General features: G+C 25.4%; 4 protein-coding genes and 1 long non-coding RNA gene across 15 annotated transcripts; 1 reads left to right on the plus strand and 4 right to left on the minus strand.

Annotated features, from left to right (window-relative positions):
* Window positions 1-3,693: 3,693 nt before the first annotated feature.
* On the minus strand, window positions 3,694-4,186 carry LOC135922851 (uncharacterized). The gene is made up of 3 exons (XR_010571052.1): window positions 4,047-4,186; window positions 3,867-3,908; window positions 3,694-3,818 (listed from the first exon to the last, which is right to left on the minus strand). It is a non-coding gene; the product is annotated as an uncharacterized LOC135922851 (long non-coding RNA).
* A 5,563-nt stretch (window positions 4,187-9,749) lies between these two features.
* LOC135926087 (uncharacterized) lies at window positions 9,750-10,538 on the minus strand. The gene is made up of 4 exons (XM_065461770.1): window positions 10,409-10,538; window positions 10,334-10,366; window positions 9,808-10,259; window positions 9,750-9,767 (listed from the first exon to the last, which is right to left on the minus strand). The coding sequence occupies exons 1-4, from the start codon at window positions 10,536-10,538 to the stop codon at window positions 9,750-9,752; spliced, it is 633 nt and encodes a 210-aa protein (XP_065317842.1).
* Window positions 10,539-20,135: 9,597 nt separating this feature from the next.
* Window positions 20,136-37,493, plus strand: LOC135926096 (vesicle-trafficking protein SEC22b-like). Its single transcript, XM_065461784.1, has 5 exons — window positions 20,136-20,163; window positions 20,231-20,390; window positions 25,173-25,333; window positions 36,698-36,844; window positions 36,946-37,493. Exons 1-5 carry the CDS (start codon window positions 20,136-20,138, stop codon window positions 37,098-37,100), a joined length of 651 nt encoding a protein of 216 aa, XP_065317856.1. The 3' UTR covers window positions 37,101-37,493.
* Window positions 37,494-37,541: 48 nt separating this feature from the next.
* On the minus strand, window positions 37,542-45,501 carry LOC135922838 (heme-binding protein 2-like). Of its 2 annotated transcripts, none has more exons than XM_065457326.1 (7): window positions 45,361-45,501; window positions 45,014-45,156; window positions 44,245-44,365; window positions 43,626-43,834; window positions 41,062-41,192; window positions 38,522-38,688; window positions 37,542-37,906 (listed from the first exon to the last, which is right to left on the minus strand). In XM_065457326.1, exons 2-7 carry the CDS (start codon window positions 45,108-45,110, stop codon window positions 37,819-37,821), a joined length of 813 nt encoding a protein of 270 aa, XP_065313398.1. In that variant the 5' UTR covers window positions 45,111-45,156; window positions 45,361-45,501; the 3' UTR covers window positions 37,542-37,818. The 2 variants fall into 2 exon arrangements, with proteins under 2 accessions (XP_065313398.1, XP_065313399.1); XM_065457327.1 differs by having other exon boundaries at window positions 45,014-45,139; window positions 45,361-45,379.
* A 5,644-nt stretch (window positions 45,502-51,145) lies between these two features.
* On the minus strand, window positions 51,146-54,405 carry LOC135931232 (uncharacterized). Of its 10 annotated transcripts, none has more exons than XR_010572976.1 (11): window positions 54,298-54,312; window positions 54,193-54,214; window positions 54,065-54,138; window positions 53,968-54,016; window positions 52,582-52,647; window positions 52,496-52,535; window positions 52,387-52,454; window positions 52,301-52,340; window positions 51,920-52,258; window positions 51,788-51,879; window positions 51,146-51,747 (listed from the first exon to the last, which is right to left on the minus strand). XR_010572976.1 is itself a non-coding variant. In XM_065468200.1 (11 exons), the coding sequence occupies exons 4-9, from the start codon at window positions 53,986-53,988 to the stop codon at window positions 52,138-52,140; spliced, it is 369 nt and encodes a 122-aa protein (XP_065324272.1). In that variant the 5' UTR covers window positions 53,989-54,016; window positions 54,065-54,138; window positions 54,193-54,214; window positions 54,298-54,312; the 3' UTR covers window positions 51,146-51,747; window positions 51,788-51,879; window positions 51,920-52,137. The 10 variants fall into 10 exon arrangements, 3 of the variants coding, with proteins under 3 accessions (XP_065324272.1, XP_065324274.1, XP_065324273.1); XR_010572977.1 differs by having other exon boundaries at window positions 52,582-52,666; window positions 53,955-54,016; XM_065468200.1 differs by having other exon boundaries at window positions 53,955-54,016.
* Between the last annotated feature and the right edge of the window lie 3,421 nt (window positions 54,406-57,826).

Here is a 57,826-nt window from a genome sequence, read left to right on the forward strand (position 1 = left end):
AATTTGAAAATTAATACCAAGAGATAAGATTATATATGGGAATAGGATATCCTAATAAAAGTAAAAATATTTTAAACATTCTCAAAAACTGTGATAGGGTTGCTAAATGTTAAGGTTTAATAGTTATTAGGATCTAATCATATAACTCCATAAAATATTAAATTCATAAGTTTATTTCTTTAATTATAATAAATATTATGAATAATATAAAAATCATTTTAATCATAAAAATTTATAACTTTATTAGATATTATATATTTTTTATTAAAATATACAAGATTTATTATTATTTATATAAGTAATAATAATTGATAGGATATTTTTGAAGTTATTGTATTATTTTATAATAATAATATGTTGCCATAAGAAATAAAGCTTTGCTAGTTCCGATATAAATTCATAATGTTCCATTCCATTTCCAAAATCTATACATCCATGAAACTCATTTTTATACCAATGAATAAGTCGCTGTATAGACATTTCATCAAGGCTTAAGGTTATAATAAATAATTGTACATGCGAATTGGATTGAATTGTTAATCCTTTTAAAGGAAGAATCTAAAAAACCTAAAATAAAATAATTTTAAAGTTATAAAAATAAGTTTATTTCTAACCTAGCCTTATTTGTATTTGTTAACTCCAAATTCTTAAGAATTATAAAACATCCTACTGAGCAAAATTTTAAAACTAATTAAAATAATCCAGCCATGCAAAGGAAAGATATAAATTGGGCCAGGCACAAGTTCATAAGTAAACAAAACTCTTAATTTCTTAAGTTTTTATAAATCGAAATGTAATTTATATGGAACCCACAAAATTGTGACAGTTGATATTCTTATATGGAATCTTCAGTTTAGATATATATGATTGCATAAAGTAAATAAGATACCTAATAAACTTGAATAAAAATTGCTGATATGTAAATTTTATAAATTAAGAAAATAAAAATAAAAGCTTTTGATAAAATATAATGTTTGCTTAATAAAATTGTATCAGTAGTAAATTAAAATGATAATAAAAATAATGGACTCATGGGTAACATTGAATTCATAGTGGCGCGATTGCGATCGCGATTTAACAGCTGATTGATTTTTAAAATCTGTTTATGAGATCAATTTTTATTTGTTAATATTAATTTTATCTTTAATTCAAATTTTAATAATAATCTAAAGAATAATGATTTTAATAAGGAATAATTGATCTCATAAACAGATTTTAAAAATCAATCAGCTGTTAAATCGCGATCGCAATCGCGCCACTATGAATTCAAGGTAAAAGGTGGTTCGGGTCCGCTTTATATACTCTTAAAAATATCAAAAAGACAAATAAGCTAAAATGGCTGTCAAAATGGCCCCTATAAGTTTGAAGCGAGAGATTTAAAAAAATATCAAAAATTTGACTTTTACAGATTAGATAGTTTTTTCTATTTAAGTATTTAATATTAAATTAATATCATTATAAATTTTAGTAAAATACCTTAATCAAATATTTAATATAATTATATAATTAATATTAAAATCATTTAATATAAATTTTAATAAATATATAATTGTAATATTTAACATAATATATTATTAATATTTAAAGTAATTAAATTAATTTGATATAAAGAAAAATTATAAATTGTATTAATATAAATTTTAATAAGTATATAATTGTAATATTTAACATAATATATTATTAATATAATATTTAAAGAAATTAATTTAATATAAATAAAAATATATAAATTGTATTAATATAAATTTTAGTAATAAATAATTTTAAATTTTAGTAATATATAATTATAATATTTAATATGATTTAATTATAATATAATAATTAATATTATTAACATAATTAATATATAATTAAAATAGTATAATTTATATTATATATTTATAATATTATTTACATATTTTATATATTTATAATATTATTTATCTATTTAATATAATTTATTTATAATTCAATATTATATATAATACAATATGGTTAATATTACTAGGAACTCCATTAATAAAATTTTTATAGTAGAGATTTATACTTATTATTCCTATAAATATCAGATTAACTCATATTTTAATTTTTTTTTAGATTTCTAATGATTAATGGGAATATGTTAATCTCTTTTCCTACTAGGAACTCCATTAATAAAATTTTTATCGTAGAGATTTATACTTATTATTCCTATAAATGTCAGATTTACTCATATTTTAATTTTTTTTTAGATTTCTAATGATTAATGGGAATATGTTAATCTCTTTTCCTACTAGGAACTCCATTAATAAAATTTCTATCATAGAGATTTATACTTATTATTCCTATAAATATCAGATTTACTCATATTTTAATTTTTTTTTAGATTTCTAATGATTAATGGGAATATGTTAATCTCTTTTCCTACTAAGACCATTAATAAAATTTTTAACATAGGGATTTATACTTGTTATTCCTATAAATATGAGATTTATTTTGTTAGAGCTATTTATCATACATATTTATTCATATAAATATCGGATTACTTAGATATTACTTAAAAATATTGTTAAGAGGCTCGATTTGAGTCGAGTTTTTAAAAACGGCTAACTCAAATTTTGGCTAGCAAAATATTGACTAAGCCTCGAGATTTAGCTAATAGATGCCAAAGTGCTGTTAAACGGCTTGTTTTGAGCCATTTTTAAAAACGGCTAACTCAATACTTCATTCAGAAAAATATTAGCCAAGCTGGAAGATTTTGCTCATAGAAGGAACAAGGGTCTACACATATATTATAGAAATCTTGAGGTTTAAGCAATATTTTTCTGGCTAAAATATTGAGTTTGCCGTTTTTAAAAATCGGCTCAAAACGAGCCGTTTAACAACACTATGCCAAACCTTTATGCCACCTCTGAGCAAGGTCTGCTGGCTTGCCTATTATTTTTTCAGATAAAATATTGAGTTAGCCGTTTTAATCGAGCCGTTTAACAACATTACTTATAAAAAATATGATATAATGAATAAGCATGCATGTTGTAAGAATAATGAAATATAAGCCTAACAATTTTATTATTACTTTTGCAATTATATCAATAGTATATATAAATATTATTAATGTGATTGATAAATATTATTATCGTGATTGATAAATATAAAATAATGATTGCAATTGTATAATAATGCTATATAAAATAATGATTGCAATTTATATATCAATAGTATATAAATTTATATTTATTGAGACTATATATTGATGAAGGTATATAAAATAAAGATTGCAATTTGCATATCAATTATAGAATTATTTTTATTAAGACTGTATATTGATGGTGGTGTATAAATATTTGTATATATTGCAATTGAATATTAATTGTATAGAAAATGATGATTACAATTTGTATATCAATAGGTGGTATATAAAATAATGATTGCAATTTGTATTTCAATAGTAATATATAAAATTATGGTAATTACTTTTTGCATATCAATATTATATAAAATGGTGTAAATTTGGTATAAAAAGAATTAAAAAATGAAAATTTTAACAGCATGATCATAATATTGATAAAGAGTGATGTGAATTTTTAGGTAACCTAATAATTAATAAATATCTATGTAAGCATCAATGACATATGTCATTGGTATGCATATAATAGTTTTCTCTATTTTGAGAATATAAATAATTATTAGAAAATAGTAGATTTTTATTAAATTTAGATTTTATAAATTTATATTGGGCATTTTGCTTTAAAAAAATTAATTGATTTATTGAATAATCATAATTTCCAGGTTAACAAGATAGCATATTTTAAATTTACTTTGGTTGGTTGGAGTCCCTGAATAAATTATATCAAGTGATGCTAAGATTAAAATTTCCAGGTTTACAAGATAGCATATTTTTAATTTACTTTGGTTGGTTGGAGTTCCTGAATGGATTATATCAAGTGATGCTAAGATTAAAATTTCCAGGTTAACAAGATAGCATATTTTAAATTTACCTTGATTAGTTGGAGTTCCTGAATGGATTATATCAAGTGATGCTAAGATTAAAATTTCCAGGTTAACAAGATAGCATATTTTAAATTTACCTTGATTAGTTGGAGTTCCTGAATGGATTATCAATTGATGCTAAGATTAAAATTTCCAGGTTAACAAGATAGCATATTTTAAAGGATTATCAATTGATGCTAAGAAGAAAATTTCCAGGTTAACAAGATAGCATATTAGTAATATATTCTAAGAAGAAAATTTCCAGGTTAACAAGATAGCATAATAGTAATATATTCTATAATTTACCTGGGTTGGTTATGGTCTCAAATGACGCTGGAGAAACTATTATTGAGCAAGCTTAAACAAAATTTAGCAAAAAGTGCGCGACAAAACATCAAAACACACAAAAAAAGTATATCATGCAGCACGATACGGTAAAAGGTTCGGGTCCGAAATATTCCCACAGCTGTTTGGAGTCAAATTCTTATCTTATCTTATCTAGCACGTTGGTCATAGACCTGCCCAAAATGAGCAAACGTGAATTTTATGAAGGCCCACCCTTCATAAAATTTTGCCGATTTTTTTCTCAAGGATACCAACAAACCTTGTACCCAGTTGTAGTTTACTAAATGAGTGGAACTTACCCTTTCCGATATTGTAATTGTAATTTATAAATTAGTAAAATAAAGACATATATTTCTTATTTGTTTTTTAATCTTGAATAGTTATATTCATGATAAGGAATGAGTTAGAATATTTGAATCCATAGACACCAAAATTCCATTTCATTTGTTAGGTTATATTCTTCCAAAAGATGAACCGGAAAAATCTTCGCCATTTGGGAAGGATAGATGAAAAAATTGGAGTCAAATTAAAGAAAGATGGTGAATACAAACAAGACACATTTAACATTTAAATTTAATAAATTTTAATATTTATATTATAATTTATGCAATATATATTTATGAATATTTAATTATAAAATATTTAAATATATCTAAAGTAATATTTAAATATATATATAAGGTAATATTAAATTATATATAAAGTAATATTTAATAAATAATTAAAATATTTAATATATCTAAAGTAATATTTAAATATATATATAAAGTAATATTTAAATATATATATAAGGTAATATTAAATTATATATAAAGAAATATTTAAATATAAATAATTAAAATATTTATATGATAATTTATGCAATATATTATAAAATATTTAAATATATCTAAAATAATATTTAAATATATATATAAAGTAATATTTAAATATATATATAAGGTAATATTAAATTATATATATATTTAAATATAAATAATTAAAATATTTAATATATCTAAAGTAATATTTAAATATATATATAAAGTAATATTTAAATATATATATAAAGTAATATTTAAATATATATAAGGTAATATTAAATTATATATAAAGAAATATTTAAATATAAATAATTAAAATATTTATATGATAATTTATGCAATATATTATAAAATATTTAAATATATCTAAAGTAATATTTAAATATATAAATAAAGTATTATTAAAAACCTTAAATATATATAAACTAATATAAAATAAAATATAGGAAGAATATATTTAAATTCGCTAAAATAATTGGTTAATTTATAATTAATAAAGTTCTGCCACCATAAAGTTTTTTAGGATAAATGATGTAATGATACGAGTTTTCTAAATATAAAAATGTAACCATAAAGTTTTCTAATATAAAGATTGTTTATTTTATTTTAAATTATTAATTTAATTTTATATAATATATTTTAAAATTTTAAATTTTTTTTTATCAAATTAAAAAAATCAGGTTTATATAACAATTTTCATATTAATATATAAAAATTTATATAAAAAAAATCAATCTACACAATTTATAAAAAAATCAATTTATATCAACATAAAAAAAAACAATTTAAAGGTTAGTATTAATCGGTCATATTAACAATAATAATAAATTAATATCAATGATTATTGTTAATAACAGAATGTAGACTATCTGGCTTATGTTAATTGTTAGGTATAAAATATTAATCTGAAATTTCTGAACCCATCTGATTCTAAGCTAAAATAAATTTTACATTGTTAGTGGAATGTGTATATATTTATGAAGATCTTTAAGTGGATAGTTAAAAATTGAAAAGTTAACATAATCCAGTATATCATATTAAAAAATTTTAATTATTTCTAGTGCTGTAAACGTTACTACAAAAAGAAACGCGTTACAGTTACTTGTTACATCTGAAAAGGGAACCCGTTACGGTTACCTTAAAAAGAAACGCGTGTAGAACGACTTGTCTTTATCTAAAAATCTCTGTAATTCAGATATGTCATAAGAGTCGTCATATGCAATTATCCTTAATATGACTATCTATTAATTTCCTTCTTTCCCATGCTTCCCTTAAAAATGGCTGCAGAGTTTGAAGATTGCCCCCATTTTATTCCATAATAGCTTACACTTAGAAAATGTATTTTTAAAATAATTTTAGAGTGTACATCGTTATTTCAATGTCAACAGTAATAAAAAATAAATAATTTTATAGTACAATTAAAGTTTTTATTTTTTAAATATTTTTAAGAATATTTGGAGTCTTAGGCGGACACATAGTATATAATGAGAAAAGGGAGAGAAAAACGAAATGGTTAAGGTATTATAAGATGCCTCCTCAAATTTAATCAATCAGGCAGATAAAAAAATATATTTTTAAGTAACTTTTCCCCTCCAAGCTCTTGTAGAAAATTCGAGCCATGTTGCGTCTAAAATTTAAAAATGATTGGCACAAGTGTTGTTAATTTGCTTGGTCGTAAAATTTACGAACCAAGTTTGTGCTCAAGCCTGCTCTGAGCACAAACCTGAGGTTCAAATATGGGGTCCAGACCCGGAGTTGTTTATAATTTTTAAATAGCATAGTCCTGCAAGCAAGTCAGCTTCGGGATAAAAATCTTTTAATCGGGTTTAGTTATGATTTAATTAAATTGAATTTGCATAGTTCTACTCTACTTTGGGTAAAGAAAAAATAAATCTCATTTACTAATCTTTCAAATTTTATTATACATTTAAATTTAATTATAAATTAGTAGGCTTTATTATTTTTTTCTACATTAATTCCATTTTCTAACTAAGCATTCAAATATTTGTTCAAATTGCAATGATTTGGGCGGTTTGTTTGATTTAACTATTTTTTCTCTTCCAGACTATGTTAAATTCTCTTATATAATTATTAGTTTATATATAGTTACTTAACTATCAAAACAACACTCAGGTATTACAACAACAAACAACTACTTAATGTATCTGTTTTTTTTTACTTACTTTAATTTTTTTTTCTCTTGAAACACGAAAATCGATAATTTTATTTCTTTATTTTTCTTTTCTAAAATATGAAATCGTACATAAAAAAAAAATAATTGTCTTTTTTTTTCACTCTTATATATTTATTTTTTTACAAAATCATCGCCGTATATTTATTATTTTATTTATCAAAAGTCAATCAACTTTTTTTTAATATTTATTTATTTAACTCCTTATTATTCATATACTTTGCCATTATATTCCTATAGTGCTAGGCGTAATAGCTTGCTCCCTTAACAAACCATCTTCAATACTTTTTTTATTCAGTTAGTAAACCCCTGTAATTTAACTAACTTAATTACAAGTTAAGTTAAATTTTTTTTATAAATTACAAGTGTTTTATTTTAATTATTTTTGCAAAGAAAATAATTTTATATGGATAAGATAACATGTTTCATAAAATCATCACAACTAAGGGAACGCCAGCGTTGCCTGTTTGTATATAGAAAAAAAAATGTTTTTTTTATTCTTTAACTTTAAAAAAAAAATTATTCTGTAAAAATACTCTTCACCCCTACCCATAGTGGCGCCGCTATTTTGTTATGAATAAAAATAACCGTAAGAGGAAAATAATTTCCAGGAAAAGAAAGAAAACATGATAAATTTTCCACAAAAAACCTAAGATATGGGAACTAATTGAAAAGATGATGATGGAAATAGCCGTCGACATGGACAAATCGGCCAATGGAGGAATCAGGCATACACTCCCAAAAAAATCGTAGATAACATACAAAACAAAATATTTTGAAAAGATGATGATGGAAATAACCGTCGACCTGGACAAATCGGCCAATGGAGGAATCAGACATACACTCCCAAAAAAAATCGTAGATACCATACAAAACAAAATATTTTGAATAATTTATGTATTGATTTTTAAGAGAGAAGAGACTTACCTAATTTTCTCTTGGAGAACATATTGTTTCATTTGAATAATATAACTTATTTTTCTATATATCATTTATTAAAATTATAATTATTTCTTATCTGTAAATTTAAAAAAAATTTCACAAGCAAAATAATAATTGTAAGATTTGAAATATATAATATTCACTGCTTATAATCACCTCTGAAATAGATATTTTTATGAATAAAATTCAAGGTAACAACGTTAGTAACTACGTTACTTTTTTTTACATTACTTTACAGCACAAATTAATATATAAATATTTATATTTTAGAAGGCAGATTTTATAATTTTTATTCTGATCATACTTAGGGTTAAACATCTGTCGGTTACCAGATTAATTTATTAATCTATATACTTAAAACCTATGATTGACCAAGACATATAAAAGTCTAATAATAAATTAATCAATTGTTTTAGTTAAAAAAATCAGCAATATATAATCAAAAATGATTATTTGAATAAAATAAGGATTCAAAATTTAAATTTTGTATTTCTTTTATCAATTATCTCCTTCCTTATACTTGTTTAGATGGACATGATACAAAAAAATTTGAATAATAAAATTTTATGTTTACAAATTTTATAAATTATGGATTTTCTCAAATGACAATAAAATTTAAAATATCCTTTGTTAAAATATAATATTTAATTAATAGTAATGACATTTTAAAAAAACTACAAATTTCACAAATTATGTATTTTCTCAAATGACAATAAAATTTAAAATATCCTTTATTAAAATATAATATTCAATTAATAGTAATATGACATTTTAAAAAAACTACAACTTAATTAATATGCAGAAAAAAATTTCATAGATGGAAAAGATGTAATCCATTTCACCAATCTTTTCCTCACAAATATAACACCATTCATTCTCAATATAAATATAGAACTTCCAATATAATTTTACTTTCCCAAAGAATAATAAATTCAATTTTTATATGTTAACGTTTTTTACAATTAATAATAAAAATATCTAAAAAACAATTGAATATATTTGTAATAAAATGAATTTACATTGAAACATATTCACCACCATCCTGATAAATCTAAAGAAGAGCATTATGCAATTATGAATAAACTTAAAGTACAAATTCGAGCAACCCGGTTCAAGGCAAACGTAAAACATAAAATCAAGTTATGCGTATTAGAAAAATGGATCCCCTCGTTCAACTCCATCCTAATGTTCTACCAACATTTATATCTGTGAAAACTATTATGAATCGTGTTATTAAAACATTAAGACCTCCTTTGCCTCTTATAAATTCTGATATCCGATTATACGGCAATTATAAGTTAACACTAGATAATAAAACATTTTTAATTTGTAATCAAAACAATGAATTATTAATATTTTCTACACATATTGAATACGTGTCAATGTAAACATCATATTTAACAATGTACCTCTTGCAGTACAATTCTTTAGCCCACATTTATATAAAAATCCATATTTGTGGTGAATATAAAGATATTTATTAGAATATAAAAAATTCCGTTTTTTTGGGAAAAATAAAATCATATGGTATGGTTGTTCTACATTTAAATATGCGGATTGAGTGTTATTAAATATTACCGGTAAAGTTTCAGAGCTATTAGCTGCAATGGAGATATCGACTACAACTTCTTCATCTATAAAACTTTCGTCTAAAAATGGTAAAAGAGGGAGGCCACTCTCTCCATCTTCTTCTGTATGACTAACCAAAGAAGGGAGAGCCTCTTGACTTTCCTCCAACAAGATCCCAGAAATCCCCACATCACTGTCTCCAACTTCTTGTGGAGGATTGAACATTTGACTTTCTTCCAACAAGTTCCCAGAAATCCCCACATCACTGTCTCCAACATCTTGTGGAGGATTGAACATTTGACTTTCTTCCAACAAGTTCCCAGAAATCCCCACATCACTGTCTCCAACGTCTTGTGGAGGATTGAACATTTGACTTTCCTCCAATAAGTTTCCAGAATTCCCCACATCACTGTCTCCAACTTCTTGTCGAGGATTTATCAAAGGAGGCACTAATGTTGTGACTTAAGGAATAATATATTAAGAAAAATTTGATTAAATATTTATAATAAAATTTAAAAATAATTTTGTAAAATACTTCCTCTTCTTCCACTCAAATATTTGCAAATATCTAGAAAACAATAAATCACATCTTATATATTAAATAATTTACCGTTGCATGCTGCTGTTTCAGTAAATAGGTTATTTACTGTGTAACCTCTCCCGAGACAGGTTGGAGAAATACAGGTAAAATATATTTTATTTTTATAATAACTTGACTTTCTATATGTAGAAGGTATCATTATTTAAAAAATTCTAAAAGATTGTTATAAATATAAAATATCTATTAGAAAATATAAATAATTTACCATAATTATTGTTCTTCTAATGTTCTATTTTTTAGAAAATATAAATATTCCTAATATTATCCATGTGTTCAAATGCTGTTAAAATTATAAAAGATATATGATAAATTTTAGAAAAAAAATTTTGCCATACATCATTAAAATTAATTACCTTAGCCTTGTTCAGAAAAATATTTTCTAATAATATAGAATCTTGCTAATTCTAAGATAGAATCATGCTAATACTAAGATAGAATCTTGCTAATACTAAGATAGAATCTTGCTAATACTAAGATAGAATCTTGCTAATACTAAGATAGAATCTTGCTAATACTAAGATAGAATCTTACTAATACTAAGATACAGGGTTGGGCAGTATCGCGGATATTTGTATCTAAGATACAAGATACTTTTGTATCTTTTTAAAAATTTTGTAAAGTATCTTGTATCCAGTATCTAAGATACATATTATTTAAAAGTATTTGTATCTTAACCAACTTTGTATTCAAAAAGATACAGATACTTTAAAAAAAAATTATATTGGTTAATTTAAATAGTATTAAAATTTAAAATGATATTGTTTTAAGATTTAAATGAAAAATTTAATCAGAATTTAGATATTTTAAGATAATTTTTGATATATGACGTTGGTTGTCATATAGCAATTTGCTAACAATTAGAACTACCATATTTGAATCGTTTTATATGGGTCTATTTTAAAATTATGGAATAAGAAAATAGAATAATATGTTTATCTTCGTCTTCAGATGATTCTTCAACCGAAAATTTTTAAAATTTTGTAAAGTATCTTGTATCCAGTATCTAAGATACATATTATTTAAAAGTATTTGTATCTTAACCAACTTTGTATTCAAAAAGATACAGATACTTTAAAAAAAATTTATATTGGTTAATTTAAATAATATTAAAATTTAAAATGATATTGTTTTAAGATTTAAATGAAAAATTTAATCAAAATTTAGATATTTTAAGATAATTTTTGATATATGACGTTGGTCGTCATATAGCAATTTGCTAACAATTAGAACTACCATATTTGAATCGTTTTATATCTGTCTATTTTAAAATTATGGAATAAGAAAATAGAATAATATGTTTATCTTCGTCTTCAGATGATTCTTCAACCGAAAATTATAACAATAAATTTAAACTAAGCATACTTAATGGCAAATTTTTTGAAGTACTTCAAGATGATCATAATTAAGAAATTCATCGTGACTTTGGTATTGACGAAAAAGTTATAGCAACTGTTACAGATAATGGCTCTAACTTTAAGAAAGCTTTCAAGGAGTTTGGATATTCTATGGAAGCTGTAGAGAATGACTTTGACATCAATGATGATGAATGTATAGAATTTGAAATCATTGAAAGTATTATTTAATACTTCTTTAAAATTTATTATGATATTGTAAATTTAGTAAAAAAATTTATTCAAATAAAATTATTTATTTGATTATTTAAGGGTCTAAAGAAGCCTCAATAACATTGCCTCAACACATTCGTTGTTTGTGCCATACGATAAGTCTAATTGCCACAACAGATGTCGAGAGAGCTATTAAGGATTATCCTAACATTTCTAAAATTCATCATCCTGCAATAGCTAAATGTACTAAGCTATGGAATGCAAATAATAGGCTTAAAACTGCAGAACTTATCAAAGCAGTTTTAGGAAAACAATTAGTTACACCTTGTTGCACTAGATGGAATAGTTTGTCTGATAGTCTTTATAATTTATTAAAATTTAAAGGCGAACTTCCTAAATTATGTCAAAAATTAGAATTTCCTAAATTAAGAGATATTGAAATTCAATTTAGAAGAATATTGCAATATAATGGCCCCATTGGCTATAGCGATTGACAAACAGAGTGAAATCAACTGCTATTATGGAGAATCAGCTCCAATTTTAAATGTCGTTAAAAAAAATTACAAATTTAATTCAAACCAATCTACAATTTTGCAAACCATTAGCTATTGCCATAGAAAATTATTTAAATAAAAGATTTAAAAATATATATGATTTTGATAACAATTTTAAAAGTGCATTTTTGGCAACTATTTCTCATCCCTATTTTAAAAATCGTTGGATTGGTGGTGAAAAAGAAAAAAAATACCTTCAGGATTTGGTTACATGAAATTTTAATTGTTTTTAAAAATAATATTGAAATTAATACTTCAACAAAATCTTCAATTGATGAAGATGATGATTACTTTTGCCTTAAAAGTACCACATCCAATTCTAATAATTCAATAAATGATATTGAAATAGAGGTCATAAATTATATGAAAGATGACAGGCGGAGTATAAATATGTTAAATAGTTATAAATATATAAAAGAAATATTTATTAAATATAACACAATATTACCCTCCTCAGCCCCCGTTGAAAGATTATTTAGCCTTGCTAATATGGTTAATAAACCAAATCGTCAAAGATTGAACGATAAATCATTTGAAAAATTAATAATATTAAAAAATAATGCTGATATATGATGCTGATTTATTATTATTTACTAATTATATAATTATTAAATGGAATATCGCATTATCTTTTAATTTGTTATTATCTACAATTTATTTTAAATATTTTTTTATAAATTTATATTATAGATAAGAAAATAAAGCTTTATACATTTTGATTTTGACTATTTAAAGTTTTTTTAAAAAGTATCTTGTATCTTAGATATTTTTTTTAAAAAATACAAGTATCGTGTATCTTATATCTTATTGAAATTTTTCTAAAGTGTCTAGTATCTTGTATCGTAAATACAAAATTTTATAAAGTATCTGTATCTGTATCCGAATAAAATTTTCTGAAAATTGGCCCAACCCTGCTAAGATAGAATCTTACTAATACTAATATGTAAATATTAATTAAAACCAATTACCTTTGCCTTGAGGTACTGTATTTATATTTGATATTAGCTTTTAAGGTTGTCTTTATTTTATAATTTTCTACAAAAATGGTATGTAAATAGCTTTTGAGGTTTAGTCTTTATTTTATAATTTTCTACAAAAATGGTATATAAATAGCTTTTGTATCAAATTAATTTAATTACTTTAAATATTATATTAATAATATATTATGTTAAATATTACAATTATATATTTATTAAAATTTATATTAAATGATTTTAATATTAATTATATAATTATATTAAATATTTGATTAAGGTATTTACTAAAATTTATAATGATATTAATTTAATATTAAATACTTAAATAGAAAAAACTATCTAATCTGTAAAAGTCAAATTTTTGATATTTTTTTAAATCTCTCGCTCATTTTGACAGCCATTTTAGCTTATTTGTCTTTTTGATATTTTTAAGAGTATATAAAGCGAACCCGAACCAGGACAAATTATCATCGATATACTCAACATGGTGTTAATGGCGTCTCCAGCTGATTTCAATTGATACATGCTTAAAATCAAAGTTGTACAAAAGATCTTCTTTGAAGATTTTTGAGCGAGATCTAGCTCAAAAATTTGAGCAAGATCTTTGAAGATCGTAAAATTTGAAGATCTTTTATTTTTTAAAAATTTTGTGTAACGATCTTCAAAGATCTTCATGATATTTATTTTTTTACCCCTTATCCAGATTTTTTTCAATTTTACTAATATAATAGTTCTTTTATGTTTTATACCTCTCCTCCTGCCTTGATGAAAGAAAAAAATAAATTTTTTTTAAAAAAAAAATATTGACACAGCATGTTTCTAAAATTTTTGATGGCTTTATTATTAGATTGCAAAATATTAAAAAAAGAGTGCCTACAAGAATATTTTTTTTGATTGATATAAGAGTTTTTAATATTATCATTGAAAAGTGAAATAATTTTTATTTATATGAATTGTAAAAAAAATATTTAAAAATTTATTGAAAAGCTTCCTTTTCTTCCGAAATTTTTTAAAAAAAATAAAATTCTAACTGTTTCCAATGAGAGTGTAGGTAGTGTTGCATATTATATAATAGTAAAGATGTGCTAAACCCATATTTTAAAAAAATTGGGTTTGGGTTTTGTCTGTTCTAAAAAAAATTTTTTAAAATTCCGGCCAGGTCGGGTAGTGCCTTAGAAATTTTTTAAAATAAATATAAATATATGAATAATTATAAAAAATTAATTTTTGCTGGCTGTGCTGGTAAAATTTTTTTAATCGGGTTCGAGCCGGAAAACATTTTTTAAAAATTTTGGGTTGGGCTTGAAAAATTAGGCCCTATGCAGATCACTCTAATACATTATTATAATATATTTTCCTCTCGCTAATTAATAAGTAATTACTATGTTTAAGATAACACATTTGCATTTTATATATCCAGTAATAAATTTTTATTTCATTTTTTTTAAAATTTTTAAATCAAAATATAAATCTTTTTTTTGTGAGTTTTAAAAATAATTTCCGGTATTGAAAAAAAGGAATCAAAAAAACAGACCGGTCTATGGGTCTTGGAAACTTTCTTAGAAAGTGTGTCAGCATACCCTGGCTTAATAAATTAGTATCGCTATGCCAATTCCCCTTACTACTAGTTCAGAATGAGGAGCTAACTTTCTTTTAATTTTATCGCTATTTTTTAATATATATTTTTTAAATAATTTTAGAAATGTATCTATTGGACATATATGATAACATTAGTTCCTAAATTTGATTGAGATAATTAGAATACTTTTGGATATTCGTATTATTTAGGGGGGGGGGGATATGCCTATTCTAAAGTCAAAATATAGTATAATTTATAATATCAATTTATACTTTTTATCTTTTATTAATTAATAAAGTTTAATAATTATTATTAAGGATAATTTATCTTAATGAGGGTCTGAACCCCGGGTCTGTGCTCAGAGCTGGTTTGGTCGATTTTTTAGACCCAAACCCCGGGTCTGGTTTTATACAACCAACCAATTAACAACACTTTTATATTAAGTAAAAGTCATGCTTTTACTATTTACAACGATATAAAATAGCAAGTTGCGATTTTAAAAATAAAAGTAAAACAAAATTAACACTTTCCCAAGATGTCTAGGAAATGTCATTAAAACCACCAATAAAATCAGAATGATATGATATATTTGTCATATTATATATCCTTAAAATAAGCTAAATTTGAATAAAAAAATTTAGCCCAAGCCCAGCCCAAGTTAGTTGGGTATAGAATTTATCAACCCATAATTATATCAGAAACATGGATAGGGTATAGACCTAAATATATATTTTCTAGCGGGCCTAGGCCGGGTTTGGGTTCTTTGGAAATTTTATGCAATATGACTTGGGCTGGGCTTGGGCTTAATTTTTTTATTCAAATTTAGCTTATTTTAAGGATATAAAATATGATAAATATATCATATCATTCTGATTTTATTGGTGGTTTTTATGACATTTCCTAGACATCTTGGGAAAGTGTTAATTTTGTTTTACTTTTATTTTTAAAATTGCAACTAGCTATTTTATATCGTTGTAAATAGTAAAAGCATGACTTTTACTTAATATTAAAGTGTTGTTAATTGGTTGGTTGTATAAAATCAGACCCGGGGTTCAGACCCGGGGTTCAGACCCGGGGTTCAGACCCTCATTAAGATAAATTATCCTTAATAATAATTATTAAACTTTATTAATTAATAAAAGATAAAAAGTATAAATTGATATTATAAATTATACTATATTTTGACTTTAGAATAGGCACATCCCCCCCCCTTAAATAATACGAATATCCAAAAGTATTCTAATTATCTCAATCAAATTTAGGAACTAATGTTATCAAATATATATGTCCAATAGATACATTTCTAAAATTATTTAAAAAATCAATATTAAAAAATAGCTATGAAATTAAAAGAAAGTTAACACCTCATTCTGAACTAGTAGTAAGGGGAATTGGCATAGCGATGCTAATTTATTAAGCCAGGGTATGCTGACACACTTTCTAAGAAAGTTTCCAAGACCTATAGACCGGTCTGTTTTTTTGATTCCTTTTTTTCAATACCGGAAATTATTTTTAAAACTCACAAAAAAAAAAGATTTATATTTTGATTTAAAAATTTAAAAAAAAATAAAATAAAAATTTATTACTGGATATATAAAATGCAAATGTGTTATCTTAAACATAGTAATTACTTATTAATTAGCGAGAGGAAAATATATTATAATAATGTATTATAGTGATCTGCATAGGGCCTAATTTTTCAAGCCCAACCCAAAATTTTTAAAAAATGTTTTCCGGCTCGAACCCGATTAAAAAAATTTTACCAGCACAGCCAGCAAAAATTAATTTTTTATAATTATTCATATATTTATATTTATTTTAAAAAATTTCCAAGACACTACCCGACCTAGCGGAATTTTTAAAATTTTTTTTTAGAACCGACAAAGCCCAAACCCAATTTTTTTAAAATATGGGTTTAGCACATCTTTACTATCATATAATATGCAACACTACCTACACTCTCATTGGAAACAGTTATATTTTTATTTTTTTAAAAAAATTTCTGAAGAAAAGGAAGCTTTTCAATAAATTTTTAAATATTTTTTTTACAATTCAAATAAATAAAAATTATTTCCAATGATAATATTAAAAACTCTTATATCAATCAAAAAAAATATTCTTGTAGGCACTCTTTTTTTAATATTTTGCAATCTAATAATAAAGCCATCAAAAATTTTAAAAACATGCTGTGTCAATATTTTTTTCTTTCATCAAGGCAGGAGGAGAGGTATAAAGCATAAAAGAAATATTATATTAATAAAATTGAAAAACATCTGGATAAAGGGGTAAAAAAATAAATATCATGAAGATCTTTGAAGATCGTTACACAAAATTTTTAAAAAATAAAAGATCTTCAAATTTTACGATAAATAAAAGATCTTCAAATTTTACGATCTTCAAAGATATAGATCTTTGAAGATCTTTTTATTTTGAGCAAATATACAACTCTGCTTAAAATGCATTTTAATGAATGAATTGTCAGTCTAGGTATTATTATATGTCATTGCTTGAAGATGACAAAAGAGGGCCTGCCATAGCATTTTTAGCAAGATTATTATAAGGTTGTGACTTGAAACCCACTTTGTTTGATATTATATTATTACCTTAAATACAATATTTACTATATATAAAAATATAATTTTGTTACTTGAAGATGACAAAAGAGGGCAGGCGCGTAAGCAGGAATTTGGTCTGGGGGGGGGGAGGGAGATAATAAAATTTTTTAAGAAATATTTTTGTTAATTAAAAATAAGCATAAATTTATTAGGACTAATATCTTTTATAATACACAATTTTAAATTAATGTGAATTACAAAAAAATTATATATATAAACCAGCATTGATATAAAATAAATGTGAATTATAAAATATAAAGTGAATATAACCACGATATGAATCACCTAAATGACCCAAAATTGAAATTTGAATTTTTTGAGCCTTTAAAATATATAAAGTATAAAAAATTTAAGTGTTGGAAATATAAATTAATACACAAAAAGTTTCTTAGAAATAATTGTATTTTGTATGTTTTGAGCTAATTTTTCAATTATCTATCCTTGCTTGGCTTTAAATGCCTATGAATATTCAAAAGATCCAAATAATTCAATCTACTTTCAGAAGTTGTATTTCATAATGTTTTTCAGAGACTTACAGGCCCTGCCCCCGAGCCGGACCGTATTTTAATTGTTTTTAAACATACCCAGGCCGGGCCCGAAATTTTTTTTAAGAAAACACCCGGGGTGGGCCTGAAAATCTTATTAAAAAAATATACTGGCCGAACTGTATATTTTATAACCAAATATTTGAAATCGCCTTTATAAGCTATAAAAATCAAAAATAAATATAATTTAATTTATAAAAATCTGGGCCGTGCCCTGCAAATTGTACCTTTGAAGGGCTCTGTTATTCTTCTTAAAAAAGAGAGTGTTCTCTAATTAGTTTACTAATGGGAAGAGTTGCATATATATATATACCCATATCATTATTTTAACATCTTCATGACAAAAATCTAACAAATATATTTTTTTTTCTATCACCATCTGAAAAAGGTTGGAAAGGCTTTTGTGGAAGTAATATCTGTGAATTTGTAAGTGTTGCATGATGAATTAAAAACTATTCATTTATTTGGGTTATAATTGTATCTAAGAGAGGGGACATTTGTTTTATAATACTCTTCTACTGATTCTATATTAAGGTTTTGACGATGAGCTTGCTGTAATACGAGGAGGACAAATATTAAACACGTATAGCTCTGCTATTGACTCAACAATAACACATAAAATATGAAATTCTTCATCAACATTAGCTCTAATTTCCTTGAGTTCTAATAAAATGCTCTCCGCTATTCTCACCTTATGTCATGTTTTTGAAAGGTATACATAAAATAGTTGTATAATTAAATAAATCATTCTAATGAGAAAAAAAATTGCAATAAGTATTGAATCCAATAATTTTCTTGCTTCTGAGGAAATATTTCTTTCAAGTCATTGTTATATTTCAGTAATAGCATTAATAATCGGCTCTTCTAACTCCATTAAAGCTGTTACTGCTTAATGGCGGAGACTCGATCTCGTTGGACAAGCTTGCAATTTCTTTCTCCCTGTTGGACAAGGAGTTAGAGATAATTATTATTTGACAATAAATTTTGATAAATAATACGCCACTAAAATTTGAAAATAATAGGTAAATTACATCAAGGAAAACTTGAAATCGAAATTAATTGATAAAATAACTAGTAGATGAATGTGATAAATAAATGAAATTAAATATATTTATGAAATAGGAATAAATATTAACAAATATAAATTTATATTAACAATATATTTTTGAAAAATATAATCCGGCATCTGCATTTTTTGGCTTTGAGGAGGGGGGGATTTGTCCCCCCCCCCCCAGCTGCGTACGCTTTTGAAAGAGGGTCTGCCATAGCATTTTTGGCAAGAGTATTATAAGGTTGTGACTTGAAGCCCACTTTGTTTGATATTATATTACTACCTTAAATTAATACAATATTTACTATATATAAAAATGTAATTTTGTTACTTGAAGATGACAAAAGAGGGTCTGACATATTTTTAGCAAGATTATTATAAGGTTGTAACTTGAAGCCCATTTTGTTTGGAAATATTTTTCTGTCTAGATTTATTAAATTATTTTATATAAAATGTAATTTTGTTACTTGCTGAAAATTTTCTCTCTTTCCTCGAAAGAACGGAATAACTTAAATTTAGAATAGCATAAAATATCTGCATGTCATATTATATTAGATTTTAAAAAATTGTTTATTTACCTTTATTTCTTATTCTGTACTTTCCATATGAGTAAATTTATAGTAGAGAAGTAGAATCAAAAATAACTTTAAAAATAAAATCCATTTTTTTTATAAAATGGATGATTTTAAATATCGCGGGCACATGGTGTTAAACATATTTCTTATCTTATCTTATCTAGCACGTTGGTCATAGACCTGCCCAAAATGAGCGAACGTGAATTTTATGAAGGTTATGCCGATTTTTTTCTCAAGGATACCAACAAACCTTGTACCCAGTTGTAGTTTACTAAATGAGTGGAACTTACCCTTTCCGATATTGTAATTGTAATTTATAAATTAGTAAAATAAAGCATATATTTCTTATTTGTTTTTTAATCTTGAATAGTTATATTCATGATAAGGAATGAGCTAAGAATATTTGAATCCATAGACATCAAAATTCCATTTTATTTGCTAGGTTATATTCTTCCAAAAGATGAACCGGAAAAAACTTCGCCATTTGGGATGGATAGATTGAGGGTTGATATAATCATGAATATCATATGGTTAGGTGTTTTGACATATATGTTTAATTGGGTGTAACTAAACTGAGAATTAACAGGTAAACTGAGAATTAACAGGTAAACTGAGAATTAACAGGTAAAATTTATTTATGGCCTATCAATTATATTTTAAAAACTTGAAAAAAAAAGGTTTTTATTATAAAAATTTAATTTATCCAAAATTAAAATTATTTAAATATATAAATTAGAATAGAAAAGATATTGTAGTTTAGAAATTTATAATATGTATAACAGATCTATTATATAGAAAATAAAACACCCATAATATTTTATATATCATAAAATAAATTCCGCTAGATGGCGTATATTATTAAAATTTTAGTTTTTAATTAAAAATAATATGAATTATAGGAGCATAATTCTACGCTCTGGATTAATTGATTTGGTACCGACTTATATAAACATAAAATGAAAAAATTTTTAAGTTTCCATCATTATTTTTGGAGTTATGATGTGGATTCTCAGTTTAGTCAATTTTTTAATTTTTTTTTAGATTTTTGGGATTTTAAAAATATTTTATTTTTTTTGACTCATTTGATGTAAACTAACTTATATTAACATAAAATGAAAAAAATTTTAAGTTTCCATCATTATTTTTGGAGTTATGATGTGGATTCTCAGTTTAGTCAATTTTTTAATTTTTTTTAAAATTTTTGGGATTTTAAAAATATTTTATTTTTTTGACTCATTTGGTGTAAACTAACTTATATTAACATAAAATGAAAAAATTTTTAAGTTTCCATCATTATTTTTGGAGTTATGATGTGGATTCTCAGTTTAGTCAATTTTTTAATTTTTTTTAAAATTTTTGGGATTTTAAAAATATTTTATTTTTTTGACTCATTTGGTGTAAACTAACTTATATTAACATAAAATGAAAAAATTTTTAAGTTTCCATCATTATTTTTGGAGTTATGATGTGGATTCTCAGTTTAGTCAATTTTTTAATTTTTTTTAAAATTTTTGGGATTTTAAAAATATTTTATTTTTTTTGACTCATTTGATGTAAACTAACTTATATTAACATAAAATGAAAAAAATTTTAAGTTTCCATCATTATTTTTGGAGTTATGATGTGGATTCTCAGTTTAGTCAATTTTTTAATTTTTTTTTAGATTTTTGGGATTTTAAAAATATTTTATTTTTTTTGACTCATTTGGTGTAAACTAACTTATATTAACATAAAATGAAAAAATTTTTAAGTTTCCATCATTATTTTTGGAGTTATGATGTGGATTCTCAGTTTAGTCAATTTTTAATTTTTTTTTAGATTTTTGGGATTTTAAAAATATTTTATTTTTTTGACTAATATTAAATTTTGGAAAGAGATACCAAGGATGATATAATACCTTCATAAAAATTATTTGAGGGTACATATCCAACCATTATTAACTGAAAAACTCCAAAATGAAACATTGTTATATTCCATCCAAGTCCTTCTGAGGAAGCCAAAAATTTATGTGAACTTTACATTCTCATTATTTTACAAAATATTCTTCATAAAAATTGGCAGATAAATATAAATTCCAAAAAATATGCCCTCTCTAGTTCTATGATTTGGAGGCTACAATGAAAGAATTGTAAGCAGTTTTATGTGGTATTATTCTTGGGGCTTGCATGAAAAACAATTATTTTCCCACTTGAATTTTATCTGGCAAGAAGATGTATAGATTTTTACAGTACTTTCAGTCAAGAACGATTTGAATTTAAGGTTTGTTGATAAAGTCTTAAGAAATAAAGATGATCCTTTCTCTCCAATTAAAGATATATAGAAAAAAGTGGCAATTTCTAGATTATATGAGCTGAGTTCTTATATAAACAATTCATACTTTTAGAGGTAGATAGGATGTATATTCTCAATAAACCTGTAAAATATGGAATCAAAATTGTCAAGTTTTTTGACACCAGTAATGGTTATATTGATTAATGAGTTTCCTTATTTGGGAAAACACTATATACATAGACCTTCCATTGGTAGAAATTTTGTAAATAGATAATGAAGCCATTATATGTGTCTAATTGTTAAACATCACTATGAGCAATTGATTTTCATACATCAAGGCCACTAATGATTTATTATAAAGCCCCATTAATTTAACAATTGGTGGGAACCTTAGAGAGAATAAAATAGAAAATACCCCCTATTCTTTTTAGAAAAAAATGGGTAGAAAAATTAATATCTTTATTTGTTTATTTATACTTGTCTAAGAATTTTTTAAAAAATTTTTGCATTTAAATTTGATAAAGAATATAATTTTTTTTTAATATAAAAAATTTTACCTACATTTATGTGATAGTAATTAAAAATAATTATTAATTCTTGAAAAATATAGAAATATAAACTTTAAAAATTTAATATAATAGGATTTTTTAAACATAAAAGTATTTTATGTTAACAAACCAAAATAATAGTAATTATTAATAATATCAAAAATATACTCATAATTAAAAGTCTAAAAACTGTTTTTATTTCGTTTAAAATTCTTATATAATTATATATATATATATCTAAAAATTCAGCTCATTGAACAGTTAACACAGAACAATATTGCAGCAGAGTCAGAAAAGTGGGTGGTAAAATAATTTTTAAGAACAGGCAGGCATGCGGACAGGTTAAAAAATTCTAAACTATGAATGGGTGGGTAGATGGGTTAAGAATTTTAAACAATGGGTGGGCAGGTTAAAAAAATTTAAAATCATTTAAGTAAATATTAATAAAAAATTGTTCCTCTGAACTTTTTTGGATATTAAAAATTAAAATTTCCTTTTTGGTATCATAAAAGCTTTTTTCCTAAAATAAATAAACCTTTTTATATATTCTAGTTTGGTGGAAACGACAAGGAAGAGATTTGCCAAAGCTATCAAGATTAGCAAGAAAAATATTGGCAATTCCTGTAACTAGTGCTTCTTCTGAACGAGGATTTAGCATTGCTGGAAGGGTTTTAGAACATAAAAGAACATGTTTGACTTTGAATCCAGAAAATGTCGATTCATTATTATTTTCATGAATATTTTATTTGATCAAATAAATTATCCATAATTTAAATTGAATATTTTTTTATGCTTAATATAGTAATTTCCTAAAAACTTTTTATAGAGGTGTAATGCTGATTTTTTTTTATTAGATGCTTGAAAAATTAAAAGAATGGTCATAATTAAATTTTTTAATAGTGGGCTTGGGGTTAAAAAAATTTTATAAATAAAGGGTGGGGCGGGTAAAATAATTTAGACTAATGGGTGGGCGGGCGGGCGAGTAAAGATTTTTAGACTAATGGGCGGGCGGGAATATTTTTTTGAAAACTATGTGCGGGTGGGTTAAATTTTTTTAAAACATTGGGTGGGCGTTTTTATGGTCCAAAAACTTGCCCAATGCAGAGCTCTAGGTCGAATATCCTACAAGAGCAAGGACTAAGCTAATTAGATTGAGAATAGATATTATGCGAACTACTTATTACATATTTGTTATTTATTTATATGACCCTTTTAGATATTTTAGTCATTGTTGGAAATTTCGTTTACCAATTTCTTCCAATTACAGTTTTTGTATATCATTTTGTAATTATGAGAGGTAATTCTAATTAGTGGTTTGTATTGGTCGGGTTTTTGGACCATAAGCCCGCCCACCCAATGTTTCAAAAAAATATTAACCCGCCTGCCCATAGTTTTCAAAAAAAATATACTCGCCCTCCTATTAGTCTAAAATTCTTTACCCGTCCACCCATTATTTATAAATTTTTTTTAACCCAAGCCCGCTATTATAAAATTTAATTATAGCCATTCTTTCAATTTTTTAAGCATCTAATAAAAAAATTCAGTATTACACCTCAACAAAAAGTTTTATAATTTAGGAAATAAATTACTATATTAAGCACAGATAAACATTTAATTTAAATTATGGATGATTTATTTGATCAAATAAAATATTTATGGAAAAAATAAATATAAAATTGATATTATATATAATTACAATGCAAAATAATAATGAATCAACATTTTCTGGATTCAAATACGTTCTTTTTTGTTCTAAAAACCTTCCAGCAATGCTAAATCCTTGTTCAGAAGAAGCACGAGTTCCAGTAATTGCCAATATTTTTCTTGCTAATAGCTTCGGCATATCTCTTTCTTGTCGTTTCCACCAAAGTAGTTTTAAATATATAAAAATTTATTTATTCTAAGGAAAAAGTCTTTATGATACCAAAAAAGGACATTTTAATTTTTAATATCCCAAAAAGTTCATAACAATTTTTTATCAATATTTACTTAAATGATTTAAAAAATTTTTTTTAATCCGCCCGCCCATTGTTTAAATTTTTTAATCCGCCCGCCCATTGTTTAAATTTTTTAACCCGCCCCCTGCTCGTTTTTAAAAAAAATTTTGCCCGCCCACTTAAATGAGCGGGTGTAGGTGGGCGGGCCAAATCCCCGCCCAATGCAGACCTCTAGTTCTAATGTTCATCCACATATTGTATTCTTTCTAGTATGATCTAATTGTTATATATTGGTACAAGGGATATATATATTTTTTTTATCGGATTGGGCACATCCTTTTTAAAATATCATCGGCAGATGTAAAATTTTTCCATCTGATAAAATGGCTTATTAATTTTTAAAAAATTAATTTTAAAAGTATTTAATATACTTTTGATTCACGAATATAAACTATAACTGATCATTAATGATAGTAATACATATTTCAATTTCTATTTATAGATTCATTCATTACTTTTTAATATTATATTATTAACTTTTATTTCACGTAAAAAGTATTTTGCTAGACGAAGGGGTCATATACCTAACGCTATGCGAAAACGAGTTTTCAAAGAAGTTGGCGTTCAGTTACCTCGATGATCTAAGGGCGGAATTCAGACTACGATATATCGACAAAATCCCAAGAGTCACCCGGCCTTACACCTTTATCGAGTTCGGTTAGTATACTTTCTCTAATTTTAACTTCACTTTTTTTCAAGCTTGTTTTCATTTTTTCCTAATTCCTAAGGCCAGCCCGGTCTATAACAATCGAGACAAACAAAGTGGAGACATTAGTCTATATTTTGTTATAGAAGCATTTATGGCATAATGCTTCAATATACATACTATATATATATATATTGTCTTATTAGAAGAAGGAAAATGTGGTTTGATAAAAATATAAGGTATCACATATAAAATCAATATTTGCAAAAATGTCTGGCCTGAATTTTTTAGCCGGCGAGTCGGACCGGGCAGATCTTTTTAACAGTACCAGCTATCCAAGTTAATTTTATTCTTGGATATTATTTGGTAAGGAGAAACTTTAAAATATTTTAATTAAATGAATTTACTTTTGCTAAAATGCCACTAACATATGTCATAATCCTTATTTTTGAATTTTTTTGCAAATGCGTTAAATATATAATATAAACATGTTTATTTTCATATTAAATATTTTAATATTTATTTTAAAAGAATTAAAATTCAAATACTTGTTATAATTATGCCATTAGAAATATATCTCAGATACTGTAAAAAAAATTATAAACATAAAATTTGAATTGAATAAATCAGAAAGTAAATCTAGTGAAAAATAGCGAGTAAAATAATGAATAATTCAGTTTATTTTAATTTTAAAGTAAAAAAATATATTTTATTCAAAAAACCCAATTCTTATATTTAAAAACACCCAGAGTTAGGCAGTACCGCAAATACTTGTAGCGATTCGGTCGACCATCTCAAAAATGAATGAAACTTGGCATGTTAATTATTTATGTTGTAAATATTAATAAAATCAAAATTTTAGAGTGCTAGCTCAACCAGATCCAAAGATATACGCCTTCAAAGTCCAAAATCGCTAAGTGCGTGATTTCATTAAATCTTGTTATTTTAAAAAAATACTTAAGATAGAGTTACAAAATATATATAATTTTATAGCCCTTAAAATTTTACGTTGGAAAATATAAAAACAAAATTAAAAAATTTCGAGTGTTTTCTTATTTCCGGTAAAAATAAAACAAACATTGTTAGGAAGGGATTTTTTTTGGGTGCTTATATTCACTAAAAATGTTTATTATCTTTATATTAAACAATTTAATAAAAAATCTCGATAGCCATTTTTGTTTTTTTAATTTTATTTGAATATTTTTATAAATAAATAAATGTAATATAGATGGCGTTATATTAATATTTTATTATAATATATAATTTTTAATAAAAATATGAATAGTATTGTGATTAAAATTAAAAAATCAATTGAGTATAACCAAGAATGATGTCGGACGATATATAAGCATGCAGCCCCATACAGATATGATTTTATTAGGACACTATATTGTAAAATAAATAAATTTTAAAATTTTTTACGCAAACAATATAAAAATAATACCTCTTGTTATAATCAGAGTTGGGCAGGTCCTCCAGAAAGAGAATCTAGATACAGATACAGATTCTTAACAAAAAAATGAATCTTAGATACAGATACTAGTATCTTTTTCAAAATATCAAAAAGATACAAGATAAAAGATACTTGTATCTTTTACTAAATTAGAGTATTTTAAATACAAGATACTTTTAAATTATCATTACCAATTAAATTCGAATAGTTTATAAAATACAGTTTTTATTATTTATTTGTGAAGAACATACCATTCATACACATATAAGAATGAATATTTGCAATAATTAATAAAATATTTATTAATGAATTAATTATAATAAACAGGGATTTTAATATTAGTTTTTTCCCATTAATAGCTTAAACAGGGAAGGGAGAATAATATATATAATGGGAGTTAGAAATTTGCAAATAAGAAAAAAATATTAAATCAAATGTTTTATTAGAATTTGCAGGTTATTTTCTGTGTTGTTTTAAATATAGCTTATATACGGATTATATGGCTAAATGGCGTCTCTAAAAAAATATACCAGTTTTATTTTATTCATTATCTTTAATAAGTATTTATCATTACTTGTTTGTGATATTTTTTGTAATATCATATATATATATAAATATCATTTAAATCTCTTTTCAATTTTTTTTTATATATTTCTTGCAAAATTATTAATTATATATAAAAAATATGAAAATAATGTATAACATTATATTATAATTATTAAATACATAACAATTTTCTTTAATGCATTTTAAATTGATTAAATTTTGTAAATAAATGCTGTAATGTAATTTTACTTATATCATAAATAAATAAAAGTAACTAATAAAGTTGAATTCTACTTTATTATAATTATTTTATTAAGAGCCTTTTAAAATTATCTAATGTTATTATATCAAGTGTAGCTTAAATATTTCCTCTAATAAGAACTTGCTAAAAAAAATATATTAGGGATGTGCCGATATTTTTTATCGGATCGGGCCGACTTCACCCTTTAAAACATCGGTTATCGGCCAATATTATAAAATTTGATCCGATATAAAATGGCTTCTTTAAGAAAAATAAAATTTTTAAAAAAGTTATATCTAAGATCATTTATTTTTATAAATAAAATCGAAATCCATTTTTATGTATATTTTTTAAATAATAATAAATAATTAATAAACATTCTGCCATATTGTTATTTTTTTGCGCATTCTGTTATAGTGTGCGAAATTTTCTTCAGAATCTGTTTTTAGTGAAGTTGATGATATTGACAGTTACTATCGCTGCAAGCTGACCTCTGATAAATTGAATATATTGGTATTTCTAAAAAGAAATCTTCGATATATTAATGTTAAATATTATTTTAAATATTTATTTCAAATTTCATAATATAATTGTTTATTACTTATTATATATATAATATAGATTAATGTTATTACTTATTATATAAAAGTGAAATGTTATTACTTATTATATAAAAGTGATTTAACAATAAAAATATCTTATATTTTTATATAATTGCATTGCAATTGAATTGAATATAAACTATAACTGATCATTATAATATATTTAAATGACATAAGTTATGGTATAGTTAAATTATAAACGTTATACTAATAAAAAGTATATTATAAATGAAAACCATTGGTATCTTTACAGAATACAAAATTAGATATGATATCGGATCGGTAATCGACCGATATCAATTTAATATGGAGAATATCGGATCGGCCTCCAAAAAAGTGGTATCGATACATCCCTAAAAAATATATATCTAATGATTTTAATTTGATATTCAACCATCTTCTATAAAAAATTTTAATAACAATTATCTAAGAGCGACTTAAGTATAGGTATTATTATGTTAATAATTATAAAATAAAAATCTATAATATACTTTAATATGTTTAATTAACAAAGTTTGTAGATGAGTTTGTTGAACCTGTAATAACATTTTTACTTGTGCAATTTTGACATTCAGCTTGTACCTTGTTCTTTTTCACATGAATTACTTTATAAAATTTTCCATCTAGAAATTTAAGATTCGGATTTGATTCAGGAGAACCTATTCCATAATTTCATCTTCACTACTATGATTGTTAAACATTCTACAAATTAAAAAATATTACATATAAAATATATCCTTATCTTATTTAGTTTTGGTGTTGTTATTTTTAATCTATCAATCTTTGTGACCTGTAAAACTTCAAACTAATTTTGGTTATCAATATATTTAAAATATGGGAAAAAATAAAGAAAATAATACAAGATTTCACGAAGAAAATAAAGTTACATTGTGTGATATGTAAATGTTTTAAACATGAATATTAAAAAGAATCTGTATCTGAATCTTTTTAAAGAAAATGAAAAAGATACAAGATTCTTTTCAAAATAAAGGGTCTTAGATACAGATACTAGTATCTTCTTAAAAATGTCAATAAGATACTGAGTACAAGACAAAAGGATCTTGTATCTTAGATACAAGTATTCGCGGTACTGCCCAACTCTGGTTTTAATCTTATCCCATTTTGTGCTTATTAATAGAATTTCTTGAGACGATAATTTGTAGGTATGTCCTGTCACTGTAATAGGATCTACTATTGTTATTATTTGATTAATGGGTATCCATATCTTTTCCTCAATTGTGTGGTAAAAGAAGGATGGTGATGGTCCATGGGGATATAAAAAGGAAATATATATCTCCTCAGTAATTTCATTCTTTTTTAGTACTGTGGCTAACTACCAAAAATCGTCATAAACACATGTTACGAATTCTATAATATCTGCAAAAGACAAATTATCGGCATCTGAGATATTGTTAATTTGAAAGTCCTCTGCATATGAATATTTTTTTGATTTAAGCTTACTTAAACTCAAAGGAAATACGGCATGTATTTCCCGAGTTCCTGGAATGGGACGAACTAAATTGAATCTTTCTCATAGTTTAATCTCTTGTAAATTGTATTGTTCGTTTGTTATATATGTAAAATTTAACTGATGGCATGTTTTGTTTTGCAAACTGATATAAATCAACTGGCGTTAAAATGTGTCCAGAACTGATGCGCTGAAGGCTTAAACGTGCTGCTAATCTTTTTAATGCTCCACCAAGGCCTTCTCACGGACCTTTTCCATGGGATGTAGCTGAAAAATGCCATTCAACTGCTACATCAAAATCTGATTCAGATAACACAGATTTATAAAAAATTTTCTGTTTTTATATTGTGCAGCTGATCCGTTGGAGCAGTAATATATTTTGTTTAGCTTTTTGCTGAATTGATTGGTCAAAAATTTTATCATTTTAGTCTGGTATAAATGTACTGCAATAACATTAAGTTGAAGTGACTCTGATATTACCATATAATTAAGGTTTTCTATATTGCCTTTATTATAATATGCTATCATAGGATGGATAGTGGCTTGATTATTATTCCAATGGAATCCTTGAACAGCATCTTGGATTATAAATGCATACTTTTCAGAGAAATCACAAATTATCATAATTCATTTGGTTGTAAAAAATATTTAAGTTTTGAAATATATGATGATTGATTGGTAGCAATGATAGAAATAAAAAAATAAAATAAGCTGATAAAATCGTTATTTTCAAATAATAACGATAGTAGATCCACAACAATGAAAGGATATATCTACAAATCATAGCCTTAGGAATTTCTATTAATAAGCGCAAATAATAGTTTGAATATAAAATTTTAAAGTATGTTAATTTTACAATATGGCATTAATAAAATAATATCTGTATGGGCTGCCTGCTTAGCAGGGTTGGGCAAATTTTCAGAAAATGGTATTCGGATACAGATACATTATAAAATTTTGTATTTAAGATACAAGATACTTTAGAAAAGTTTCAATAAGATACAAGATACTTGTATCTTATTTTTTTAAAAAAGTATCTAAGATACAAGATACTTTTTTAAAAAACTTTAAATAGTCAAAATCAAAATGTATTAAGCTTTATTTTCTTATCTATAATATAAATTTATAAAAAAAATTTAAAATAAATTGTAGAAAATAACAAATTTATTATATAAGATAATGCGATATTTTTTTTAATAATTGTATAATTAGTAAATAATAATAAATTAGTATTATTTTTTAATATTATTAATTTTTCAAATAATTTATCGTTCAATCTTTGACGATTTGGTCTATTAACCATATTAGCAAATCTAAATAATCGTTCAACGGGGGCAGAGGAGGGTAATATTGTGTTATATTTAATAAATATTTCCTTTATATATTTATAACTATTTAACATTGCACCTGTCATCTTTCATATAATTTAGGACCTCTAATTCAATATCATTTATTGAATTATTAGAATTGGATGTGGTATTTTTAATACAAAAGTAATCATCATCTTCATCAATTGAAGATTTTGTTGACGTATTAATTTCAATATTATTTTTAAAAATAATTAAAGCTTCATGTATTAACAAATCCTGAAGGTATTTTTTTTCTTTTTCACCATCAATCCAACGATTTTAAAAATAGGGATGAGAAATAGTTGCCAAAAATGCGCTTTTAAAGTTATTATCAAAATCATATATATTTTTTAATCTTTTATTTAAAGAATTTTCTACGGCAATAGCTAATGGCTTGCAAAAATGTAGATAAATTTGAATTAAATTTGTAATTTTTTTTAACGACATTTAATAAGCTGATTCTCCATAATAGCAGTTGATTTCACTTTGTATTTTGTCAATCGCTATAGCCAATGGGGACATTATATTACAATATTCTTCTAAATATTGAATTTCAATATCTCTTAATTTTGGAAATTCTAATTTTTGACATAATTTAGGAAGTTCGCCTTTAAATTTTAATAAACTACTAAGACTATCAAACATACTTTCCATCTTGTGCAGCAAGGTGTAACTAATTGTTTTCCTAAAACTGCTTTGATAAGTTCTGCAGTTTTAGGCCTATAACTAGCATTCCATAGCTTAGTACATTTGGCTATTGCGGGATGATGAATTTTAGAAATATTAGGAGAATCCTTAATAGCTTTCTCGACATCTGTTGTGGCAATAAGACTTATCGTATGGCACAGACAACGAATGTGGGGATTATAAATGTGATTTATTATATAATTATATATTATACTTTTAGATGCTTGACAAAAAGTCCGCAGAATCACTTATAGATTTGTGGCATTCTTTACATTCTGCAGTAATTTTATTATTATCATGTTGAAGTACGAAAAAATTTCCTACTTAATTTAAATTTATTATTTTTCTGTTGAAAAGAATCATCTGAAGACGAAGATAAACATATTATTCTATTTTCTTCTTCCATTATTTAAAAATAGACGGATATAAAACGATTCAAATAAAATATAATGGTTCTAATTGTTAGCAAATTGCTATATGACGACCAACGTCATATATCATAAATTATCTAAATATCTAAATTCTGATTAAATTTTAAAACAATATCATTTAAAATTTTAATACTATTTAAATTAACGAATATAAATTTTTTTTAAAGTATCTGTATCTTTTTGAATTAAGTTTGTTAAGATACAAATACTTCTACAAATTGTATAATAAATATCTTATAAATAAATTTTAAATCAATTGCATGGTGTGTATTTGAAGCCATATTCTATATCTTCGATTGGAATTTTAATTTGGGCCACGTGATCTATTATTTATTTTTAATTTCGCATTTTAATAAACCCTATTTTTAAAAATGGCTATTTTTTTGTAAAATTTTTCTTCTCAATTTTCTACCCATCGGAAAAGGAAAAATAATATATTTGACAAATTTCAAAACATTAAAATTAGATGAATAAAAGGTAAAAATAAATGTTTATGAAATTATTTTTGATAATTATATTTTGTAATAATCATACGTGGTTTTAAAGACACATTATGCAAATAAGGTATTTTATTTGAGTTTTATATTTTTAGAATTATGAATTGTGGTGACATACCTAATGATAGTGAAGATTCAAATTTAAGTGAAACGTCGGATGAGAAGTTTCTATCAACACAAAATAATGATTTAGGTATATTTAAAATTTGCTCTTATATAATCTATAAATATATAGATTTCAATGAGACAGATGATTCGGAAGAAAAAGAAAATATCAATAATGAAAAAGAAAACACTAGGAGAAAAATAGTTTGGAATTCCACTTGAAAGTGAAGGCCATGACCCACTACATAAAATTAGACCCCTAATAACTAACCAATAACACTAAAATCTTTATCGATAAACGAAAATATTTGCGTAGATGAGCAAATTATTCCATACAAAGGGATAAGCAGGTTGAAACAATATAACCCTCAAAAGCCCAAAAAATGGGGCTATAAAGTATTTCTACTATGCGGAGATGATGGCCTTCTGCATAATTTTGAAATATATTCTGGGAAAATACTAGCAGCGGAAGGATTGCCTGATGTTGGAGCAAGTGGCAATGCTGTGCTCCGTTTAATTTCTTATATACCGCAGCAAATTAATTATAAATTATTTTTTGATAACTGGTTTTGTTCCCCAAATTTGCTAGTCGTACTCGCTCAAAGAGGGATATTTTGCGCGGCCACGGTCAGAGGTAATCGACTTCCAGATATAAACTTCCCAACAGATAAGGAATTTTAAAAAAAGGCGAGGATTTTTTGTTTAAAAAAAACAATAATAAACGGAGTGGAGCTAAATTCAGTGAAGTGGCACGACAATCGTGCTGTGACTTTATTAAGCACTTTTGTAGATGCACATCCTCTAATAGACTGTGAAAGATATGATAGGAAAAAAAAGGAAAAAATCATGATAAAATGTCCAAATATTGTTAAAATATATAATAAATCAATGGGAGGTGTAGATCTCATGGATTCTTTACTTTCCTTATATAGAATTCATACGAAATAAAGAAAATGGTACCATAGAATTTTATTTCATATGTTTGACATGTTACTTATAAATTCATGGTTGCTATATAAACGTGATTGTAATAGTATATCAATAGCACGCAAGGATCGATTAAGTTTGTACAATTTCAAAATTTCAGTGGCGAAGTCCTTTGCAAAAATATGGCAAATGCACTTCAAACAATATACCAAAACGAAAATCAGTTCAAACTGGTTATCGGGAAAAATGTAAAAAAGGACCAGCTCAATATTTACCACTTGAAGAGGTTAGGAAAGACCTCACGGCTCATTGGCCAAAATATAATGATAAGAAGGATAGATGTAAAATGCCAGGATGCTTATTTATAACAAAAGTATTTTGCAAAAAATGTGGTGTATATTTATGTTTTACGCCCACAAATAATTGTTTTATAGATTTTCATGAAAATTAAAATGTTTAAACCTTTAATATTTGTTGTATTTAAATAAAATTTTATATATTTATATTTTAAAGTACAATAAAAATTATTGTGGAAATAATTGAAATTTGTATCCTTAATTGCATAATGTGTATTTAAATCCACATACCGTTCATCTTCTAAGAAATTTAGAATTTTTTTAAAAAAAGTGAGCCATGAGATTATCAATAGTATCTAGAGAAATAAAAAATCTAGTTTGCCAAAAAAAAATTATTCTAACATAGTACATGCAATACAGGGTTAAATAATATGTATCTTAGATACTTTCCAAAATTTAAAAAAAGATAATCTTAAATACAAATATCCATGATACACCAACACTGCTGCTTATATATCGCCCCAGGACATCATTCTTGGTTATACTCAATTGATTTTTTAATTTAAATCACAATACTATTCATATTTTTATTAAAAATTATATATTATAAAAAATTTTAATATAACGCCATCTATATTACATTTTTTTATTTATAAAAATAATAAAAATTCAAATAAAATTAAAAAAAACAAAAATGGCTATTGAGATTTTTTATTAAATCGTTTAATAAAGGTAATAAACATTTTTAGTGAATATTAACACCCAAAAAAAATCCCTTCCTAACAATGTTAATTTTTTTATTTTCACCGGAAATCTTGAAATTTTTTAATTTTTTTAAATATTTTCCAACGTAAAATTTTAAGGGCTATAAAATGATATATAATTTGTAACTCTATCTTAAGTATTTTTTAAAATAACAAGATTTAATGAAATTACGCACTTCGCGATTTTCGACTTTGAAGGCGTATATCTTTGGATCTGGTTGAGCTAGCACTCTAAAATTTTGATTTTATTAACATTTACAACATATATAATTAACATGCCAAGTTTTATTCATTTTTGAGATGGTAGGCCGAAAATCTCGTTAAGATACAAGATCCTTTTGTATCTTGTATTCAGTATCTTTTTGACATTTTTAAAGATACACTCGTATCTGTTATCTAAGATCCTTTATTCTGAAAAGAATCGTATATCTTTTTCATTTTCTTGATAAAAGATACAGATACTTTTTAATATTCATGTTTAAAATTTTACATATTACAGTATACATCTTATTTTCTTCGAGAATCTTGTATTAATTTCCGCCATATTTTAAATATAATGACAATCAAAATTAGCTAGAAAATTTACAACTCATATTAAGGAAGATAGATATAAAAAAATAACACCAAAACGAAATTAGCAAAGATTATATTTTATATAAATGTAAATCGATAGTATATTTTTTAATTTGTAGGATGATTCACTCATGGTAGTGAAGGAAAGTAGTGAAATTTAAATTATGGAAATAAGTTCTCGTGAATTAAATTCCAATTTTAAAATTTTATATGAAATTTTTTTTAAAATAAAAGTTAAAAAAGACAATATACAGGCTAGATGTAAAACCTGTGTAAACAAAAAAATGATAAAGGGTTAAACACAGATTTTGTTAATTAAACATATTAAAGTATATTATTTATGTGTGGTTAAAAGAGGCATAGGTCACCTAAAAAATAAAGTTTTGTCTACCTTTATTAAAAGCTGCTTAAGATGGTATGGGCAAAAGATCTTAAGAAAATATTTCCCTATGATTTGAATATGAGGCTTTTTTACATCAATATCACATCCATATTTTAAGAACTTATGGATTGAGTCGGATGATAAGAAAAAATACTTTTAAAATATATTAATAAAAGAACTTTAAATGAAGTACCAGAGTATGTAATCAAGCTCGAACTATAAATACCAATAGATTTAACATCTAATAAAGAAAATGATGATTATTTATCTTTTGATAGCAAATGTTGCTGAGTTCCATAATACAAATAACATTGAACTGGAGGTTTTAAATTATATTAAAGAAAGTAGAAATGTTTAATGCTTAATTATTATCCTTCCATTGAGGAATTTTTTTACAAATATAATACTGCAATAACCTCATCAACTTAAATTGAAAAGTTATTAAATTTTGGGGCACAAAGTTAAGTACGTCGAAACGGCAAAGGTCTAATGAAAAATTATTTGAAAAATTTGATCATCTTATAAAATAATAAATTTATTTTAAATACTCTTTTGCAAATTAATATTTCAATTCCCATTAAAAATACTAGTCTCCCTTACCTATCTTCGCTAAAAATGCGCTATTACTAATATTAAAATGCCTGTTTATTATAAACTCATAAAATATTTTATTAATTATTGCAAATATTCATTATTATATGCGTATGTTATGTTTTTCACAAATAAATAATAAAAACTTTTTATATACTATTCTAATCTAATTTTAAAAATATCTTGTATTTAAGAAAATCTAATTTAGCAAAAGATACAAATATCTTTATCTTGTATCTTTTTGATATTTTGAAAAAGATACTAGTATCTGTATCTAAGATTCATTATTTCACAAAGAATCTGTAGCTGTATCTAGATTCTTTTTCCATAGGACCTGCCCAACTCTGAAAACACCTTATAAATTTACATAATTTCTTATATTAAAATACCCCATATTTAAATTATTATATTAAAAACCCCCAAATTCATTTGTTTAATTTATCTATTGCCATTAAAATTTCAGACAATTATATTCAAAAATCGAAGAAATCATTCGTAGATTCTAGGAGTAGGAGACATTTGACCCACATCAACACGCAATTGCAAGATGTTCAAAAGATAATGGTACAGAATATAGACGATGTTTTGCAGAGGGGAGAGGCTCTGTCAAGTTATTTTTTTTTATATTTGAAGCTGAATAGAAGGAAAAGTAAAGAAAGAAAGGAATTAGTACAAAAGAATTGTTTAATACTAATTTATTTTTAAATTTAGTGTTAGATGATAAAGCCACTCATCTGAGCTTGCTCTCCCAAAAATACAAAAAAGAGGCCCATGCGCTCAATTTAAGAAGTTCTTACCTCAAGATAGGAATTCTACTTTTCCTTGTCCTTATATTGTGCGCTTACATTCGATTTTGGTGGTTTTGACGATATTTCTATTTATTGTATTATCTTATAACTGAAACTTATTCTTATTATTTGCTTCTTTCTATTCATCTTAAATTCTTCTTTCTATTTTTAATTTTTTTTTTTATTCATTACCAAGATGTATTAATCTTTGAATTTGTTATATCTTTTGATATTTTTCATTTTGTTTTATTATTAAATTTGTTTGTTATTCAAAATACCAATGTATATTAATAAAATATTTGAATGATAAATATTTTGGAGTGCGCCTTATTCTGCTCACTGAAAATGAAACACTAATAATTAGTTCTAATTAATTAATATAAGTTGTATATATTATATATTTAAAAAATAGTAGATAGTAGCAGCAAGTTGTTCTTGTACCAATATTAATTAAGAAAACAGTAAATAAAAGTTAACAAAGAAAAATTAATTTTTACAAAAATGAAACTATAATATTCGTAATTTGCAATTCACCTTTTATTTTTCTAATGCTAAAATTTATAAATAACTATTTTTAATTTTATTTTTCTAATGTAAAATTTATAAATAACTATTTTTAAATTAATAATATATTAAATAATAATTTTGTGGAACTTAAGAAACAATTTTTAAAATGTTTTATATCGGAGTACCTTGAATAATTGGTAAACTAGTAAATATATATGAGATTTAAATCAAAATGAATTGTTTGGTTTAATAGTAACATTTTTTTAAAAAAAAGATAACAATAAAAAATTTATTCCATTTTGCAATATTTTGCGTTTTCCTTTTGGTCAGCTGCTTTCATCAATATTTCGTTGTGGCGATTCAAAAATTTTGAAGGCCTATGAAATAAATAATAAAAAAAAGATAATGGTATAAATTAAATATATTAAAAATTGCCCAATTTGAATAAAAACATAAAATTTTCAAACTAAATTTAACTCAAAAATATATGACAAAAAGTCCTTCGTTTTGGTAATCGATTGGATTTATGAGAAAACTTGCTTAAATTAGCAATAATTATTTTCAAGGTACATATTGCTTAGAAAGTGATAATGAAGAGCAAGGTGTCGAACAGAACCCCGAAACCGAAATACATTTTCAAACCATAATTGAAGCGCTAAAGAAAATTGTAAGAGGTTCGTTCGACACCTTTAGGAAGGGTTTCTTATTCAGAAAAACACAGGAGTGAAAAAATATAGTGCTTATATCTTTTTTTCTAGAAATGAGCTTATTACTCTATAAAAAAAAATTAAACAACACTAAAGTTTTGAGGAGATAACCGCCAATCTTAACTTGTAGGTCTTTTAACTAGTACCCTATACATAATCGATATTAATTTAAATGTGACAGGCGAACCGACCTTTCATTTTCATGCATTATATTATAACTCCTAATATATATTATTTAGGAGATATTCCATTTTAGATAAAATATAATGAATTTTTCAAGCTAACTTGTCGTATGTAGCCCCCAAAACACCAAATTCCTCGTCAACCTTTTGATTGAAAGAGGTCAAAATTTTGTGGAACTTATGAGTTTTCGGTTTCCAAAGGGAATCCAGGACCCATCCACCAAACATTTTGACATAAAACACAACCTCCTTTGATTCTACTATCTTGACCTGAAATATAATAAAATCACCAAATAGTACAAGTTATTTAATTCTTAACCCATTCTAACTGGCAGTTATTGTCTACTATGTATACAAAGTAACCATTAGTTCCTATTTGATGGCTTAAACAGGGAATTCTACTCGGGGGAGGGAGGGGGATATAACGCAAGATCGTAATTGAAATTGGGAGGGTAATATTAATTTAGATTTCTTATTTTTGCTAATTTGATTTCTCTTTTTTGTTTAATCTTGAATTTCTCTTTTTTGCTAATTTGATTTTGATTTGGGAGAGGGTAATATAATAATTAGCTTTATAGAGGCCCCTGGACTTGAGGAAGTCATCACTTCGGGGTGGAATGATCAAATCAATAATTTTTTTATAATAATAAATTCTTTTCAAATAATAATATTTTATATCTGTTATTTTATATATAAAGTTTTAATTAACTCTTAAATTATATTATTTAGTTGAGCTCCTCAAATTATTTTTAATTTAAATTTTAAAAGAAATATCTAAATTATTTCCATCCTGTTTAATTTGATTATAATATGTTGTTAGTTTATAAATATATATTTTAATTTATAGCTTTTTTACTCACAAAGAATAGTGACTTTTTAACACTATAAAAATATAGAAATTATTTCAGTTCTGTTTAATAAATTTGATTTACTAAGATATTCATAAACAGTTATAAAAATATGATTTATAGCTAGTATCCTTTCTTAAAAAATCTTATCATTTTTCCAAGTGAAACAAGGTGTTTTAAAAAGGTCAAGAAGTTTCATATTAGTATAATCACAGACCTACAGGTCCGGATCAAAGGTGTACAGGCTGTGTTAAATATTTATTTAAATAACCTTGGCAGGTTCGGTTTCTTCAGGCCAGGCCTAAAAAATATTTTCTCTATAAACTCAGACCGGTCGTGCAATTAGTACCTCTGCAGGATATCACAATATTTTTAATTTTTTTATTTTAAGTAAAATCTTAAAATTTTGACTACCCCACAACTAGTGTTGTTAAACGGCTCGTTTGGAGCCGATATTTAAAAACGGCTAACTCAATATTTTAGCCAGAAAAATATAGCCTAAGCCTTAGATTTCGATAACATATGTATAGATCTTTGCGTTTAACAACATCTATGAAGGACCATAATGTACCCCACGAATTCATTATTTTTTTAGTGTTTTAAAGTTTAAATTAAGTGAAATATTATTTTATATTAAAATTAAATTCTATAACGATTAAGCTATAAATAATATTATATTTTATTAATTATATAAAATCAGGACTTCAGTCTCGCTAAATATTTAAGCAAGATTTAGTTCGGGCATCAGATCAAAATCGTAAACTCTGTTCTGTTTGGGTATAGGAACATCAATCAAATTTTTTTAATGTCAGTCAACATCTTGTATATTCAAACTATGTTCAATATCTCAAATTTAAAAAATAGTAACGAACCAGTCGACCCCATAGTTAAAAAACTGGTTCATGTTTAGGTTCAAATTCATGAAAAATGACCTTTGAACACGGTTCATAGTTCTGGGACCTTTTTTTATTTTACCAAAATTACAAAGATTGGTCGTGGTGAATTTGAAACCGATTACAGTAGAAGATTTTTTATAGTAAAGCAATATACTAATACTAAGTTGCAAGTGTTTTATGTTAAAGTTAGATAATAATATAAAGGTACTATGAAAAAAAAATTCATCCATGTCATTCGACGTCGACTAAAAATTGTTATCTGATAGAAGAATGAATGTTTAAAAATACCAGCTTCAGTGAATCCCACCCTGTCCCATATCAACTATAAAAAGCAAGAATGATATAAGATAAATGTTACCCCAAAGTAAAACAAAAAAAAATATGATAGCTGTTGTAAACACACTTCAAACTTTATGGATCATCATATAAACCGTTAAGAAAATATCGCCCTACTATTAAGGTGAATCTTTCAAAAACAAAGGAAAATATTTGATTATTTTCCATAGAAATTACGCTTAAATCTCATTTTCACTCCCTGGCGGAATGCGAAATAAAAAAAGTACTAATAATAGTTGAGATATACCTCCATATTTTTTACAAATGTTTACCTCGGCATGTTGCTTTAAAATTATTTTCTACATTTAGATATTGCATAACGATTTAGGACGTAAATCATAATAAAAACTAGAAGAAAGCTATAAACTATTTTCCAAATTAATTTTTGAATTATCTTATATATTTTAGTGAATAAAATATTTTATATTTAATCTTTACCGTATTTTAAATAAATATATCTTTTAAATAAGTATTTCTCTCAAACATTTAGAATGCCAATCAAGTGACCTAGGTAAGGCAGTAAGTCAATTTACACATATAATGATTTAAATGTAAAAATAAACGTCAGGATTTTCAGGCTTCGGAGCATCCTTGGCGAGGTAAAACTTCATCTCCATCTCTTTTTTATCATGATCCACCTCCTTCATATTTTTGACGTGAACCAACACTGGGACTGTCATTTCGATTTTCTCTTCTAAATTAATTAAATGTTGTTTTTATAAGTAATATTATTCCTATTGGAAAAACTAACCCAAGTTTTAATTTATAATTTAAACCTTTTAAATTGCAATTTTGAAATTCATTAATACTCCTTAGATGAAAAATTTAATTTTTATTATTCAATGTATAGAGGACAAAATATTTACATCATTTGGCGAAATATAATTTTTTTTAAACTATAAGACCTAGATGGTAAATTTTTTCTCTGTATTATCTCCTACATTTTATGACGGATCAATACCATTAATAAAAGGTAATCAAGATCATAATCATCAACATTAATAAAATTTAATCAAGATCATAATCATCAATATCTTTTTCAGATATCCAAAGTTGCCAGGTCTTCCCCATCAGCGGGAGGCTCCCGAAATTATTTTAGTTTACATGTAGACATCTCCCTCCCGCAATTGGAAATCTCCTGCTTAAATTTTTTAACGTTTTTAATTTCATAAATAATAATTTTGAGAAACGATATTTGATTATTTATATATTTTTTAAATAAATTTTAAAAAATTTTCAAAAAACATGTCTAGTTTTTCAATTTCCTTTGTGGGACTTATTTCTATAATATTATTATTATTTACTATAGTTCACTCACTATGAGCAAGAACAATTCATTATCATTATTAACCAGTTATTTAAAAAACTCTTCAATATTTTCGAATTATTGTAGAAACAATCATTAGCACAGGTACCATGTATAAATGATGCGAGTTACTCCGACATGTTTTTATCAGATGATTATCACCAATACCCGTCACTGATAGAATTTTAAAATATCATAACCTCTAAAAAGATATTTTTTAAATGGTTATAAAAGCTGTCCAAATATTTTGAAAGAATTTTTCGAAAATGAATTTGCGGAAGCATATTTAGGCATTGTTTTACATTTAGAAAATCTACATGCTGTTAATATACAATTGCAATTAAAGAATCTTTTTTAATGCAGATTAGCAAAATTAGGTTACAGCCCAACTATGTTAATCTTAACAGCTAAAAATTGTCATTTTCAATTGTTTAAATGTTATCCAATTTATTGCTTTTTAAATGAAGCAGATATTTTTACTAAAACAAATTTAGAGTATTAGCAATCAAAATTTGTTTAATAATTCTATTTACTAATATATAAATGTTATGACCTTTAAAAATACCGCAAGATATTGTTATCTTATTAGAGGATATTGTTATTCACAATTAGTGCGAATTCACAGCGATATACAAAAATTATTATATTTATATCATACTTTTTTTGTACTATTTTTTATGATCCAGAATAATTCAAAATAAATGAACTAAGGAGGAATTTTTTCATAATAACGATAAACCCCCAAGCTCGATGCTAACATCTACTACCTATTTTGAAAAACAATTGCCTGTTCATTTATATTTTTTTTTACATTAAATTATTATATATAAACAATATTTAAAAATATTAATAATTTAAAAATATTAATTTATATTAATCATAATTTAATAATGTAGTGCTAGAATTTTAATATGAGATAAAAATCCTCTCTGTGATAGATTTTACTAATATTTGAGATCAAGAAAAATTGTTCAATACTCTCGCACATGGGGGAGATCTGGCAGGTCAAGATTCTAGATATTTCATATATTAAAAACTCTTTTAAGCTAACTTGAATTATGAACCCTATTTTTGATCATATAATTTTAAATATTTATTTTCTTCAGGGACTTGGAAAAAGTTTGATATTTGGAAAGTGGTTGAATAAATTTTAAAAACTGTTCTGAAACGATAATTAATAAAATTATTATTCATATTAATAATTTGACAGTATTAAAACAATTGTGTAAATTTAGATTTATATATTGTAGAATTTAGAATATCAAAATCCTATAAGTTAATCCTAATTTTATTTCATCCGCTAAATATTTTTGTAAGAATATTTTTATGAATATTTTGAAGGACTGATCCATCAGCCAGGCCATAGGTAGCTTCAACATTTAAGTTAGTCCGGGCCCGTAGTCCGAAAAATATTAGTGTTATATTTCCTTCCTAAACATACTTTTTTTGTTACTTGATTAAATATAACAATTAATAAAAAAATAAGAAAAGTTTTTTTAAAAAAATCATTAATTGGGAAATATTTACTATTCATTTTCGTTTTAAATAATATTAAATTAAAATAAGTTTGAGATTTCTTCCCTATAAATTATTTTCTAAATTCGACCCCGGGCCGCCAAGGGCCAAACTTTGATCATAATTGTCACCGTGCCGCGGGCGGGCTCTGGACAAAAATTAAATTTAATGGTCTCTAGTTACAAGTACCTAATTTTTATATTTTTTTATTTGTCCCGAAATTTAAAATGCAAGCATTGAATCAAGACTTATGATAAATGTAGTAATGATTAATAAAAACAAAAAAACGAATTTTTCATATTTTACTTTTATCGTTTTTTCCTGAAATGTAGCCATACAACCTGTGAAAGGCTTTTTCTATAGGATTTCCTCCCATTTCAATTTCCTTATGGTCCTTCTTACATATGTCCGTCTCTACCCATTTAGCTGGCGGGTATTTCCTGACCTCGTAGAATTCATTTTTGCAAAGAACTTCATATTTTGGGCACTCGTGATCTCCACAGAAGTCTGGTTTACTAATGAATTTGATATTTTTTTTTTGAATTTAAAAAAAATTAACAATTGGTAGGACATTCGTAACTGTTTCAACCAAATTGAGTGAGAATTGGATTTTTCCTTTTAGTATATTTGGTTGATTGAAACTTTCTTATCTTTATTCGAGATTTGTGAACGAAATTGTGATGCAATCTTTATTCGAGATTAGTTAACGGAATTGTGATGCATATCATTTTTTAATTAATTATTTATTAAAATAACTATAAGCACAGCATTTTTTAAGTATAGGCAATATATCTAAATTAAATGCCAATAATTAAATGCCGGGCATTTATTAACAGGTAAAATTTTAAAAGTGCTGGAGTCGTCCCTTTAGTTTTTACAGCTTATCAAAGATGAAAATGAAAGAGTATAAATAAATTTTATTAACCCTCCTTCCATCTTGTATTCAGTTTTGGTATCATACATAGTTGTGAGAAGCTTCATCATGTGGCTAAAGATTGGTTGTTTCATTGCTTCCATTTCAGCCGCATAATCATTTTCCTTACCGGCTAAAATATAATGATACGATATAAAATAAGTTTAATCGATATTATGTTTTTTATCTTATAAACGATTTGTTAACCCAAATTGGACCAAAATTTTTAATCGCCGATAATTACTATTTTGGTAATTTTTTTGGCACCTTTAATTCTCTTATTGGTTGGGAATTATAAAACAATATTTATCTAAGCAAATTAATAACGACCATTCAAGAGGAATTCACATTTGATCATCTAGATAACTCAGAGTTATAATTATTATTAACTTTAAAATTATTTTGTAAAACCACTCAAAACGATCAATTTTTATTTAAGTTTGGCTTATTGTTGAAAAATATTTTTTCTAAATCCTGTTGACAGTCTTCTTTTCTGCAGTCATTTTAGATAATTTCACAGGAGAGGAATTTTAAAAAATATATAGCATACCATAATTTAGGAACTATTATACAATTGAATTTATAAAAAAAATGTTAAAAAAATTATTTTGAATCGATAATTTAATCAAATACGATATATTAATTTATAATTTCAACATTTTTGAAGGCAACTGAATCTTAAATGGGTTTTTAATCTCTAGATTCGAAATATAATCCTAAATAAAAAAAACGTGGATAAAATAAGGTAATTTTAGGCAATCAAGTATAAAATATAATATACCTTTCTTTTCCCCTTTAGCAGGCTCTTCTCCCGGTTTAGGGTTACACAAATAACTCCCAATCATTAAGGCCAAAATAAAAAATATATTCTTTAACATTTTTTGTTTTTTCTCGACTTTTTAATGATCTGAAAATTGAATAAATCTAAAAATAATTAAATTTTTTAATATAAAAAATCTTCCTTTTCTTTTTCCCTTTTTAATTTATTTTATTACTACCCCCCCCCCCCACTCCTTTTTAAGTCAAGCAAAAATAATCTAATATATAAATTAGTCCTACAGACTCTATCTAACAAATTTCTAAAAAGAAATCGAGTGGTGGTTTTACATTTTATTTATAATAATTTACCTCAAAATTAATGGACTTCTTGAAAATAATATTTTTAAAAGGATATTTTTAAAATTATTTTAATAAGAATTATTTTTTAAAAAAAAGTAAATAAATAAATGATCATGGAAAATTTTTTTAAAAATAATAATTCATTCTTTCCTCTCAATTTCCATATGTTTCAAATCCATAAAGAATTTTTTGGTAGATTATTTTTAAATAGTTAGATTTAATCATTTAGATTGTATGAAAGATTAACAGATGCTTTGTATATGAAAATATATTTAGAACAGAATTCAAGGCTAAATTTTGATCTTTTATCTATCTCTGAATATGAAAATATATTTAGAATATAATTCAAGGTTAAATTTTGATCTTTTATCTATCTCATCCCGATTACTTGAAGAACGCAATAAAATCAATGAATTGAAGAATTGGAGGGGGGTGGGGAATAGTGATTGGTGATAAAAATCACAATCATCATTAATTTTTAAAATTACTCATCTAAAATCATTTTTTTTAATAAATAGGAATATTTTTGTTAAATGATTATATGATTTTACTATTTTGATTACTTTACCAAGTAAAATTTGTATTTGACATACTTCAATAAATTTACTTATTAAAGCCTATACGAAAATAGAAATACCAAATTTTCGTGTTATTAGCTACAATAAAACGAATAAATAAAAAAATTCCTATATGTATGCCGGATTTGATGGCTGTTATCATTATATGAGCTATTATAATCTTGAAAAAATGTCTATGTATGTTAATGCCTAAGTCATTGTGACAAATCTTTATTTAATCCTTTTTTGGGTCACACCTGCCACATATGGTTATAATAATTTAAAAAATCGTCAGTTTTGAAATGATTCTGTGGCCTAGTAAGTATATTATATCACTTACTGAATATATCTGGGTAGAATCAGGGAAATATTTTTTTTAAAGCTAAAGTGGATTGGGGTGTGATAGTCTGTTAATATATATTAAACTTATATTAAACATGGTTCTAATATATTATAAACAAAATATTGTGCACCATATTTCTATTTGACTTTCACCAGTTTAATATTTACCTAATTTTCTTCCCATTTTGAATTCTATAAACTAATTATTTATGATTACTAATAATACAAAAAAAATTTTTAAGTTTCACTCTTATTTTAATAAAAAAAAATCACTGATATTTCTATTTTTAAAAATAATGATTTTTACAAAATTATAAAATTTTTATTATAATAATTAAAATTATATTTTTGATGTGAGTAGTGTTGATAAACGGCTCGTTTTGAGCCGATTTATAAAAACGGCTAACTCAATATTACATCCAGAAAAATATTACGCAAACCTGAAGATTTTGATCATAGAAGGAACAAAGGTCTAGACATATATTATCGAAATCTCGAGGCTTAGGCAATATCTTTCTGACTAAAATATTGAGTTAGCCGTTTTAAAAAATCGGCTCAAAACGAGTCGTTTAACAACACTAGATGTGAGAATACTGCAAACTTTTTGCAAGTTTGTAATAACTTGAGGGTGTCATGTCAATACACGTTACCTCTTGTGTAATTTTTAGGTGTTACCTTTCTAGGGTTAACACTACAGAATATAGGCTAATTTCGATAAATGACATAATTACGAAAAAGAAAAGTTTATTATAATTTTAAAGAAAAAGTTAATTTGAAGGTCCGTGAAGTTGTAGGAACGATGTAAGGATCAATTAACAAAACATATGCCATTATTTAGAGTCTTAATTGATCCTAATTGATCTTCAAACCAGACATCAGCGGAGTCAAAGGTTATTGAGTTATAAGCAAAATAATGAAAGTGCGAAGATTTGCAGCTGTAGGAATGATTTGAGGATCAATTACCGAAATTTATACCATTATATAGCCCGTTAATTGATCCTAATTGATCTTCTATCCGGAAAGCAGCGGAATGAACCGTTACTGAGTTATGAGCAAAATAAGAAAGTGTTGGCACTTTGCCAAAACCGAAAATATAAAAATCACGATCTGAAACTTGGCAATTATTTAGGCTTGTGCGTTAATAATTTCCAAACCGGATAACGATATCACTAACCGCAACCGAGTTATGACCTGTTTTTAAAGCGTGAAGTTGTAGGAATTTTTTTAAAAAGTGAGGATCAATTACCAAAAACTATACCAAATTGTGGCGCGTTAATTGATCCTCCAGAATCTTTAAACCGCATATCAACGGAATAAACGGTTCGTGAGTTATAAGCAAAATAGAAGTTTTGGCATCTTGCCAAAATTAAAAATTTGAGCAATCATTTTTTTAGTTATAGCCAATATTTAGTACCAATTGATCCTCCGTATTCTTCAAACGGAATGTCAAAAAAATTAAAGGCTATTGAATTATAAGCAAAATAATGAAAATGTGAAGATTTGCAGCTGTAGGAACGATTTGAGGATCAATTACCGAAACTTATACCATTGTATAGCCCGTTAATTGATCCTAATTGATCTTCTATCCGGAAAGCAGCGGAATGAACCGTTACTGAGTTATGAGCAAAATAAGAAAGTGTTGGCACTTTGCCAAAACCGGAAATATAAAAGATCACGATCTGAAACTTGGCAATTATTTAGGCTTTAATTTGTGCGTTAATAATTTCCAAACCGGATATCGATATCACTAACCGCAACTGAGTTATGACCTGTTTCTATAGCGTGAAGTTGTAAAAAAGTGAGGATCAATTACCGAAAATTATGCCAAAGTGTGGTGCGTTAATTGATCCTCCAGAATCTTTAAACCGCATATCAACGGAACGAACCGTTCGTGAGTTATAAGCAAAACAAAAAAGTATTGGCACTTTGCCAAAACCGAAAATAAAAAAGATCATGTTTTGAAACTTGGCAGTTATGTAGTATTCAATACGTACATTAACAATCACCAAACCGGATATCGATATCACCAACCACTACCGAGTTATAACCGTTTTAAAAACGTTAAGTTGGCGGAAATATCTAAGCTGTAGGAAAGATTTGGGGATCAATTACCCAAACTTATATCATTGTATAGCCCGTTAATTGATCCTAATTGATCTTCTATCCGGAAAGCAGCGGAATGAACCGTTACTGAGTTTTGAGCAAAATAAGAAAGTGTTGGCACTTTACCAAAACCGAAAATATAAAAGATCACGATCTGAAACTTGGCAATTATTTAGGCTTTAATTTGTGCGTTAATAATTTCCAAACCGGATATCGATATAACCGCAACTGAGTTATGACCTGTTTTTATATAGTGAAGATGTAGGAATTTTTTTAAAAAGTGAGGATCAATTACCAAAAATTATGCCAAAGTGTGGTGCGTTAATTGATCCTCCAGAATCTTTAAACCGCATATCAACGGAATGAACCGTTCGTGATTTATAAGCTAAACAAAAAAGTGTTGGCACTTTGCCAAAACCGAAAATATAAAAGATCAAGATCTGAAACTTGGCAATTATTTAGTTTTTAATTTGTGCGTTAATAATTTTTAAACCGGATATCGATATCACTAACCGCAACTGAGTTATGACCTGTTTTTAAAGCGTGAAGTTGTAGGATTTTTTTTAAAAATAAAGGATCAATTACCAAAAATTATGCCAAAGTGTGGTGTGTTAATTGATCCTCCAGAATCTTTAAACCGCATATCAACGGAATGAATTGTTCGTGATTTATAAGCAAAACAAAAAAGTATTGGCACTTTACCAAAATAAAAAAGATCATGTTTTGAAACTTGGCAATTATGTAGTATTCAATACGTACATTAACAATCACCAAACCGGATATCGATATCACTAACCAATACCGAGTTATAACCGTTTTAAAAACGTTAAGTTGGCGGAAATATTTAAGCTGTAGGAACGATTTGGGGATCAATTACCGAAACTTATATCATTGTATAGCCCGTTAATTGATCCTAATTGATCTTCTATCCGGAAAGCAGCGGAATGAACCGTTACTGAGTTATGAGCAAAATAAGAAAGTGTTGGCACTTTGCCAAAACCGAAAATATAAAAGATCACGATCTGAAACTTGGCAATTATTTAGGCTTTAATTTGTGCGTTAATAATTTTCAAACCGGATATCGATATCACTAACCGCAACTGAGTTATGACCTGTTTTTATAGCGTTAAGTTGTAGGAATTTTTTTAAAAAGTGAGGAACAATTACCAAAAATTATGCCAAAGTGTGGTGCGTTAATTGATCCTCCAGAATCTTTAAACCGCATATCAACGGAATGAACCGTTCGTGATTTATAAGCAAAACAAAAAAGTATTGGCACTTTGCCAAAACCGAAAATAAAAAAGATCATGTTTTGAAACTTGGCAATTATGTAGTATTCAATACGTACATTAACAATCACCAAACCGGATATCGATATCACTAACCACTACCGAGTTATAACCGTTTTAAAAACGTTAAGTTAGAAGAATTAATTTAGAAAGTGAGGATTAATTACCGATAATTATGCCAAAGTGTAGTACGTTAATTGATCCTCCAGAATCTATAAACCCCATACCAGCGGAATGAACCGTTGGTGAGTTATATGCAAAATAGAAAAGTTTTGGCATTTTACCAAAATCTAAAATTCGAATTTTATTTAGAGCCAATATTTAGTGCCTCAATTGATCCTCCGCATTCTTTAAAAGGAATGTCAAAAAAAATAAAGAAAAGTGAGTTATTAACAATAAGTGTTTCAGGGACGTGACAAATTTTGTATTCTTTAACGATGAAACTTATTTCTTAGAGCTCCATTACTAGTGAGCACTTTAATAAGTTTAATAGCCCAAATTAAAATGAAAGTTAATAACAAATAAATGGTGGTACACCAAAACAAAATCTAGAGCAGAAGAAAACATCCTATTTTTGCCATTATATAGTTATTTATTAGTTAAATTTCGTATTTGATTTGGTTAGCTCCATTATAAATTTTTTTAAAAGCTATGTAAATAATTCAAGGTCAAATTTTGACCTGAGAAATTATGGAAGCACTGCCCTATTAAATTATTACGATTTGCTAGGCCAATAATGTTACTTTAAAGGCTATTATGTTTCTGTTATAAAAGACTATTACTTCCTAATTGATAGATCCCAACATTTTTTAAACAAATATATTCGAAGATGTACTATTAATTTTGAATTACAGTAGCTATCTAGAAAAATTATGTTTATAACTTTTTAATACTTGGTCGTTTCAATGTATACTTAATATCATTCTCAAAAATTACCCTAAAAACTTTCTACAATGAATATATAATATTTTTAATACTTTATTCGCAAATATCCCATGTATATATTCCCAAATATCATCCTGGATTCAAATTATTTATTTAACTTTGTTGTAGTAATATAAAATTTGGCCAAATATATCGGCCTTTATGGCTTTTGAATTTGTCCCTTTATTTTAATCTCATATCTATATATATAATCCTCAAAAAACATCAATCAAATTTAGCCCATAGTATTTTTTTAAAAAATATTCGTCCAATAAAAGTCATAACATATAAATTAGTTACTGATCATAGTCTAATATATTTTTATTATTAAATTATGTAATACTCTATTTCTTTTTTAATTATTGGAAGTTTGTCCTACTTAATTGACAAATTTTGATAATTTAATTTATGTTAAATTATAATTTTAATCTATAAATTATTTAGCCATCTATTATCATATTAATATTTATTTTAATTACATTATATTTAAAAGTAGAAATGTAAATGTTTTATCTATTTTTTAGAATATAAATTATAAATATAAATAAATAAAATTTTATTATTTTGAAATTTTTTTTTATTGTGCACATAAATTAAAATAACTAAATATATACTTTATAAACATATTTTATCATAAATAATGTCATAGGTAATCAGTAATATTTTAACAAAGAATTTTCCTATGGGTCTCAAGAATAAGCTAATTTAAATATATTTTGATTCACAAAATATCACTCTTAGTCTTAATAGGTTGGAATTAGTTTGAAGGGGGGTGGTAAAGAGAATAAAAATTAGATATTTAAATAAAAGGTAACATTTGTCGTTGAAAAACAAAGAAAATTCTTATTCACCGTCATTTTTGACGGGCTATCTACTAGTAATATAATAGTGAAGGAATGTTGAAAAATAATATGGGCGAATAATAATATATTATTCAGAAAAAGAAAAAACATAGGTAATTTATTATATTCGCTATATATATATTTATTATAAGCGCGGGGATGTAGCGTATTAATTAGTAATTGCTGTTGGGTCCTTTCGGTTTAAGTACACTTGGGTATTTCATAGGAAATCTGTGGAATTGATTCAAACTTCATCCAATCGCCAGGTTGTTGTTGTAGGTACGGGCAGGCCCGAGATCAGGGAAAAGATCATAACGTTATCTAATATCCCTGAGAAAACTATATATAAAGATTATAAATTATTTTAACTATGTAATACTTGGTTCTCAGTTATTCAATTCGATGTACAGATATTGTGTAATATCCCTGGTTATTCAATTCGATTTACAGATATTGTGTAATATTAGAAAGCTATCTATAAAGATTATATATTATTTTAACTATATAATACTTTATTCTTAAATTCTCATTCCGTGTTTAAAATCATCCAGGAAGCTTACGTTTTCATTTTCAGTTTTGTTTTCCATTTATCATAATGTATTTTTTTGTATTTTCTTTTTCATTTTTTTCTTTTTTTGTTTATTTCTATATTTTTTTTTCTCCTTTTTTTCATATTTTTCTTTTTTTGATTTATTATTTATTTCTATCATTTTTTCTTTTTTCATTTGTTTATTTTATTTTTTTATCATTTTTTTTCTTTTTGTGTTTTTTCATTTGTTTTTTTCTTTTTTGTTTTATCAATTTTTTAATATGTTCTGAGGGCAAATGTGCTAGGTGTAAATGGGATCGGCTATAAAAAAATTTAATTGCTTCCAATAAAATATTTAATTACATTTTAATGGAATAGGAAGTTAGATTTGGTATTGTTGCAGCTTGATAATTTAAAATAAAATGATTTATTATGAATAATTTATTTACCCTCAGTTGTCAGCAAACAGGCCTTGACCCTATCTGAGGGCGTATCTGCAAGGTGTAAATGGGATCGGCTATAAAAAATTTAATTGCTTCCAAAAAATTATTTAATTACATTTTAATGGAATAGGAAGTTAGATTTGGTATTGTTGAAGCTTGAAAATTTAAAATAAAATGATTTATTATGAATAATTTATCTACCCTCAGTTGTCAGCAAAGGCCTTGACCCTATCTGAGGGCGAATCTGCAAGGTGTAAATGGGATCGGCTATAAAAAAATTTAATTGCTTCCAAAAAATTATTTATGTTAATGGGCTTGATTTGAGCCGATTTTAAAATAAAAAAGATTAACTAATATTTTAGCCAAAATAAATTGACTGCGCCTCGAGATTTGTCTAATAAATGTCCAAACCTTTGTACCATGTATGAACAAATTTTCAGGCTTGCTAAGCTTTTTTCGGAACATATTGAGTTAGCCGTTTTAAAAAATTGGCACAAATAGAATCGTTTAACAATATTATATATATTTTTTTAATTTCTATAAATTTGAAAATTATAAGATTTTTAGCCCAAAAATTATCACTATAAAAGCTGTAGGGCTATGCCAAGATTAAATATCGGATTGGATCTGATATTTCCATGCCTAATCAATTTGACTCGGTCCGTAAAATATTTTGCACAAGTTGCCCAGCTTATAAAATTTTTTTTAACTCTGATGGATTGATATTCAATTCAAAATTTATGAATGGCCAAGGTCATCAATTTTAAACATAACTAATTACCTGGAATTTAAATATATAATGTTAATTTAGTGGGAAAATTATTTGAATTTAGAACAGCAAAATAATTTAAAATCCGAGGCTATAACCTGGGATGTGAACCAAGTCCTAACCATCGTGTTTTTCTGAATCCAAAATCTTTTTAAAATTTGAGAGTTCAAGGTATCAAAAAAATTAAAAGTTTAAAATAAAAAAAGATGTTTTCGTGGAAAATATTTTTGATTTTCTTCGCATTTTTCAAAATTTTCAGTTTTTTGCCTCCATGTTGCATGTAAAATTTTATTATAAATTATAATTTAATGTATGTGCTCTGAACTGAAACCCCGAATTTTTTTAAAAATTATTATTTGAACTAGGACCCGATATCTAATTTTTTGTTGAATGGTTCCGTAATAACAATATACAATACACGCAATCATAAAAAATAACATTTATTCATGAAGCCCATTTGTAATTAAAAATAAGATATCGCCATTTTAAAGATGAGCATTTTGAAAGGAAGTAGACAAACAATAAATAAGGTGAAGACATATATCTATCAAAAAGTTGAAGAAAAATGACTTAGTTAAAACACAGGATCTTCTTTTTTTATCACGGTTCAAATAATTAATTATTTTAATATACTTAGTTACAAATTATAAGAGATAATATAAAATTTAAAAGACAATATATCTTTTAGATTAAAACAAATATTGTTACGAGAATTGTAGAAAAATGAAAAAAAAATTCATTATTTATTATTTATTATATTTTTTTCGATATAAGTTATTTATAATTTAAATAAGGAAAAAAATACTTTCTTTTCGGACCTTATTTATTTTTTTCATCATTGTTCTTTTTTCTCATGTTAATTTGTTTCTATTATGGTAATAAGAAAAATTTATCGGATAAAAAGATAGGGCTTACGGAAATATTTTAAAAAGTTAATAAGATGGGAAAATAAATAATTTTGGGTATCCCATCGAGTGCCTATTTGTCCTCTATATTTTTACCCAACATTCATAATTAAAGGAATATACGGTAAATAATATAACCTCTATCCCCGAAATAAGAACGCTAAAATTCGTAATGTATAATAAGAATAAAAAATAAATCAATTCTGTATTCGTTTTTTCTCAAATAAAAACATTATATTTTACCTCGTTAATTTTCAATATACACCAATGAAATTTTAGGAATGTTTAGATATGAGATGTAATCATTTAATATTTTATACTAATATTAATTAAAATAATTTTTTTGAGAAAAAAAAATATATTATATATTTTTGTTTTATAAAACAGATATTAATTAATTAAGAAAAAAATAAATAAACTATATTATTGATGATGAATATTTGTTTTGAGGACTATATGAAGCAGTTGTGGTAAAAAAAAAGTTTTTTAAAAAAAATTTTGATCTATTATAAATAACGACGCACATATGGTAAAATATGTAATTCAAAATAAAGGAAAAGGGATAAAATGTAAAATAATTACATACATTGGTTCGGTTATTTTAAAAATGTGTTGTATTTTCCATCATTTTAATCTACATTTACATGTTCCTTATAATTAGTGTTGTTAATCGAAAGAGTCTTGAGCCAAATTTTGGGTTCAAAAAATTGACCCAAACTGACTTGAGTTATGAACTCGAGTCGTGAACTCAAGTCTATATACTTAAATCGACTAGAGGACAAATAGTTCTATAAACTTGAGTCGTCGACTAGAGAATGAGAATTTTCATAATTATAACTATTTCTCATTTTTATTATGAATTTCTTCAAAGTAATAATAAAGATTGTTGTTTTTTGATCTTATAGCATCATACAACATATTTTTCTTTTTTATATTAATGTTTAACGGTGCAGATATGCCCCAGGCTAGATTTCCATATCTACTGTTATTTTTTTTGGCGGATTTTATTCATAATATAATATTTGGACTTTACGCTATATAATTTAAAAAATTGAGCCTACAACTTCACGCTATAAAAACAGGTCATAACTCAGTTGCGGTTAGTGATATCGATATCCGGTTTGGAAATTATTAACGCACAAATTAAAGCCTAAATAATTGCCAAGTTTCAGATCGTGATCTTTTATATCTTCGGTTTTGGCAAAGTGCCAACACTTTCTTATTTTGCTCATAACTTAGTAACGGTTTATTCCGCTGCTTTCCGGATAGAAGATCAATTAGGATCAATTAACGGGATATACAATGATATAAGTTTCGGTAATTGATCCCCAAATCGTTCCTACAGCTTAAATATTTCCGCCAACTTAACGTTTTTAAAACGGTTATAACTCGGTATTGGTTAGTGATATCGATATCCGGTTTGGTGATTGTTAATGAACGTATTGAATACTACATAATTGCCAAGTTTCAAAACATGATCTTTTTTATTTTCGGTTTTGGCAAAGTGCCAATACTTTTTTGTTTTGCTTATAAATCACGAACGGTTCATTCCGTTGATATGCGGTTTAAAGATTCTGGAGGATCAATTAACGCACCACACTTTGGCATAATTTTTGGTAATTGATCCTCACTTTTTTACAACTTCACGCTATAAAAACAGGTCATAACTCAGTTACGGTTAGTGATATCGATATCCGGTTTGGAAATTATTAACGCACAAAAGCCTAAATAATTGCCAAGTTTCAGATCGTGACCTTTTATATTTTCGGTTTTGGCAAAGTGCCAACACTTTCTTATTTTGCTCATAACTCAGTAACGGTTCATTCCGCTGCTTTCCGGAGAGAAGATCAATTAGGATCAATTAACGGGCTATACAATGGTATAAGTTTCGGTAATTTATCCACAAATCGTTCCTACAGCTGCAAATCTTCACACTTTCATTATTTTGCTTATAACTCAATAGTCTTTAATTTTTTTGACACTCCGTTTGAAGAATACGGAGGATCAATTAAGGTACTAAATATTGGCTACAACTAAAAAAATGATTGCTCAAATTTTTAATTTGGCAAGATGCCAAAACCTTTCTATTTTGCTTATAACTCACGAACGGTTTATTCCGTTGATATGCTGTTTAAAGATTCTGGAGGATCAATTAACGCACCACAATTTGGTATAGTTTTTGGTAATTGATCCTCACTTATTAAAAAAATTCCTACAACTTCACGCTTTAAAAACAGGTCATAACTCGGTTGCGGTTAGTGATATCGTTATCCGGTTTGGAAATTATTTACTCACAAATAAAAGCCTAAATAATTGCAAAGTTTCAGATCGTGATTTTTTATATTTTCGGTTTTGGCAAATTGCCAACACTTTCTTATTTTGCTCATAACTCAGTAATGGTTCATTCCGCTGCTTTCCGGATAGAAGATCAATTAGGATCAATTAACGGGCTATATAATGGTATAAATTTTGGTAATTAATCCTCAAATCATTCCTACAGCTGCAAATCTTAGCACTTTCATTATTTTGCTTATAACTCAATAACCTTTGATTCCGCTGATGTCTGGTTTGAAGATCAATTAGGATCAATTAAGACTCTAAATAATGGCATAGGTTTTTGATTTTATATTTTTACATTTAGTTTATTTATGTTATTTTAGAATGATTTTGATTAACTATATATTTAATAAATTAATTTGACATCTTCAATTCTGGTTCATAATAATCATTACATGTTTAAACAATTACAAATTCCATCGATGTCTTGTTTGATTTTGAAGACCATTCAAAATGATTTTAATTTTTTTTATATGATATATAGTATTATCAAAAATGGACTATAATTTTATTTATCCTATAAATATAAATATAGAAGGGGTAGTTTTCACTATTATTATATAGATATTTCATTTGAACCTGAATTAATTTTCTAAAAAGATATCCCTGCCTGTAAAAGCCCGGCCTGAAATTTTAAAAAATATTTTTGTCATAGCCCGAGCCAAAATTATTATCAAAAATTAGGCTCACCTAAGACCATTGTAAATTCGGGCCCTAAGGAAGGGATCATGCCGGGCCTTGCAGATCACTTAAAAATCTGCAATAGTAGGGCATATTTTAAATATAAGATCGTTCGGTTCGACCTAATATTTTTTAAAAAATTTTGGGCAGGGTCGAGTCGAACTTAATATATCTTTTAATAAAATTAAGGCATTTTGAAATATATTATTATTATTCAATTTTGTCAAATATTTGATATATTTTAAAATTCAAAAAAGGACGTCAATTAGAGATCTGCATAAGTACACGGCTCGTTTAAAAAATATTCAATAGTGAATCAAAATTTTTGTATTATAAATATATATATAGATAAAAATTTCAATTAACTTAAACTAAATTAAAACTACCTCTGAATTTTAGCAATATAAGATTTACAATCTAATTAAATGGTTACATTTTTCATAAGGGGGATATATCATGAATTTATTTTTCTGACATCCTCTAACTTTTTATAAAAGTTGTTCAGACCTTTAATTAATTCTAAATGATAAAAAAATCTCCATTTTATTGTATATAAGAATACACACAAATGATAATTTAATATCCTAAAATTAATTTTTAAATTATCCTGAGGCCCTGGGGAGAGTATTAGCGGGATGCGTCTTATCTTTCATACATTCATAAAACTACTTAATAAGGTTAGAAACTATTTAAGAAAAACCAACAAAGAAATTAATGAATCAGAAGGAAATCATTTGACTAATTTCAGTTATGG

Source organism: Gordionus sp. m RMFG-2023, chromosome 1 (genome assembly GCF_954871325.1).
Source record: "Gordionus sp. m RMFG-2023 chromosome 1, tfGorSpeb1-WG-v2, whole genome shotgun sequence".
Taxonomy (NCBI): domain Eukaryota; kingdom Metazoa; phylum Nematomorpha; class Gordioida; order Chordodea; family Parachordodidae; genus Gordionus; species Gordionus sp. m RMFG-2023.

Excerpts from the sequence above, each read along its gene's own strand:
- LOC135926087 (XM_065461770.1), bottom strand. The coding sequence starts at position 10,538 with ATGATACCTTCTACATATAGAAAGTCAAGTTATTATAAAAATAAAATA. Across the intron at positions 10,367-10,408 it reads TGAAACAGCAGCATGCAACG|ATATTTGCAAATATTTGAGT; the intron begins GTAAATTATTTA and ends ATTGTTTTCTAG. Across the intron at positions 10,260-10,333 it reads TTTGAGTGGAAGAAGAGGAA|TCACAACATTAGTGCCTCCT; the intron begins GTATTTTACAAA and ends TTATTCCTTAAG.
- LOC135931232 (XM_065468200.1), bottom strand. The coding sequence starts at position 53,988 with ATGATGAAAAAAATAAATAAGGTCCGAAAAGAAA. Across the intron at positions 52,536-52,581 it reads GCCTTTGCTGACAACTGAGG|CTTCAACAATACCAAATCTA; the intron begins GTAGATAAATTA and ends TAAATTTTCAAG. Across the intron at positions 52,259-52,300 it reads ACTTCCTATTCCATTAAAAT|CCGATCCCATTTACACCTAG; the intron begins GTAATTAAATAT and ends ATTTTTTTATAG.
- LOC135922838 (XM_065457326.1), bottom strand. The coding sequence starts at position 45,110 with ATGTTAAAGAATATATTTTTTATTTTGGCCTTAATGATTGGGAGTTAT. Across the intron at positions 43,835-44,244 it reads GAATACAAGATGGAAGGAGG|TAAACCAGACTTCTGTGGAG; the intron begins GTTAATAAAATT and ends CAAATTCATTAG. Across the intron at positions 37,907-38,521 it reads TTGGGGGCTACATACGACAA|GCCTTCAAAATTTTTGAATC; the intron begins GTTAGCTTGAAA and ends TTTATTTCATAG.
- LOC135926096 (XM_065461784.1), top strand. The coding sequence starts at position 20,136 with ATGAGTGGAACTTACCCTTTCCGATATT. Across the intron at positions 25,334-36,697 it reads TTACACCTTTATCGAGTTCG|ACAATTATATTCAAAAATCG; the intron begins GTTAGTATACTT and ends TTAAAATTTCAG. Across the intron at positions 36,845-36,945 it reads GAGGGGAGAGGCTCTGTCAA|TGTTAGATGATAAAGCCACT; the intron begins GTTATTTTTTTT and ends TTTTAAATTTAG.